General features: G+C 39.2%; 1 long non-coding RNA gene and 2 other non-coding genes across 3 annotated transcripts; 1 reads left to right on the forward strand and 2 right to left on the reverse strand.

Annotated features, from left to right (window-relative positions):
* Positions 1 to 14,993: 14,993 nt before the first annotated feature.
* Positions 14,994 to 15,078, reverse strand: TRNAW-CCA (transfer RNA tryptophan (anticodon CCA)). Its single transcript has one exon. It is a non-coding gene; the product is annotated as a tRNA-Trp (tRNA).
* Positions 15,079 to 29,876: 14,798 nt separating this feature from the next.
* TRNAQ-UUG (transfer RNA glutamine (anticodon UUG)) lies at positions 29,877 to 29,961 on the reverse strand. The gene has a single exon. It is a non-coding gene; the product is annotated as a tRNA-Gln (tRNA).
* Positions 29,962 to 32,588: 2,627 nt separating this feature from the next.
* LOC147581316 (uncharacterized) lies at positions 32,589 to 53,377 on the forward strand. The gene is made up of 3 exons (XR_015251669.1): positions 32,589 to 32,722; positions 51,786 to 51,989; positions 52,502 to 53,377. It is a non-coding gene; the product is annotated as an uncharacterized LOC147581316 (long non-coding RNA).
* Positions 53,378 to 72,089: the final 18,712 nt, after the last annotated feature.

A 72,089-nucleotide genomic window follows, 5' to 3' on the forward strand; every position in this document is an offset into this window, starting at 1 on the left:
CTACTTCAGCTCAGGTCATGATCTCACGGTTTGTGGGTTCGAGGAACCGCGTCGGGCTGTGTGCTGACAGCTTGGAGCCTGGAGCCTGCTTCGGATTCTGTGTCTCCCTCTCTCGGCCCCTGCTGTGCTCATGCTTTGTCTCTCTCTGTCTCTCAAAAATAAACAAATGTTAAAAAAAAGTTAGAATATTCTGAAATGCAGCATTAACAAAACATACAGAAACACGAGCTTTGGAGTCAGACTTAGATTTGAATCATAGCTGAGCATTTACTGTATGTGGGCAAACAATCTGACCTCTCAGACTCTGTTTTCTCATCTGTAAGATGGGAATAGCAGTAGCCCTTTCATTGTGGTGAGGACCAAATGAGATAGCTTCTGTGAGGTTCTTTGTCCAGTGTCAGTCCAACAGAAAGTGCTCAAGGTTAGTTAGCTGTTATGATGTTATTATGACTATGCTTCACATTTGATCCATGACATTATTTTAGTTGGGAGAGGACACGTCTATTTCCTTCATTGGATGGTTATGGTAAGCAAATGTCCTATGCTTCGTTGCTTTTATTCCATCACAATGTCTAATACAATGTCATGGCTTGTCATAGAAATTTCTCAATTGATAGTTTCTTCTGTGAGAACCTTAAATGGCTATTTAGAAAGGTAGAAGAAGAGAGAGAGTGAAGAGAAAAAGGAAAGGAAAGGAAAGGAAAGGAAAGGAAAGGAAAGGAAAGGAAAGGAAAGGAAAGGAAAGGAAAGGAAGGGAAGGGAAGGGAAGGAAAGCAAAGGGAAGGGAAGGGAATCCAACCATTCTCCTTTCTTACCCGTGTGTGTGTGTGTGTATGAACTTCTGGAATGAGAGTCAGCTAACTTTGTATTCCCACAGCAAAAAATACAAATGCTTCTAAATTTTGGCCATTCTCACTAATGAACAAGATGGTTTTGAGGGTGCCAGTATTTACAGAGTATTAACAGCTAGAAAAGAGCTCAAAACAAGTTTTCCTAATAATAAATTCTTAACAATTTCATCTAGTCTCGACGATATTTAGCTCAGCATCAAGTTTTCAAGCTTTTTTTAGCTTTAGAAAATTATAATTTCTGAGTAACTAAAACTTGAGAAATAAAAGACATCTTGCTAGCATAATTTGTAAAGCATTCTGTGGTTAAAATAAGAAAAAATTAGCCTTTGAGTGAAACTTAAAACACGTTTGTCAAAAGCTAGCAGCCAAAACACAGGAAAGCAATTTATCCAAAATTAGATTGCTTTGAAATCCTAAGGTTAATGGAATCACGGGAGGGAAAAGGTGGTGAGGTAATTTGGCATCGTTAAAACCTTCAACTGAGATGGGAGATAATGTAAGTTAACTATGTGAACATTAACTCATGTCTTAAAATGCTCCAAACAATTGGGAGCTGTTAGGAAAAATATTCCAAGCAAAATTCAAGAGCAGAAAGTGATTTTTGTATCTTTTAGACAGATAACGTGAAGCTCTTTGAAATCCCTTTCTGGTGAAGCTGCTTTTAACTTAAAAATAACGTGACCGAAAATCCAAGTCTACAAAGAAAACAAGAGTTAATTCTAATGTGAGTGCAAGTTCAATATGTGGGATAACTTGAGAAAGAGTGACCTTTTTTCTTTGAGTCACTAAAATTTAGCTCTGGTATTATTGGGGTGACACAGGTAAATGACACAGAAATAAAACTATAGAGTTTGCTGGTAAGACTGCCTCATAGGACCGGCATCATTGACTTGTGTTCATTTCATTCATCCTTGTGTTGATTGATTCATTCATCTATAGCATGTGTTTAAATGCGTCCTAAGAGGTATGCTCATTGAAAGACAATAGCAACAATAAGATGGAATCATGAGTTCTGCTTTCCCTAAATGGAAATGAGTAATAACCATGTTTATTTTAATAGGCATCCCTGGGTTATATTTAGCACTTAATATTTCTTAGGTCAAATAATTCTGTTACAGTGCTATTTCTTTTTTCTCTTTGGACCCCTACGAAACCAGAAAAGTGTCAATTAAACGGACCAGGATCCAGAGATATAGCATTTATATTTTTTGAAAAGAGTAATATTATTTGTTAGAGATCTTGTTCCGTCATTTATAAATAGTCACCTTTGTAAAGCAAGAAATAACCTTGTTTAAAAAACCACTGACATTGTTGTTCTATTGTCACCTGCTGGTAATTGAAAATGTGTTTCTGTCAGTTCTACCTAAGATGGAATGTAATTCCTTCTAAGATCTTGATCTTAAATTGGTAGCAAGAAAGCCAAAGAGGAAAAAGCAAGAAGTCTTTACTTGTTCTTTGCACGAGTAATTTTGTACTGCCCTTTCTGATAATGTGAGTTATTATTCTTACTGACTCTTGGAAGTCAGCGATAGGCTTCTATTTTTTTTTTTTTTTTTTTTTTTTTTACAGCTCTCAGCTCTGTTTTACTCAATTGATATGGAAGTGGGTCTCTGCCTGGCTTTGGAACACACATTTGTAATGTTTATTTGAAAATAAAATCCAGATTGCTTTGTTAGAACAAGCATCTACACAGAGTAAATAGCTAAATCCTTACCACGGTCTCCTCAGCTTGTTTTTTTTTTTTTTGTCTGCCAGCCCACAAACTTGTTCTAGAACATGCGTAACCTTATAGCCTAAAGTATAACAATGATTACGGGAATTAGTCTTAGTCTCAAAATCGAGGATCCAGAATAACTCAGATTGTTACCATCCTCGATTGGATAACTACCCGATTCTGATGTTTCAGAATGCTCACGCTCTGAGATGCTTATCTATATTTCAAGGAATGCAAACAGAATTTTAATTACACTTGTAACACTGCCTGAGGTAATCATATCACAGAAAATACTGAAGAGCTCTTCTGAAATTCTTTTTTTTTTTTTCCTATTTGAGGGAATACACAAGACAGCAGGAAAAAAGAATAAAATTCTTTTTTAACCATCAGAGAATTTGAAAAATAAACAAGCCGATTTGGAAGAGATTATACCTTCTCATCAAGCAAGTAAAGGAAATCACTTAATATTGATATCAGAATGAATTTAGGCGGCCACACAAAGCAAGTCTTTGCACTAGAACAAAGATTCCATCTATATTATTCTGGATAGAGGTCATCTTGACTCTGTTTTAATGCTTCTAGACACGGGGAGTTTCCTCCTTGGCAAAGTGGTCTGGCCCAACCGATTTATAGAGACTTCTAAATGTTCAAGGGTTCCCAGTATTGAGGCACAAAATTAGCCTCCCCTCGAACTTCTTTTTATTGTTCTTTGTGCTGTCCTGTGGAGTTAACAGAGTAAATCTAATTAACTCCTGTTTCACATGACAGTCTTTCAAATATCTGAAGATACCTACCCTGACGAGTGTTTGTGGAGCTGTGGTTCGATGGTGTTCATTTTATTTCTTTTGATTTCCTGCACACGGCAGGAATCTCAGGATGGGGTTAGCTCCCTCCTCCCTTTTCTTTTTAACCATAATAAAGATGTCTTCTAAAAAGGCTCCTCTTGCCTTGTCTTTGTATAAGCCCTTTGTTGAGTCCGGTATCATGCCCACATTAGCCCTTCATTATATGTGATATTTTATATCTAAGTGTATGTGCACCTCGATGTTTAAACTTTGTAATCCTTAAGCACGTAAGTATTTGGGCTTTTTTAACGAAAGGCCATCTTGATGATACCACGTACGAAATGAGTACACTTCCAGCGTAAGTTAAAAATTAGAATCTTACATGGCATGGTTCGTTGACATTAAAAATTGGTTCCTGTGTCATACAGGTGTTGGAAATATAATTCCGAAATGGAAGCATCACATGTTGAGCTTCCTTCAAGGTAATATAAGTAAGATGCAGTATTTTCCTCAAACTCATCTATCTAGCTGTTAGTATAAGGAGGTCAGGTAGATCTACATGGACGTGGGAGTCAGCCTGTGGGATGTGTATCACAAAAATGCAAATAAACTTATAGTGCATGGTTGGGAGGTTTTCTTGGTAAACAGACTCACTGCACCATTCTGACATCCATGTGTTGTTGCAGGGGGACATAGGAATGATCTCAGCCTCCAGAGATGCTTCTGAAAGTCACAACCCCCTTGTGCTTATGTACCTAGGAGGCACGCCGGTAGAGCGTCCAGTGGCGAAATGAACCGGGAAAAGTCAAAAGGAACTTTCCAAAAGGAAATTGTGACAGCTGGATGGGCGTTCACCAAAGTAATTGATCAACGTGTGCCACTATACAAACCAGACTTCAACTAGGAAGTAAAGAAAAGCGATCAAGTGAACTTTAAAGGAAGCTTTCTGAGACGCATTACAATACGCCGCCATGGCTTTGTCTCTTTGCAAGTGAATCATCACAGTGTGGTTTTCTAAATGTTATTCTGAAGACTGAAATCCTCAAGACTGTAGGAGCAGGGGAAGGAGGAAACTTTAATTTATTAGGGACCTTCCGCACATTCAGGGGATGAAACTTGATTTTGTGGCTGCACTGGTGCATAAATCCCATAAAGCTAGTCAGCCATTGGCTAATGTCCTGAAATCCCTAAAGCATCAGTGAGATCCCGAGAAAAGAGTCCCATTTAACTGGGCATCTAAGATGCTTTACTGATAATGCAGGACCAACAGTTCTGTCTGAGGCATAGAGTTCCCCCGAACCTAATGGGGTCACCATACTTTTATTAGCCTTTCTTACAAAGCATCCGTTTAATGAAGCTTTGGGTAGGAATTAACTTTTTTTTTTCCCTTTGGTGCCCAAAGAACTTCCATCTAGTTAAGGTCACTCTACTTAAAAGCATTTTCCTCATGACTCCTCAAATGCATCAACCAAATAGAGGTCTCGGTTTCTTGCCTCAATAGAATGGTGCAATCCCAAATGGGAGAGCCTGATAAACAAGGTACGAAGAGCACAGAAAATGTGTGGAAACTAAAGTTTTCTGGACCAAGTGTAAATATAGTCTTGTAAAGATTACTGATTATAGAAATGTGCAGTCAGATAAGGCAGAAAGGGCGAAGACAACAACTCTCTGCTATGTAAAATTGTCAAAAAAGTATCCTAAAAGGTACTATGATTTTTCTTTTTCTTAAGTGTCATTTAGAACACAGAGTCAAAAACATTCTAACATTTAATATTTTTCAAAAGGTTACCTTAATCAGAATTTTGGAGAGCAGCATGTTAATATTAATTTAGAATCATTACCAGAATATGGGTTTGCAGTTCAATGTTTTGCTCTTATATGGTATACACTTACAATTTGGAGCCAGAAGTTTAGGATATTAAGAAATACCAATTATCAGTCATCAAAGTATGTATTTAAATGTGCAAAAGAGAAATCTATGATAAGATCCTTACTGCAAAGGTATTATAATCTGGTTTGCAGAATAAAATGAACAGGCATAGCCAACATTTAAATGCTAAGGAAATAGATAGCAGTGCTCACTAGTCTGGCATAAAACATAAATGCTAAGGGAACACAAATTCTGAGAGGAGATGTCAGTCTGGCCCACAGTTGTCATGGACAGTATCGCAGAAGACTAAGGCTTGGAAAGGCCTGGAAGAATGGCAAGATGGGAATTGGGAAGCGTGAGGAACAAGAGCGCTTATCTAGGTAACGTTTGGGGGCAGTAGTGAAGGGGTGGGGCTTTCCAGTGCTGAAGCATGGTGGCAGATGTAAATGTTTTGAGAGGAAATATGATGAAGGCCTGTAATGCCAAGGATCTGATGTGACATGAGAACTCGTAGGCACCTTGGGAAGATATCTGAGTTGGGTCGAAATAGGATGGCAGCCGAGGAGAGATCAAAGCAGAGCAGTGGGACGGGTCCTAGGCTTAAATCCCCCAAATCCGGGTAGAACTCGGTGTTTGGTTCTCATGACCAGCGTTCCACAGGATGAGCCACCTTACGCCTCAGCATTGAGCCGTGTGAATAAGGGAGGTCGAACCCTGGTGAACTATCGATCATTGCAGACACACAACGTGGTGTTGCTTCAATACTACTCGGGGAGTAGTGTTGACGGGAATAAAGAAGGTCTGCAGGCGGTTGTGAAGACCATTCACGGGTGAGGGGACAAGGACCTGGCCACATGTATTAACAATTCAAGGTGGAACGGAAGACTTAAATGTAGGAACCGGAATTACTGAGTCCTGCACATTCTAACTACAGGCTTCCATTTACTGAGGTAAGTATCCTTCCTGCTTTGTGAGTCTCAAAATATACTTCAGGTCATAAACCTGTGACTCTGCGTTACTGGTATTTTATGAAAAAAAATGCCACTCGTCATAATTTGTTCAATTATTGCCTAGCAAAATACCACGCAACTAACACCCAATAAAATGGTAATTGACGATAGCTGTGATTATGTCTAGCAAAATACTCCACGAGGTTCTTGCGCGTAAAATGAGCGAAAATGCCCGCTGTAGCGATCACTTAATCATGCTGTAGCTTTGTTATTTTCATTTGAGGGAGGAAAGGGAGAGGATTTCCAAATCTAGGTTGTTCATCAGACGTGGCATGGGAAGAAATGAAGCACATTTTAAAGTTCTTCTACCTGACCAGCCAAGAGAATGGAGATGATTATGATAAGACCTTATAGAAAGAAAGGGACCATTTTATCTCTAAAGAAAATCTAGCAAAGACGACTTTTAAAAAATTCCATTAGGAAAAGGAGATAGACCAAGTCTTGTTTCAAATCCATGTAAAGAGCAGGGAAGCTGAGAGCCGGGAGTATAATTTGATGGTCTCTGTTATATTTGCACATGTACTGTTAGCAGCAACAACAAGAAAATCAGGTGTGTATATTTTCTCTTTATTTCAGAGAACCCTGTGAACTTAAGGCTGGCACAGTCTGTCACACAAGCTCGTGATAGCAATAAGAGATAAGAGCACAGTAAAGGAAGGCCATCTTGTAGAAAGTGACTTAGGAATTTCTCATCACACAAAACTGATAAAAACCCAACATGCGGAGCATACCAAGAATGCCAACGGCTGAAATGAGAATGATATCTGGGAGGGCCGGTTTGTAACGAAGGACGAGGCTGGGTGAGTGAGCAGGACAATGAAGGAAGGGCCTTAGTGAACGAAAGACACACAGAGCTGTCAGCAGTAGGGTGTGCCCTCCAGCTTCGCTGATGTGCAAACCAGTTGGACGGGCTCTCCACCAAGGCCTGGCCCCTCTCTTCTTTCCAGTTGTCTGTTCTATACTTTTTGGCACCTATTCTTTGGCAGCCATGTGGTTGAATTCTGTCTCTCAAAAAAAAAAAAAAAGATGTGTCGAAGTTCTCACCCCCAGCACCCATGAATGTGGCCTTATTTGGAGTAGAGTCTTTGTGGACATCATTATATATACATATATGTTAAGATGAGGTCACTCTGGAGTAGGGAGGACCCTTCGTCTTATGACCGGTGTCCTTATAACAAGAGGACAAGGGGCACAGAGATAGGCAGATGCACTCAGAGACACAGGGAAATCTCCACATGACCGTTGGAGGCAGAGATTGGAGTAATGAGGCCATACACCACAGAACAGCAAGGATTACTGGAGACACCAGAAGCTAAGGCATCGAATAGATTCTTCCCTAGAACGTTCAGAGAGAGCATGGCTCTATGGGCATCTTCATTTTGGACTTCTGGCCTCCAGAAAAGAGAGAGAATCCATTTCTATGGTTTTAAGTCACCCAGTCCGTGGTGCTGTGCTATAGCAGCCCTCAGAAATTAACATACCAACCATGATTCCTTCTTCATTGTTATGCGTTGACGTCCTATTTTCCTCAATGAGAGGACAACCTCCATGAAGGCAGGGTCCTCACACTCTACTCTTCTCATCTGCCCCCCATTCCCAAGCACCCAGCTCACTGTTATAACAGAAACCAAGCCCTTCGTTGCAACACTAATGCCACGCAGTGTTCCAGAGTACAAAGTTAAGACTATTGAACAGGTGGCAAATGGGTGCTAAAACCTGCTGGATGCTAATTGCCAAATGGATGAAGCCTCTGGAGTGTATTTGTCCTAAAGCAAATTGCTGTATATTTTACTCCATAATTGTTTTCTAATGATTTCTATGTTGCCTGTTTCATAAAATATTTTACTTGAGTGACACAACTAACAAGCATAGCACAGGACAATTAAAATAAAACGGAAAATGTTGGAGAAAAAAGAAGGAGAAGGAAAGATCTAGTTTCGGCAATGAGTTAATTATTACAATCTTGTGCTAAATATACCTCTGAGCTTACTGGCAGCCAAGGAAAAAAAGATTTTGCGATTGGCGTTGGAGAAAAGGGAAAGCATTGAACGTCACCTGAAGAGGAGAATTTTGTTTCTGCAAGTCAAACCTATGAGAATTTTTATGTGACTTCTTCACATGACCTTCTGTGTGAACTTAATATATATTCAAGAAACAAAATTGTTAGTTTCTTTGATGACTGTTCCGCGGAAGGGGTTGACGTGTTTTGCAAAGGGACGTTTCTCAAGTAGTTCCTGAAAGGACACCACGGGCGTTTATGGATTTAATCAATCATTCATTCTGCAAGAATTTTTTAAGTGCCTAACGTGTCAAGCCCCACACGAGGTGTTGAGATTTAGATGCAGTCCTCGCCTTTAAAGAAGTCTCTGATTAGTGGAAGACAACTCATAAGATAGACACTATAATACAATGTGGGAGGTACAATAATTTAAAAAATGACTAGAACACTGAGAAACATGGAGCCCAGCCCAGCACATAACATTAAGATGTGATAAGATGTGATAGGAATTAAAATTACACAACTCGGTTGCAATTATTCCTGGTAAGCAGGTGGTGTTGGGGTAAATCTAGGGAGCAAAGCAGAGGTTGAAAACTAATGGTCTATGCGCCTAAACTGACCAGTAGAAGTTTCATTTGGTTTATATAACTATTTAACTCTGAAAAACTATTTAAAAATTGGATTTCTGGCTTCTTAGGTAATGACAAGACCCGGACCACACAGGAGCAGTTGACTCTACACGTTGGTTGTCTAGGTTTGGAAAACCACTGCCTTGGATGGTGTCTCACAACCATCAAGAACTTCCAGCTACCTGGTGACGTTTGTTGAACAGGTCCATATAATGAGCAAATGTTCTAACGAGGTCCAAGCATTGGCACTCTTGTTTTCCAAAAGTAACCTGTTTGTAGATCAGAGACATGCATAGTGCAAGTTATCACTCTGTTGTAAGAAGGTAGGACTATGCTGGGACACCTGGGGGGCTCAGTTCCTTAAGCCTCTGATTCTTGATTTCGGCTCAGGTCATGATCTCAGGGTTCCTGAGACTGAGACCTGCACCCAGCTCAGTGCTGACAGCAAGGAGCCTGCTTGGAATTCTCTCCTCCCCCCTTCTCTCCCTGCCCCTCCCCTGCTCGCACTCTCTCTCTTTCTCTCTCCCTCTCAAAATAAATAAACATTAAAAAAAAAAGAATGCGAGACTCTGCTTTTATTGTTACTTGAATGGAATGTCAAGCTGTCAGCCAAAATGAGTTGCAGACATACCTGCAAAATATGCGTACCTTAATTTTCACTCAAAAGGAGAGGTTCAAGCTGTTCCAACAACTGAAGGAACAATACTCCAAGCTCCAGAGTCATGCAACGCTTAACGTGGCAAGTGGGTGCGACATCACAAAGAATAGCAATGACAAAACCCATCACCTTTGCGGAGCGTCGGTAATGTGTCCGGGGCTGTGTTTCCAGATTTAGCTCCCTTTTCTTATTCACTCCTCACAACAAGTGTATGTGGTCAAAGTGTCTTCATACTACCAGCAAGGGGCCGAGGTTCAGACAGAGATGGAGCCACTTGCCCAAGGTCATGGAATAGGTAAATGCAAAGCCAGAGTTCAAATTCAGGTCCGTCTGGCATCAAAACCTGACCTCTCAAATATTGGACTCTACCATTTCTAAAATCAAAGGTCTACCATAATGCTACAATGTCCACCAGAAAACTATGTGTGTGTGTGTGTGTGTGTGTGTGTATGTGTGTGTATACACAATATATGCACAAAAAGTAGATGCTATGTGTGCTCAATATTTTAACAATTATGACAGACACAACTGGTCTAATTTTTTTTTTTTTTAATTATGTGTTCAGTTGTGAAGTAAATGGATTTTACTAGATTCCAGTGTCAAAGAACTTGGTAATCTATAGGACCATAAGTCAATGGAGAAAGGTCAAATTGTTTAGAAGATAATTCTTATTGGGAAAACTGGTCGATTATGTAGAAAATAACAACAGTACCTACAAATTACATTCAGATTAAAATTACAGGGACGCCGCGCTTAATACCTCTTATATTGGCAAAATTAGCTGGGAGGAGCTGAGTGTTGGGGAGGGTGTATCACTAGAGCAATGGTTCTCAAACTTATATGCGTGTTGGAACCCCATAGAGAGCTTTAAATACTACCCGCACCTCGGTTCCACCTCCAGAAATTCTGACTTGATTAAGTTGAGGTATGGCCTAGGTGGCTAGGCACCACTGGGATGAAAAACAAAACACTGTCATGGGGTGCTGGTGCCCACGTAGGCGTTCAGGAGAACGAGGGGCGCTACTTAAATGATATTTACCCAAAATGCATGACCCAGCCATCGGGCTGTTGAACTGACATCCCAGAGAAGCTCTCACAAGGGCCCGGAGGACACACGTACAATGATGTTCATCCCAGTGCGGCAGTAATAACAGTGGAGGCATCTGCTCACAAGTTGCAAGGGTCAGCGACTACCCAAGTGGACACATGAAACGGGAGGTTGGGGCACCCGGGTGGCTCAGTCGGTTAAGCACCTGACTCTTGATTTTGGCTCTGGTAATGATCTCAGGCTTTGTGAGTTGGAGCCCCACATCGGGCTCTGCGCTGAGCGTGTGGATCCCTCTTGGATTCCCCTCTCTGTTTCTCTCTCTCTCTCTCCCTCTCTTTCACTCAAAATAAATAAATAAATAAAATGTGTTTAAAAGAAACGGGAGATTGGATACACGTGTCTAGCACGCAGTGGGGCTGTCTGGATATGACACAGTCGTCACTATCATATAGATGGCATTTAAAGGCACAGGACTTAATGAGATCACTCAAAGCCAGAACGCAGATTTGTAGATAAAAGAGGCAAAAGATGCACCAAAGATACTCCTACATTTAGGGAGATGGTACAGGAAAAGGAGCCAACAAAGGAGAATTAAATGGAGTGTCTGGGGAGGAGGAGGAAAGTGGAGGAATGGAGTGCCAGGAAAGCCTAGAGAAGCGGTAAGTGGTCAGAATTCCAAGAATTCCGGCAGGTGTGATTCTGGGGAGATGCCAGTTACCTGTGATGTTGGTAAGAGCTGTTCCCTTTCTGTGGTGGAGACAAAGGGCCAATTAAAATGGATGGAGAGCAGAATGGGAGGTAAGGAAGATAAGGCCGTGAGACAGTTAATCCTTTGGGGGAACTTTGCTAGGAAAGGAAAAGAAAAACAGGGTGATGATACCTCACGGTCTAAAGGGAGATGTGGTACAAGGTGGATAGTGTGTTAAAAGATGGTTATTATTAAGACACGATTGATGGTTCTGGAGAACGACCTGACCTGCTATAGGTGATTTGGTTGATGTCACAGGAGAGGAAGGGAGGAAGGTCCTCGAGAAGGTGTGAGGGATTAGATTCCAGCACACATGTTTAGGGGGGCTCTGTGGCTGCTGATGCAGGTCGATTGATGGAATTGGGGATGAGAGGTGATAGCTATTTATTTTTCTTTTCTCTGTGACTATGAAATACAGTCATTGGCCAAAAGTCAGAGGTGCAGGGGATGTTGGAGGTTGGATAAGAGAGAATTTACAAGAGAATTATTGCTGTTGGATGGATTATTCCTGCTGTATAGAGGTTGCAATTTAGATGATATTTTCCTCAGAAACCTTTTCTTCGCTGTGTTAATACTCGGAAGTTCCTGTATCATAGCCCTTAGCACATTATGTTGTCATTATGTTTATTTACCCCTGTTCCCTTTTACCACTTCCTAAGTTAGGGTCTGAGTTCAGAGTTAGAACACCTGTGCCTGGCTCAGTATTCTCCACAAACATTTGTTGAAAGAAATGGTGTGTGTGTGTGTGTGTGTGTGCGCGCGCGCGCGCACATGGGTAAAGGTTTTCTGTCAACAGAACTGATAACCAAGTTTCAGTAGATTTTAAGGCACAAACGACTGTTTTCAACCAAGTCTACAAGTGCCCTCTCAAGGATGGAAATAAATAAAATCTAATTATTAAATAATCAATAACACTGTCACCTTGATTAGAGATTTAAGTGTAATTCCTCCTAGACGAAGCCCACAAAGTTGTTTTCAAAGAATTGTGGCAATAACTGCATATACACAGAGACTGGCCTTTAGAACTCAGAGAATTAGTAATGGACAAATGTCTCAGAAGAACGTAGCCCTCCCAGTTCAGACTTTGTAAGGATCAAATCTCAGCAAAACCAGCTCCTCTCAACATTTAAGTCAATGAGATTATATTTAACGTGAAGTCAGTTCTCTTGTTCTAGGTTTCCCTGGGCTCCACCAGACTCTTGATAGACTGCAATCGTTTTGTTTTGTTTTGCGTTCCAAGAAGTTATATCCAGATTTGGAGAAATAAATTGTTATATGCTCCGGCTAATCCTCTAATAATGGAAATCTGTATGGGTAGCCGATACTCAGATGCCCTGAAAATTACTTTGTTGCAGTGTTGGCTGTGAAACCATGTAGGTGCTATATGCATAAGGTACGTGTGCAAAAACGTATTTTAAAAAGCTGGTTCTGTTATATTTTCTTTAGGTCCTACCCTTTTCATATCAAGGAGAATGTTTTTCACTATTAAAAAATATATCCCAGGGGCGCCTGGGTGGCTCAGTCAGTTGGGTGTCCAACCTCCGCCCAGGTTATGATCTCACAGCTCCTGAGTTCGATCCTCGCGTCGGGCTCTGTGCTGACAGCTCGGAGCCTGGGGCCTGCTTCGGATTCTGTGTCTCCCTCTCCCTCTGCTCATAACCCATTATCATTCTGTCTCTGTTTCTCTCAAAAATAAATAAACATTAAATTTTTTAAAAAATATATCTCAAATCACTTTCTAAATTAGGAAGGAAAAATATAAAAAAAACATTTGTTTCTGGGGCTTAGAATTATATGATTATAGTTAAAAAGCCCTGAATTATTTGAAGTAAAACATGTTTCTTTCTTTCTTCTTTCCTCCCTCCCTCCCTTTTTTCCCATCTTCCCTACTTCCTTCCTTCTTTGTTCCTTCTTACCTTTCTTTTAAACAAACATTTATCAAGGGCCTACTATGCACTGAAACGTGAAAAAAAAAATACAGAAATGCACCCTCCACTGGGATGGAAAAATACATAAGTAAATAAGACACAGAGTGATATGTACCATAAAGGAGATAAAGTTATCTAAGAGAATACCAGATGAAGGAATTCACATTTTTTTTTTTTTTAGAATAAGGCCCAAAAGCTGGAGGTATGTCAGACAAATCTTCAGCAGAGGGTGACATTTGAGTTGAACTAGTTGGCAGGTAAGTAGAAGACGAGATTAAGATCATTGGTAAGCCGGTTTAAAGACTCTCAAGGCAAGTTTTGATGGGTACAGTTGGTTATTTCAAATGTGTTAGTTTCCAAATATGTGATCTCTTTGAAGATGTTTCATTGTTATTGATTTCTGACACAATTCCCTTATGGTTAGAGATTTTAAAATGTAACAGAGCTTCATAGCCTAGCATGGGGTCTGTCTTGGTGAAAGTGCATACTCATTTATAAAGTTTAGTATGAAGTGGTTGGATGTATTGTTCTTTGTGGAATTTTACAATGTTGAATACGTAGAAGCAGCGAATATAGTGGTGGTTGTCAGACGGAAGTGAGGGGAGATGTTAGCCAAAGGGCACAAAGTTGCAATTATACAGGTCTAGAGGACCAACGCATAGCATGATGGCTACAGTTAATATATTACTGCATCAAATACTGGAAGTTTGCTAAGTCGATTTCCGGTGCCCTCATCACATGTACACACAAAAATAATAATGATATGTGAGGAGATATGTTAATGAGTTTGAATGTAGTAATCATTTCACTATGTATATGTACATGAAATCATGCTGTATACCTTAAATATATAAATTTTTTATTTCAAAATAAAATTAAAAGTTTCGGGAAAAAAGTCAATTAAGTCATCATGACTGACAGTGACTTTCAGATCATCTATGTCTTTCCTGATATTTTTTGCTCAGTTGTCAATTGCTTAAGAAGATGGGTCTTCATCCATGATTGTTGATGCATCTATTTCTCCCTTAAATTCTGTCATTTTAATTCACTTTCATTTTATTTTTGTTATTAGACACATACACTTACAATTGTTACATCTTCCTGACAAATTGGCCCTTTTATCACTTTAAAATATCTCCTTTACTTTCCACAATACTCTTTGTTTTAAAGTCTGATTTATTTTATTTTAATATGCTCCTCCCACTTTGTTTACAGAGTGTATGTTTCTGCCCTTTTACTAAGCCTATCTGTGTCTTTACATTTAGTATATCTGTTCTAGACCGCAGATAGTGGAGGACTGCTTTTCCATTCTGTCAACCTTTGGATTGCTTAAATGGATTGCTTAGTCAATTAGCATTAAAAAATGTTTACTTGTTTATTTGTTTTGAGAGAGCACATGCAGGGGCCGGGAAGGGGCCGAGGGAGAGAAGGAGAGAGAGAGAATCTCAAGCAGGTTCCATGCTCAGCACCAAGACTGCAAGATCAGGACCTGAGCCGATATCGAGAGTCAGAGGCTTAACCAACTGAGCCACCCAGGAGCCCCTCAATTAACATTTAATATAATGGCTGATACATTTGGATTTATAGCTACCATTTTACTATTTTTAAAAATCTTTTATTTAAAAAAATTTTTTTTAATGTTTATTTATTTTTGAGAGAGAGACAGAGAGACAGAGCAGGAGCAGGGGAGGGACAGAGAGAGAGGGAGACACAGGATCGGAAGCAGGCTCCAGGCTCTGAGCTGTCAGCACAGAGCCTGAAATGGGGCTCGAACCCACCCACTGAGAGATCGTGACCTGAGCTGGAGTCAGATGCTCAACCGACTGAGCCACCCAGGCACCCCTATTTTTAATTTTCTTTTAAAATGTTCATTCTTTTTTGAGAGACACAGAGAGACAGAGCATGAGTGAGGGATGGGGAGAAAGAGAGAGAGAGAGAGAGAGAGAGAGAGAGAGAGACATGGAATCCAATGCAGACTTCGGGCTCCGAGCTGTCAACACAGAGCCTGACATGGGGCTCAAACCCATGAACTGTGAGATCATGACTTGAGCTGAAGTTGGACGCTTAACCAACTGAGCCACTCAGGCACCCCATTTTACTATGTTTTTGATTTCCCATGTACTTTTTGTTTTTGCTTTTTTCCTGTCTTGCTATCTTTGGGGTTAAATGATCTTTGTTTTTTTATAACTTTAAAGTTTCTATTAGCTTTTTAAACAGCTATACATCCTTGCATTATTTTTAGTGATTACAGTAGAGATTACAATAACTATTTCTAACTTTTCACAGTTTTATAGAGTCAATATTGCACTATTTTATGCCAAATGTGAGAGCCTTGGAACTGTATAGCTCACTTATCCCCATCACCATCCTTTTTGCTGTTTATCAAATTCATTATGTAAATGTATATTATAAATGCCACAGTTAAACTTAATGGTTTTTAAACTAACTCATGTGTTTTCACGGTATTTAGAGGACAAATAGTCTTTAATATTTATTCAAATGTTTATCACTTGTATTGCTTTTTATTTTTCCTGAAAATGCATCTTTCCTGCATTTCACTTTACCCTGAACAACCACCTTTTACAATTATTTTTAGTGCAGGTCTCCTGGTGATGAATTCTCTTAGGCCTATTTACACACAAATATCCTTATCATTGCTTTATTAATGAAGGACGTTTTTGCCGTGCGTAGAATTTTAGGATTTGTGGTTTCTCTTCCACTCTCTCAGCACCTTGAAGAAATCATTTCACTGTGTCTGGTCTTTGTTCTAATGAGAAGACTGGCCATTCCTAGTGTTTACCGACATATAAAATATCTTTCATGTCTGGTTGTTTTCGAGGTTTTCTGTTTATATTTGGTTTTCAGCACTTTGACCAGGATGTATGTAGGGTGTGATACGGCTTTGTTGGTATTTACGCGTCTTATCTGCTTGGGATTCGTTCAGCTTCTCGAATCTAAATTTGTGTCTCTTGTCATACTTAGAAAATTATGTCTTTTTTTTCCCCAAATATTTACCCCCATTTTTCTCTCTTCCAGTTCTGGAACTGCAAGTATACTTGTTGATATTATTGCACAGGCTACGGAGGCTCTTTTTTCTTTTTCTTTTCTTATTGTTCAGGTCTATTGTCTGGCTCCTATTGGTCTGCCTCCAAGCTCACTGCTTCTTTGTCATACCATTAATCACTTTTTTATTGTATTTTCAGTTCTAGAGCTTACATTTAGTCCTTTTTCAAATAACTTTACTGAGGCGCAGTTTATATACAATAACATTCATTCATTTTAACTATACAAGGTAACGATTTTTAGTAGGTTGTGAAATTGTGCATGTCACCATAAACTAATTTTATTTTTTAATATTCTAAATCTTTTATTTTTTTTTTTGAGAGAAGAGAGAGAGACAGAGAGAGACAGAGGGCAAGCGGGGGAAGAACAGAGAGAGAGGGAGACAAAGAATCCGAAGGAGGCTCCAGGCTCTGAGCTGTCAGTGCAGAGCCTGACGCGGGGCTTGAACCCATGAACTGTGAGTTCATGACCTGAGCCGAAGTCAGATGCTTAACTGACTGAGCCACCCAGAAGCCACACCATAAGCTACTTTTAGAATATTTTCATCATCTCAAAAAGAAACCTGGTGCTCATTGGCAGTCACTCCCTGTTCCCACTGCCATTCCCAGGTAACACTAACTGTCTTTATTTATTTTCATATTCTGGACATTTCTTTTAAATGGAATCATAGACTCTGTGGTCCTTTGTGTCTGGATTCTTTGGCTTAGTATAATGTTTTTGAGACTCATTCATGTGTGTGTGTATCAATACTTCATTTCCTTTGATTACTAAATAAAATCGAATCCTATGAATATACCACCTCTTACTTACCCATTGTCAAGTTGATGGACATTTGGGTTGTTTTCACTTTGGGGCTAGTATGAATAATGATGCTATGGTCATTCATGAGCACCGCTTTTTGAGCGCATGTGTCTTTATTTCTCTTGAGTGGATACTGAGGAGCAGAGTTGCTGAACCCTATGGTAGATTTATCTTTAACATTTTAAGACTGTTGAATGATTTTCCAAAGCGATTATACCATTTTATGTTCCCATTCACAATATTTGAAGGTTACAGTTACTCAATATCCTCCCAAACACTTGTTAGCATTTTAAAAGTATTAGCGTTATAACCATTCTTGTGGATGTAGAATGGTGGTTCACTGTGGTTTCAATTCACATTTCCCTAATAACCAGCGATACTGAGCATCTTTTCATGTGCTTACGGGCCATTCATGTGTCTTTTTTTGGGTAAAATACCTATTCAATCTTTTGCACATTTTTAAAATTGGTTTATTTATCGTTTTATCACTGAGGTGCAAAAGTTCTTAATATCATCTGGAGACAAGTCTGTTATCAGATATATAATTTGCAAATATTCTCCCTTCTCCAACAGCAGCTTATCTTTTCTTTCTTAGTAGTACCTTTTAAAGTGCAAAAGTTTCCATTTTGATTATGACTAACTTAATTTTTTTTTCTCTTAGAGCTTGACATTTTGGTGTCATAGCTAAGAAATTTTGCCTAACTCTAGGTCGTGAATATTTACTCTTATTTTTCTTCTAAGAGTTTGAGCTCTTATATTTAGGTCTATTATACATATTGAATTAACTTGTGGGTATTCTTTGAGGTAGGGTTTTTTTTGTTTTGTTTTGTTTTTTTGTTTTTTGTTTTTTGTTTTGCATATAGATATCCAGTTGTCTCAGCAGGATTTGTTGAAAAGACTGTTTTTAACTCATTCAATTGCCTTGGCTTGTTTGTTGAAAATCAATTGACCATAAAAATAGGGATTTAATTCTGGACTCGCAATTTTGTTCCATTTATCTAGATGTCTATTCATATGATTGTAGCGAGTTCTGAAATTGGGAATTGTTATTCCTCCAAATTTGTTCTCTCTCTCTCTCTTTTTTTTTTGGTTCTCTTTCATAGGTTTTAAAAATAGTTTCTATTTCTCTGCTGATATTTTCTGTCTATCATGAGTATATTTTTCTATATGTTCTTGAGCATAATTGTATTAACTGCTTTACAGCGCTTATCTGTTAATTCCAGGGTCTCAGGGTTGACCTCTGTGACTTCCTTTTCTCCTAAGCATGGGTTACATGTTCTGTTTCTTTCTATATCAATGAATTTGGAACCCTGGTTTGGACACTGTTCATGCTACACTGTAGAGATCCTGGATTTTATTACATTCTTTGATTTCATGATCCAATAAATGTAGAAATAACCATACAATTAGGAAATCATCCTTTGCAACTCCTAATAAATAATTGATTCAGGCACCAGTCATCAATGGATAATATTCCATTGGAGTATAATAGATGCATAGGCTCTATCTACAGGCCCACAGATAACTTGCTATTTATGAAGTGAAAAATATACTTTAAATGAAATGATCTTAACGCCTCACTGCAGTGATCAAACTAGTGTCACCAACAGTAAGGTTCGGTTTATATGTTTTCTGATATGATATGAAGTATACATAGCTTCATGTCTGAAGTATTCTGTACAACATATTTAATCTGAATCTAATCAAACCTTTGGCCAGCTAATAGGAAACACAATGGAGAGAAACAAGTTAAAACATTAGGGAGAAACAATAAGACAATTGGTCCGGATGCATAAGAAAGTTAATTTCATCAAGTTAAAAAAATGCAGAGGCTTTTTTTTTTAGAGTCAAAATAGACTAAAGAGATATCACTAAATGTAGTGTGAGAACTTTGATTGGATGTTGATTCCAAAGGCCAGCTTGTAAAAGATATTTTTAAAATAACACAAGCGATGAAATTTGTATAGGGAAGATGATCTGATGTTAATGTTCTTTTGTTTGTTAATTTCATCAAGTATGATAATGGCCATTGTTTAGATAAGAAGGTGCTTTTGTTTTCCCCTTGAGATGCATACTGAAGAATTTAGAGGTGGGATATCATGATGCCTGTAACCCATTTTCAAGTGGTTCAGAAAAACATAAAGACACTGGATACCTATCTAAATAAATCACATGTGATAACATTAAACAATTAAACAATTGCTGATTCTAAGTGATGGGTATGTGAACTCTCATTGTATTATTCTCTCAACTTGACCATAGGTTTGAAAATTTCCGTAATAAAATATCAAAGAAAAAGCATGTTTTCATCACTTGCCCACCCAACAACTCTCAGACTTCTGGGTGAGAACTGATCCCAATACACTTTTGTTGATCTACCCCGTACCAAGTCTTTCTCATTATTTTTTTTTTCTCCTTTGGAAAGAATGCAAGACAATTTCCATGCCAGTATCTGCCTTTATCTTTCAACCTGGGAATTCTGTCTTTATCCAGACAGAACATCAGGAACAGAGAAAAAAGAATTTGAGACTAGGGGAGAGACATTTCTATTGTCTCTGGGGCCTTCCACTGTGATAGATAATGAAGAACTATTATCTCCCAGATCTGGATGTAAACATCCAACCTTCCGGCCTGCCCCCCCCCCCCCCCGCCCCCCATGCTTGGCCTGGAGGTGCACAGCACAAGCCCTGGCTGACAGCAGAATGCATTGGTATTGTTCCACTCAGCAGTTTGAAGAGAACTCCTTTGAGGGCATTCTATCTTTCCACTGCCCAAGAAGGTCCATCCCCCCACCCCCACCCCTTCATTCCCGAAATAAAAGCATTGAATAGTTCAATCAGCTTCATTAGGTGGCTGGCGTCAAGCCCTATTACACTCTCTGCTGTGATTTGATGATATTCCATCACTTTGTTATTTTTCTGCTCCTAATTGCACCCTATCCTTTTGACATCTCTATTGGACTGATGTTAATGTCAAGTTGTCCTGATTCATGTGTTCTATTGAAATCTGGTACTGAGGCAGCTGAAATAGGAATCGGCTGAGGATTTTTTGAAGTTCTCTGCCTATCAGCCTTTCTTTTTGACTTCTGTAGCACCTAGAAGTAGTTTTATTTTTTGACAGAAGAATAAAGGCTTATGAGTTTGAGATTTTACATGATGTTAAAAGTGCATCAGCTAATGTTCACATTAGAAAGGGGAAAGGATTGAAAAGTAGTATAATAATACTTAATAGTGTGTGGTGTAAGTTTCTGGACAAATGAAAATAACTTAAAATATTAAAAAAAAAAAGCAATACATGCTCATGACCAGAACATAGAAATACACACAAACACACACACACACACACACACAAATACACACACACATTCTGAGAATGCAGAGGCTCAAAGAAAAAAAAATTAAGTCAACCATAAACAAACCCCCCATTTGTTATCTTTCAGTGGTACAACTTTAGAGATTTTTTTTGCATACAAGTATCTACTTCCCCATTTTTTATGAAGAAAATGCAATGAGACAATACGCATTTATTTTACAGCCTCTTTTAAATATATCATATGCCACTGATTTCATGCCAGCAAATATAGATGTTTATAATTTTTATGGTTTTAGTATGTTCTATACTTTAACAATTAATTTAAATAATTTTCTACTTCTGAGCATTTATAGTGTTTGAAAATTTTTCTTAATGGCAGCCTGTGTTGCACCTAAACCAACCGTCCAACAGTCCTATCTCTGGTTCTACTTTGTTTTATTGTTGTTGTTATTGTTGTTTTAATTTTTTAATGTTTATTTTTATTTTTGAGAGTGAGAGAGAGGAGAGAGAGACAGAGCATGAGTGGGGGAGGGGAGAGAGAGGAGTCGACAGAATCCTAAACAGGCTCCAGGCTCCGAGCTGTCAGCACAGAGCCTGATGCGGGGCTGGAGCCATGACCCGTGAGATCATGACCTTGAGATCATGACCTGAGTTGAAGTCAGCTGCTTAACTGACTGAGCCATCCAGGTGTCCCTCGGGTTCTACTTTGTAAAAATCCAGCCCGCTTCCTCCCAAGATGAATTCTAAGACAGACAAATCCTTTGACATGTAAATCTGAGAAACATGAATGCCAAGGAAAGCAGTCTTCATTACTGCAGGATTCTTGAGGTTCTTAATATGGCAATAATTCTTGGGAATCTACATAAGAAGGATGTGGAATCATCCTTTCCCAACCTCATTTCCTCACGGAGCATTTCAAGGACCTAGTGTTCCAGGTAAAACACTTTAAGAGACAGTGTTCTGATTCCATGAAATCACCATCTTTCATTCATTTCTGTTTGGGTATTCTGGTACCAATTGAAGATCAAACACTTTTTTCCTAATAGAATTATCATTTTTGTAATTATTAACTTATGAACAAATTAAATTCTCAACAGTTAAGGAGACATTTATCTACTACGTGTGGGATATTATATGAAGTCATAGGGATAAACATACCCCTAGGAACCAAGCCCATGAGCTCTTTTATCATCAGGCCCAGTGAATACTTAACAATTTTAGTGGACATTTCATGTTTTGCTGCCCAAGATCTGGCCAATCAGAAGGTCATAATCTCCTAGACACAGAGATTCAATACCAATCAGATGTAATCTGGGGCTCTTGTGACTGCTGAAAAAGAAGTACCAACTCCTTCCTCTGGATTTGGGCCTGGGTGGAGTTGGTCATGGGTCCGCTGGCAGCCATTCATGTCCCAACCCAAAGTCTGAGGATGAAGCCATATGGCTAAGAACTGAGCCAAAGACAGAGGGTAGGTCCTGATGGGCTGAATCCAACCGTTCTTGATCCGTGCAGAATTTAATTACACTGAGCCAATCTGGGTTGGGTTTTCTGCGACTTACATCCAAAAGGGTCCTCACTATTATAACATTGTATTTCTTTTCTTGTGGGAAATGTTTTAAAATATGTTAAGATACTCTGTTGACTGAGAGTGCATATAATTTGGTATAAAATGAAATCCTTTTTGATGATTTAGAAAAATGTAATGTGAAATCTGAACATTGTTTTTAACTACAACTTTGATCTCAGCTTGTTTTCTTATGATTGACCTATTTTTTCCCCCTAAAAGTAGAAGCACAAAAAATTGTGATTAGTTGGAAGTTTCGTTTAGGTTTGATTTTAGATGATAAAGTCCTCACAGTATATAACCATCCCAGCAAGTGATCAAATAATCCAGATAAGTTTAAACAATACTTACATATTTGTCTAAAATTGAGGGATTTATTGTTACATGATCCTCCATGAGCTGTGTTTCACTGAAGCCTCAAAGAGTCCATTCGAAAATGGGTTATACAAGAGAAGTTTCTGATTCTGAGGTTCCTCCATATTTTAGATTAAACTAGATTAAACCCTATTTTAACAGTATTTTTATTAGTTACTTATTCTACTCAGTCCAGCCTGATGATCTTTCTGAGAACTCTCTTTTGGTAGAAGCTACCAAGTTTCCATCTCAATAAGTGATCTTATTTTTTTAATTTTTTATTATTTATTTTTGAGAGAAAGGGGCAGAGTATGAACAGGGAGGGGCAGAGACACACACACACACACACACACACACACACACAGAATCTAAAGCAGCTCCAGGCTCTGAGCTGTCAGCACAGAGCCCGACGCGGGACGCGAACTCATGAACTGCGAGATCATGACCTGAGCTGAAGTCAGACGCTTAACCGACTGAGCCACCCAGGTGCCCCAATAATTGATCTTATTTTTAGAGTGAGTTTTTAGTCTCATGTTTAGAGTGAGTTGTTCTAAATCTCTCTGCATAAAGCTTAGATTTCTGGGCTGTTTCTTTCCAAAGTTCAAAGCCAGTATCTCCAGCAACAGTGTGCCATTTGTCCATTGAATCTTAGACTGGTCTTTTGCAGACCGATTGGTCTAGAAAATTTATAAAAGTTCACAATAATAAAAAAAACATCAGCTCAGATGAAACAGGCCTGCAAGTTTTAATGGTATTATTCAAACAGATGTTATACATATATAATTATACTATATAAATCTATAATACTAGCTGGATAGGTCAAATTATGGCATCTTTTTTTGAATATGACAGACAACAGCTGGAATATGCCTCCTTATGATGAAGAGATCTCTTCTGGAATGTGCCAGGAGAAGGCTCAGAAGGCAAAGCATCTTTGCCATTAATTTCACTGAAGCTATAAGATTTGCCTTCAAGAGACAGAGATTCAAACTAAATTCCCACTCCATGCCCTTTTTATCCTTTCCTTTTCCTAATTCATGAGGGAAACCTGCTGAATTTCCATAGAAGGACAACGAACTTCTACGTTCATGAGCCACCTCGATTTCGATTCCCCAGAGTGGAAAAATCATGCTTTAATCTTTGCTTCCCGTTCACCAGGTCGCAAAGAATAATGTGTAGGTTTCTGATCTGAATTTGACTGTTTTCACAGGTCTATGTACTTCATGTGCTCAGTGGCTCTGTGAAATCCGCATGCCAGAATTGGCAATGAGGTGGCCAATGGCCTCTCTGGACCAATAAGAAAAGAAGAAGTGGGGTCTTGATGGGCTATTCCTCTAAGACAAGGTTTCCCAAAGTATACTCTATGCAATGTGAGCTTTCGGTTTGATCAAGAGTCAAAGAGAGCAACAATACCTTTAAGATAGAGGATAGCATGGAACTTTCACTAAAAGCATCACAGCATAGCCAATGGAATACAAGAGTATGAAAGGAGAGGCTCAGGGACCACTTAGGAAATTTTAACAGTGGCTTTTTTTCTTCCGTTAGAAGTTTGACGGCATACTAATCGAGCTCGGTGAGATGTCGGGGCCTTATGGTTCCATTAGGGTTATATTTGGGGAAAGGGCTGGCCATGGTACGATTTCATAAGGTTGTAGAAACAGTCCTCATTCACATTGGGAGGCTGATTTTTCCAACGGTGTTTTCCCTATTTCCATTTATTAACACAAAATGTTGTACCTTGTATAAGCAGGCTGAAGTTCTTAGAAAAAAAAAAGGAGTATAAATATGTTTGTAAATGTGATATTCTTTGTTCAGAGCAGATATTGAAGTAACCTGACACATTAATGTCATCGCCAATTCACACATTAATTTGCTCATTTGCAATGTCTGAGGCACTGTTCACTGAAATTAGCAGGCTGACAAAGAGCAGAACTAATCCACAAAAGGTCCAGCCACTGACAATTCTGAATTAATACTGATCAATTCGATCAATACCCAAGACCCCGAAATTAAATTAAATTGAATTAGTAACTGCCTCCTTGGATTGGTTTATGTAAGTAGGTAGGTTTACTTGGAATTCATCAATGTCCTGTTTTTTCATGCAAATCATCAGCTTATCTCCGGTGACCGTCCTTAGACCACTTAAGAGATGAGGTGGCCCAATGCGTCATGAAGCACCCGTGGACCCTACGCATCGGTAAGCAATTAGAAGAAACTGCGCCCTCATTTCAGAAGGGAAACACTTCAAGTGCTCGTCATGTTTCATGAGCCATTGCACCTAGAATGGTGGAGGATGTTGGCTTTGGAGCTCTCCTGGAATAATGTCAGGCACATGTTTGATTGGCTCTAATTCAGTGAGACTGCTCAGCCATTCAGTTTGCTTGACCGTAGACAGATGATTTACAGTGTTTGGGGAAGGCAGGGACAGGACAGTGCCTACAAAAGTAAATAATGCTGCACTGAAGCTTTTCTTGAAGTTTGATTTCATACCACATCCCTCGAAACATGAACCAGATCTCTTTCACCTTTGTGTTTAAAACCTCCTTCTTCTGGGTATGGATGAGATGTATTTCCATTAGGAAGGCAGCCAACTTCTGGTTAGTTACTGAGAAAATTAGTGGTTCAGTAAAAAAAAAAAAAAAAAAAAAAAAAAAAAAGCAGAGGGTTTATGATTATAAAAAGTGAACATACAAACTTTTCAACTGGGGCGGGTCACATGAGCATCAGGTTTCTCGTGGCTAATTGTAGGCCAATGACAACATTCTTCCAGGTTCTGTACAGATCAAACGAAGTCATGCACTCGAAATGCCTCTGCAGACTGGGCAACGTTATGAATTTTTGTTATTCACATGCGTTTACAGATTGCGTATTTCAAGGTAAAACAAGTTGCTGGAAATCAACTAAAGCAATACTAAGATTATATTCAAATTTAACCCCTGATACCTAAAATGCATGATTGAATTATTTGCTACGGAAGCAAGAGAATGAAGGAACCCCCTGGTGAAGTGTGAAATGGCTAGAATTCCTTCCTGTTCTTAGTAACAAACTAGTTGCAAAATCAAGTAAGGGCACAGAAGAGTTTTCTGACCATGAACACGTGTTTGGAAAAGGCACAGAGTGCTCAGTATTTATAGTTGTATAAAATTATAATTATTTAAAACTTTGCCATAGATGAAAAACTGCCATATTTATAGGCTGCTTCTGGGGGCATTACACCTGTTTCTTTTTTCCTCCCCCTGCAAAAGAAGATATTTAGTGGTTTTTAAGAGGTTCCCCTGGTTGAAGCCTTCTGTACAATACTTGCTTAATGAGCTGATTAACAACTGTGACTGAGAATTAATGAATCAAATCACAGTGGTAATCACCGTATTGCAAATCACTGTGTTGTATTAGGTTATGATGGAGCCATACATTTTACAGCGACGACGCTTTCGTATAATGAAGGTATCTGAACAGATTGTATCCCAGGTCTCATTGAAGGAGCTTCAATAGCGTTTTGGATATAGGAAAGTCTTTTGGAATTCCCTAAACAGTAAGCAACAAAAGACTCTATTAGTAGAATATTATTCCATGAAGCACAAAAGCATTTTGATTTTAAATCATTATTCAGAGTGCTTTTGAAACCTGTTTTAGTCTTTACGTACTTGAAATCCAAACGCATAGAAATCTTGCCATCAGATAAGGCATCTGCTTTAACACGATTTGCAGCGAAAGAGTAAATAAAACATAAATGCAAGGGGATTTTAGTTTTCCTAATTTGCTGCATCGCCAGAGAGTTGTCACTCCAGAGTATTTAATAAAATCATGGTTTTGCCTTTAAGATAGTTTTCGAAATCAGTCTTGAGCTTTGAATTCCATTAGAGAACGCTTTGATAATGAAGAGTTACCTCGATATAGATGTGGTAAAAATAAAGAATAGATAACTGTTATCGAAGCAGCAAGCAGTGTGCTGCCATGGACCAATACTGAAATTAGAGGTATAGCTAATTGGGTTTGTGTAGTTGGCTTTCTAAGCATTTAGCTAGCAACTAGAATTATGCATTAGCCTTATGTAAGTTACATTTCCCCTTTGCAGCATAGCCTCATGGGTCAAGCATTTAAAAAAGTCATTAAAAATGACTTATTGCTACCATATCGGGGAAAACGGCTGATTGAATTAAAATGTCTCTCCTTAATGAATGTACTCAAACTATGCATACAGGTCAAATAGGTAGAGTTATATGAAAGAAGTTTATCAAATTCAGAATATTTTAAACAAATTCAGTATTTATAATTTATTCTAACAAACACATAAGATTGTATAACAAGAGTTTCATAGAAGGCTGAATCCCAAGTTGGCCTTACTAGAGAAGACCCACGTATAAAATAAGCTTTTCAGTTGAAGGTCGCTTTGTTGCAGCAGGCGAAAAGTCCCATATACACAGATTTTTAAACAGCTGGATTTTAAAAAATTTTATACGGACATTATTTCTAAAAAGATCCCTATCCTGTATTCTTCTTGAATTTAATCTAATGTGAATATATGCTAGCTCTTCTTTAACTTCACCCCAATACAGACCACTTGTCAACCTAATTAACCCCCTCACTGTGTTTTAATGGAACCCCCTTTCAGAATGTAGATGTGTGTAGGTTCTAGGGCCACCTTTCCCAGATTCAACCACCAATGCCACCATTTACCAGCTCTGTGACCTGAGGCAGGTTACCTAATTTCTCTATGCCTCAGTTTCTTCATTTATAAAGAATTCTCATGTGTCTCCACAGGCTTTCTGTAGATGAAATGAACCAATACAGATTTACTGCTTGAACACTCCCGATGCTGAGTAAGCACCGGCTGTAAGGGAACGAACAAGAATCCAGTCTATGACTTACTCCATTATTTCTAATTCTCATAAGAATCCTGTAACCTAGGAAATGCCCTATTTCGTAGATGCAGAAACAACTTCACTAACGAAAATGTTTAAAAGTACAATGGATAAGTTTAGGAGGACGTAAAAATGGAATCGTGTAAAATGCTCATTGAAAACTAGAGAAGGCAGAAGAGAGGGAAAAAAGAAAGAACAAACGAGTGAAAAGTTACAAGCATGATAGATATGTTTTGAAATGTTTTATTTATTTTTGAGAGAAAGAGTGTGTGAGCAGGGGAGGGGCAGAGAGAGGGAGACAGAGGATCCAAAGCAGGGTCTGCACTAACAGCAGCGAGCCTGACGCGGGGCTCAAACTCACGAACTGTGAGATCGTGACCTGAGCTGAAGTTGGACGCTCAACCGACTGAGCCGCCCAGACACCCCACAAGTATGATAAATATTAATCCAACTGTATCAGTAGTCCCTTTGTTTATTTTCAATTTTTTTTAATGGCTTAAATACGATAACTAAAAGAGATTGTTAGAGTGGATTACAAAGACAAGATCCAACAGTGCGTTCTCAACAGGAAACCAATTTCTCAGACTCTCCTCCCTTTGGGGTGATCTGGAGAGTTTTGAGAAGTCCTGGGCAGGTGTTTTGTACAATGTCTCTGAATTTGGATTCGTCTGATTTTTTTTTTTTCTCATGATTAGACTGGGATTTTGGGTTTCGGGGAGGACGATCAAAGAAGTAAAGTGGAATTGCCATCACAGCTGGTCAAGAGTACGTACAGTCTATCAACACGACTCATCACGGCTGAGGCCAGCCTTGTTCACGGGGCTGACGGTCCTGATTCCAGTGGACAGCCAGGGCCTATGCTGTGCTGTCCCTCCAGTTTCCCAAGCAGTACTGCCCAAGCCTTTTCCTCTCACTCTCTCTGTTAGTCCAATCCTTCTTTCAAAAGCCAGTTCAAAGTCTTCGAATTCTCCGAGATTTTTGTCACCTGCAGCCAGCTCCATGGGTGTGTGACCCATGCAGACACACAGAGCTCCTCTCTTAGAAGGGCCCTGTCCTTGATTAAGTGTGCCACTGTCACTGTCTTGGAACAAGGGGCCAGAAGATTATATAGGTGGCTCTGACTGCCACAGCCCAGCAGTGTTTCCCATCTTTGAACTCCTAGGCCATTCATTTGCTCTTATCACATGTTTCTCTGTACCTTCCTTCTTAACTCCAGAGGTCTCTACTGTCTCTTCTAAATGAATCACAAAATCTTTAATACCTGTATTCTTATTCACTGTTGCATCCTACCTGTATTCAGTCCAGAGCTCCGGTATAGTAGGTGCTCAACAAACGTTTGCTGACTGTGGTCAGGTTGTGCTAATAATTAATTTAGTGGAAACACTGCCATGATGCCATTCAGAGTAAAAGGCCCTGTAAATGACGAAGTAAAAAAAGAAATAGACAATCCTCATAAAACATTAAAAAACTGGGAATTCCTTACGAGATGATTAACACAGAGAGATGATCACTGCCCCCACCTAACGAGGGGACACACAGAAAAGTGAATTGCCATGTAACTTGCATTGAATTTTAAACCTACTAATTGTGTAAGGAACTGGATAAGTGGTCCCTTCTCTCTGACACTTTCCACCTGTCCCTGGGGAGGAGGAATAGAGTTTGTCCCAGCCCCATCTCTGCTCGCCTCCCCACCTCCTTGCTAGGGTCTGCTGTGCTGCTGTGTGGTTTTCCCAAAGCAGAGGCGGGAAGCAGGTAGGAGACAAATCTTCACCTTATGTGTCAGCATTTTAGCAACACCTGTACCCTGATTGGTAGTTCTCATAAATAGGAGATTACCATTCAGTCAATCTCAGAGGAAGACGGGCTTCACTAACTCCCATAACCCAGGAAAGTTGGAAAAACATCATGCTAACGATAGGCTTTAGGGAGTGAACAACCTTGCTAGAACAAAATACACCTGCCTGCTTTCTGACCGGTCACCAGGTAGGGGGTGGGCTTCTCAGACCTCCAATTCTTTCTATACTTTGCTGCCACAGTTACCGATACAGTGAAATAGTGAATTCTCTCAATATTACTGGACTTTCTTCTGGAGGTATCACGGGGCCGTGGGCCTTGGTTTGAAGGTTTTGCCCAGGCTCTCCTACCTCTCATCTGACTGCCATTCGTGGGGTTAGAGAGTGTAGACCGCAAAATTTACCACATGTAGCTGGCAATACAATGTTTTCATCAAGGTCAGTATGTTTTTTTTCATTACAGATGTTTTATTTTGTTTCTACCACCTGGCCTATAGGCTGACCAGAGGACTTAACCAACATTTTTCACTTTCTAAAAAAAAATTATACATATACATATGTATATACATATGTGTGTATATATATATACATATATGTGTGTATATATATATATACACATATAATACACATATGTATATATATACACATATACACACATGTGTGTATGTATAAAACTCATATAAGTTCTAGTGGATTTGCTAATTAGTTTGGAAATAGGTTCTTTTCATTTTTTATTATTTTAAAATCTATTATATTTTATTATTTTTAAAACTTTTTTAATGTTTATTTTTGAGAGAGAAAGTGAGAGAGTGTGTGAGCAGGGGAGGGGCAGAGAGAGAGAGAGACACGGAATCTGAAGAAGGCTCCAGGCTCTGAGCTCAGCACAGAGCCCGACGTGGGGCTCGAACTCCACGACCGGGAGATCGCGACCTGAGCCAAAGTCAGATGCTCAACTGACTGAGCCACCCAGGCGCCCCCGAAACAGCTTCTTTCGAAACTAGGACCTCCCTGTACTTGCCAGTCCAAAACTGTGCGGAGAAGAAAGAACACAATGTGCATACAGGGCCCAACAATCAGCAAATGAGAAAGCATGCATCTGGCTAACCCAGGTCTCTTCTGGGAGTCCACCCACAGGAGCACTGGGGCTGGGCTCGGAGCAGAGAACAGAGTCCCTCAAGGTCACATGGAGGCAATCTGGGGAAGTATGACACAGCTGCCATTAACTGGGAGGCGACAGAACTGATAGGAGGTGCTGGCGCCCAGCAATCAGCCAGAGGGTGGCTTGGTTTCCACACAAAACTCACGCTGGTCACGCGGCAGGAACGGTGAATATGACCAGCCAGACAGGCCAAAAGCCCTTAACCAAAGAGCTTGTAACGCGCAAATCAGTGTGAGGGGCACCGGGTCACCAAGCAATCATTTCAGAAACCATTCCTTTCGTAGGAACAAATAACATCAGCCACTCACTGGCTTCTGAGTGTAGGAGATGACTTTATGCACTGTGATTTAAAAAAAAAAAAATATATATATATATATATATATATATATAATTTAGGATCCATTGCTCCTTTTGTAGCTATGCAAGTTACAGATTACAGTGTTAGAAAACGTAGCCGTTTTAGTTTCCCGGTGGGACTGGTTCTTTGTGTGTATATTTATCCAATTGTCTGGTTCACTTAAGTTTGTAACTACAGGGTCTTGCTCTGGGTGTTAGAAATGAATAGCTCTAAAAAGTCAAAGCAACAATCATTTCTTTAAAACCCAGATTTGCCCTGCTTGGAGTCATATAAGGATAGCTATGTGATTATCCAAAACAGCACTGACCTAGAGACAAAAGATCTTGGTAACTCCCCATGGCAACGGGAGTTTTGACTTTTCTCATTGCTTTGTGCGGGGCTCTGTCAGCGGACACCCTCTCCAGGTGACATTGATCTCCTCGGCCTTGCTCTGAAGGGAGATGGCCGGGGTCTATTTTGGGTGATAGGTAGATAAGGACTATGAAATCACCTTGAGAATAAATAAAAATAACTCATCTGACTTTTTATTTAGTTCTCTCTTACAGCAAGAGGAAGTTAACCTACTTAAAGCAATGGAATCATCTTTCCTTCTCAGGCATTATGACGGCTTACAAACCTCAAAACCTGCTTTTTATCGGATTTTAATCATTTTTAAGCGACTCGAAGAATCACAGCTCTTATTTTTCTCTTTCTTTAGTATCTGCCTCAGCCTGAGCTAAGAATCATTACTGCAAACTGGTGAAAGAAGACAGGGCAAGCTTTGTGACTGGGACCCAACGGGTGCCTGCAAATCTGGGCTGCAATAAAACAAGAATATTAAAAAAAGCGGGGCAATTTTGATCATCCCCTGGCCACTCAGAGTAGCCAGCTAGCTGAGTCACTTGCCTCCTTCCGGCTGCATATGTTGATTGAGCATCTGATAGGCCACCGGCACTTGCCAGGGTCTCGAATCGTCTGAGAACAGACACAGGCCCTCTCATCACACAGGTAATCGATCTACCGGATTGATTGAGGCAAGTTGCCGTTGTAGGGCCATCTATCATAGGCTTCAAAAACCTGAGTTCAGGATGTTCAAGAAGCACAGAGAAAGGGCACCATTATGTGCTGGACAGGGAAGGCCTCCCAAGCCTTATGTGCTGTGGGAACTAGGATCAGTGACCAATGCACAACCACTCCCATCGCTACTGACTTAAAAGATCTTATTAAAAAACGCATAAGGTGAAGATTACAGGGAGGCAATCTAGCTAGGTACCTAGCTCACCCTTCACTGAACTCTTTCTTCAGCGAAGGGTGAGCTAGGTACCTAATGGCACACAGTTATTTCTGCCAACTTCAGATGTGTCTAGGGGGTGAATGGGGGAAAGGGGCAAATAGAAAGAGAGAGAGAGACAGAGAAAGAGAGAGAGAGAGAGAGAGAGAGAGAGAGAGAGACAGACAGAGAGAATCCCAAGAATCCCATGCTCAGCATGGAGCCCAACACAGGACTCGATCCTATGACCCTGAGATCATGACCTGAGCTGTAATCAAGAGTCGGAGTCTCAACCAACTGAGCCACCCAGGTGTTTCTCCACACAGAGATATTTTTAAGAGAGGCCAGGAAAAAAACATAGGTGATTTCTGAGGATCCTATGGCTTGTTTTAGAATACGTATTTCAGTGTTATAAGTGCACTTATATGAAAGTATTATATGAAGACGTATTTCAGTGTTATAAGTGCACTTAAATGAAATGTTGTATGATAATCGGATTGTTGATTAGCCTAGTAACCATATTCCAATGTCCTGGTCAAGCTACATACCCTTTTGAGTATTTTGTGTGTTATAAAGATCCCTCGAGATGAGAGGGATCTTGCATGAAGAAGGATGTGGGGTGGGAAAAGAAGAGGATGAATGGGAAAGAGACAGGGAGGGAGATGGGGTAGGAGATAAGGGGGGTAGAGACAGCTTCTCAGTGGAGGCGACATTTGAGCAGAGACCTGAATTTGGTGAGCCAGCAAGTTCCCAGCCCTGAGAATAGAACACAGAAGCCAGAGTGCCCAGATCACTGGCAGGAGGTTGGTGGATGAGGTCAGAGAGGTGTCACGAGGGACCTGGTAGGCTCCAGTTTTATTCTAATTTGAGTGTTAAGACATGGGGTTATAGACGCTTGCTTTTGAATTGTCAACCGTAGTAAGCAAAAAATGCCCCCAAAGATGGCAGGTGCTAATCTCTGGAACCAGTAAGTATTACCTCTTAAGAAAAAAGGGTCTCTGTTGATGTTCTTATGAATCTCGAGATGGGGGGGATTATCTTGGATTTTCTAGGTGGCCTCTAAAGGCCATCACACATTTTCTTGTAAGAGAGGCAGAGGGAGATTTCCCACACGCGGAAGAGGGAAGGCAGTGTCACCATATAGGCAGAGACTGGAGTGATGTACCCACAAGCTAAGGAATGTCACTGGTCCCCAGAGCTGGAAGAGACAAGGGTTGGGTTGTCCCCTATTGCCTCCGGAGGGAGCTGAGCTTGGCCACCTTCTTGATTTCAGCTCAGTGATACTGATGTTGAACTTCTGGCCTCAGGGACTGTGAGAGCATAAATGTCTATTGTTTTAAGCTACTTAGCTTGTGGTAATTTGTTAAGGCAGCCATAGCACACTAATACATCAGCATATGGATATTTAAGGGCATGTACTGGATGAGATCAGAAAACAAAACAGTGAGTGTAGCTGGAGAAGATGTCGAAAGGTGAGCCCCGAGGAGAGAACCAGGAGAGAGAGGACTGCAATGAATTGACAGATGACTTCCAAATGGGTGTGACACCGTATGTGTGGAGTGGAAAAGTGGTCACACGCAACTAAATCACCCAAACAGAGGTGATCGTTAAAATCCTAACTATTCTGGGAATTGTCAGAGTCCTTAGGAAATGCACAGACTTTCCCAAATTAGGTAAGAATGAATTTAATCAATCTCATATATATCCTACCAGCAGGTTATTGTAGCTAACATCTGAGCGTCACACGTCTGATGATTATTTGATTTCTTTTTGGGAACATACAGGGGTATGGCATGTGTAAAAGTATTTCACCCAAAATATGTATGTAAAGTTTGGAAAAAAAAGTGATTCATAATGCTTTGTTTGATCAGAGCCTATAGAAAATGTTGTAAAATGTTGGGATTAAGTCATCGTTTAAAATGGGAATTAGCATGCTGTTATTGATCTGACAACCTTGTGAGTGTCATCACCTGATTTATGATTGAACCGACGGTAATCTCTGACAAGTTTAATCTTCACTGCAAAACTGTGGCTCTTTTCGCCTAAGTCAGAGGAGACTTCCTTAAACTTGGATGATGCATCATGTTTCCAGTCATTTGGGTTGACATTTTCTTTCTGCAAAGTAAAATTAGATGATGAAATATGCAGTCCTTATATGAAAGAATGTGGTGAGGAACCAAATACCATGAATTAAAATTGGATGAGTGAAAATCTCCCAAATAAGAGTGAAATTCTTTCAGCTAGATAAGAGGGATGGAGCATCTGGGGCACTGGGCGCGTCCGCGTGAACAAAGCCGAATGTCCTGTTTAAGGTATTCCGCACCTTACAACGTAGGAGACCCATACAAATCCATGCTGCCTAAAAGTCTCATTGCAGCAGAGACAATGGGGAATTGCCAGCTGGATCTGGTAACAATTTTGAATGATTATCTTTCCCTTTTGCTTCCTTTCCTCCGTCTCACTCCTTCCCTCCGTTTCTTTCTCCAAAGAGATCCTGTTAGCACAGACAAATGAGGCAAGTCAATAGCATCCACCCAAACAGACAGGATATATTGAGCCAATTCAAACCTGGGTGAACAGCAGCTGTGGTCTTGCCTGTGAAATTAGTTTAGAGGTGGCTTCTGCACAGTGAGGCATCAGAACTCTTTCATTTACACTTTCCTATAAGCACTGAAAAATGTGCACTTAGGTAAAAACCTATTTGCTGAGATTTTAGCATCTAAGCCTGTGTGTATGTGCGTGCAAGAGAGAGGAGGAGGAGAAAGAAAGGGAGAGAGAAAACACTTTTCAGTCTATTCTAAAGATTTTGAAAGCAGGCAGCAATGAAACAGATTGACCTTTTATTACTTCTGAATTGAGGACAGCTTCCTCCCTTTAAAGCTTCAATTATATTGCAGGTTTTTATGATTTTTGGAAGATACCATGGTAACTTAGGCAATGAACCCAAACCAGGCTGTTTGATGTGTTGAACTGTGTGCCATAAACCTCTGCAGCTTTACCAATCTGGCATCAGAAATTACCCAATTACAATGCTTTTTAGCTTAATTTTCTAAAAGCAATTAGAATGTGTGGCTTATAGGATGATGAGAAGAGAAAATAAATAAAATGGGGTATGTGCAGATTATAGATTAATTCACTTGAAATGATGACTTGTAATTTTGAAAGGAAAACTTCAGTTTTATCAGATACTGAATCATTTATAATTCCGTTGGTGGTGTTTGCATCTCAGGAAGGACAGAGCAGTCTAAAATCATGTTATGCTGTTCGTTGTGAAAAAATATTTAATGACATGGAAAAGTGTTCATAATAAAGTTGCGGTGGAAAATAAGGTTGTAAAAAGAGTAGATATTATATGAATCCAATTTTATTTATACATACGTGTGAAGTGTATTGATATTAATTGCTTAGTATAATTAAAATATTAACAGATTAATATACTGCACAAGTATATGCAACATATATACATACACATACACTAAAGAGATCGTTGATTTTCTTTTTTATGCTTTTCTGTTTGTTTTCCCAAATTTTATAATGTGAAAATTTTATCTGACGGTATAAAATCTAAAACACACACACCAGCTCATTTTAAAAGAAAATAATTTCAAGTTCCAGCTATACTAGAAAAATGAGCATAGGACTTATTACCTACCATTAAAAAAATCTGTAAAACTGGTCAACATATCTAAAACAATTATTTTTAAGCAAAGCAACGTTGTGAGTTTCGAAAGAATGGAAACACTTAAGGTTGCTCAAGATTAACTTCAGCTTTCTGTCTAACAGCTCTTTGCAAATCTAGCACGGGGAATTGAGCCCAGATGGAGAGCAATAGTCTCTTTGGGTAGAACAGAGATTTGTATCAAGGCAGATGAGGTAGCTGTGGGGGGGGCAGGTTCTCACAGAGAAGGAAGTTGTATAGAGAAGAACTCCAGAAAACTGCATGGGACCTCTTGAATCGTCGTCCAAATACCAAGCTGACGATGTATGGAATGGTAAGATTTGGTAGAGAATAGCTACTTGGAGGCTATAAACTGAAAAGAAAAAAAAGATATAGCATTTGTCAGTAAGTGCTGGAAGGTACAAGCTTTCAAGTAGCCAGAGTGGAAGTTGAGATCTCAAAAAGGCTCTCCCTGATGAGTAGGCCAGTGATAGCCCTAGATATAATATATCAAAGGTTCAAAACAAATGTCAACAGAATAAAGCATGCCAGAAGAAAAGACAACATTCCTTAAAGAAAGACAATGGAATACAGAAATTTAAACATGTGGCACCAATAGTATTTAGCATATAAGTTAAAATTTTTACACACATATAAAGAAGCAAAAAAAAAAAGAGAGAGAGAGAGAGAGAGAGAGAGAACGAGTAGACAAATAAGGAATCCCAACCAAGAAATAAAGATGATAAAAATGGAAATTTTAGCATTGCGAAATACGATATATGGAATGAATATTGTGCTAGATGGGTTGAACAACAAACTGAACACCAGCAAACAAAGATCAATAAATCTGAAAACAGGAATATTGGTCCGAGTCTAGTAAAGAGACAGAAATCACACAGAGGAAGACAAATATAAAGAATTAAGCTATAGTAAAAGACCGTAGATGTAAAATTATACTAAAGGTAGAGCTAAGAAGCTCAAAGAGGAGATTACATGTAATAATAAAAATATAGGGATCATGCAAAGAAAGCGAGAAAAGAGAAACCAAAAAACCAAGAACAGATGGGAAAAGTGAAAAACAACAATATGGAATACTTCAACGCATCAATGATTATATTAAATGTAAATGTAGTAAACACCCCAATATAAAGGCACGAATAATAATACTGGATAAAAATAAGCAAAACCTAAACGCATATTGTTTAAAAGGGACATTTTAATATCAAAATGAGTGAAAGGAAATGGATTGAAAAATAACGCATATCATAAAAATATTGGACTCACTTTATTAGTATCAGACAAATTAAATGACAAAAATATAGAAATATTTCATACATAGCAGGGATAATAAAATAGAAAAATGTCCTATAAATGTCAGAAATAAGGAGGAATATTTTGTCATGATACAAGGGTCAATTCATCATGGAGACATAATAATCTTAAAATGTATATGCACTCAGGGGCGCCTGGGTGGCTCAGTCGGTTGAGCATCCAACTTCAGTTCAGGTCATGATCTTGCAGTTCATGAATTCACGCCCTGTGTTGGGCTCTGTGCTGACAGCTCAGAGCCTGGAGCCTGCTTGGGATTCTGTGTCTCCCTCTCTCTCTGCCCCTTCCCTGCTCATGCTCTGTTTCTCAAAAATGAATAAACGTTAGAAAAATTAAAAAAAATGTATGTGCACTCAACAACAGAGCTTCAAAACATATGAAGTAAAGAATGAGTTAAGAAAGTAGGAGTAGACAAATCTACAATCATAGCTACATAATTTAATATACCTCTCTCAGTTAATAATAGAAGACATGAACAAAATTTTGAAAGGATGTAAAAGACATGAATAGCATTATAACTAGTTAACATAGTTAACGTATTTAGAAAAAAACTATACCCAAAAAACTGCAGGATGCACATTCTTTCCAAACACAAAATCACCAAGCTATACCAAACCATAATCCATAAAATGTCTCAATCGATTTCACAGGATTGCAATGTTACTAAGTGTGTTATCTGATCAGACCACAATTAACTTAGAAATTAATAAAAAAAAAAAACCCAGGAAAATCACAAATAATTGGAAATTCAAAATCATATTAAAAAGAAACGCATGGGATTAAGAATAAATCACACAGAATTTGGAAAATATTTGGGACAGAAGTATGATTAAAACACAGCATGTTAGGGGCGCCTGGGTGGCGCAGTCGGTTAAGCGTCCGACTTCAGCCAGGTCACGATCTCGCGGTCCGTGAGTTCGAGCCCCGCATCGGGCTCTGGGCTGATGGCTCGGAGCCTGGAGCCTGTTTCCGATTCTGTGTCTCCCTCTCTCTCTGCCCCTCCCCCGTTCATGCTCTGTCTCTCTCTGTCCCAAAAATAAATAAACGTTGAAAAAAAAAAATTAAAAAAAAAAAAAAAACACAGCATGTTACAATTTGTGGGATACAGATAAAGGGATGATTAGGCAGACCTTGGTAGCTTTAAAGGTTTATGTTCCAAAAGAATAAAATGTTAAAGTCAGTGATCTAAGTGATCAACTCCATAAACTAGAAAAAGAACACATTAAAATCAAAGTAAGCACAGGAAGGATATGATTAAGATAAGAGCAAAAATTAGTGAAATAGGAAACAAACAATGGAGAACATCAACAGAAAAGTTGGTTCTTGGAAAAGACTTTTTAAAACGATAAGCCCATTGGGGATTCTGGGTGGCTCAGTCGGTTAAGAGTCTGACTTCAGCTCAGGTCATGATCTTGCGCTCTGTGCTGACGGCTCAGAGCCTGGAGCCTGCTTCAGATTCTGTGTCTCCTTCTCTCTTTGCACCTCCCACACTCGCGCTCTGTCTCTGTCTCTGAATAATAAATAGATATTTACAAAATTTATAAATAAATAAATAAATAAATAAATAAATAAATAAAATGATAAGCCCATAGCAGGACCGATCAGAAAGACAAAGGGAAAGAGCAGAAAGAAAATTTGAATAGAAATATATTTGCTAAAATGTTGAATTCATAATTAAAAACCTTTCCACATAGAAAATTCCAGGCCAGGTTTGCCTGGGTGGCTCAGCCGGTTAAGTGTTCGACTCTTGATTTCAGCTCAGGTCATGATCTTGTGGTTCTTGAGTTCAAGCCCCACATGGGGCTCTGCACTGACAGTGTGGAGCCTGCTTGAGATTCTAGTCAAGTTGTGTTGACAAAGAATAGGAAGGTCGTACACTTTAAACTACTTTATCTCAAGACTTGCTATAAATGTATAGTAATCTAGATAGTGTGACTGTAGTTTATGGATAGACAAATTGATTACTTGGCCAGACTAGGGTCCAAAAGTGGACAGAGAGGAATATTGACATTTTGCACATGAGGAACAATTAATTTTTGATCAAGGTGCAAAGATAATTTAACAGAGAAAAGATGGTCTTTTCAACAAATGGTGCTAGACAAACTAGATAACAATGTGCAAATAAATGAGCTTTGATTATTACCTAGGTGAAATTCAAGAATGTGAAAGCTTCTAGGGGCGCCTGGGTGCCTCATTCAGTTAAGCGTCTGACTTCACCTCAGGTCATGAACTTGCAGTTCATGGGTTCAAGTCCCGCATTGGGCTTCGTGCTGACAGCTCAGATCAGGGAACCTGCTTCCGATTATGTGTCTCTGTCTCTCTCTTCCACTCCCCCACTCATGCTCTGTCTCTCTCTCAAAGGATGAGTAAACTTTAAAAAAATTAAAAGAAAAGAATGTAGGAGTTTCTAAAGTAAAACATTACAGAATTTGTTTGCAAACCAGGAACAGACAATAAATTCATAGGAAGAACAGGAAAAAAAAATCCATAAAAGCAACAATGATAAATGAGGTTTCATCACAATGAAAAACTTTGCTCGTCATAAAACACTATAAGAAAAATGAAGACAAGACCACAGCTAAACATTTTATGGTAACTTCATTTGCAAAGCATATATCTTTTAAAAGCACCCATATACAGAAAATTAAAAAAAAAAAAAGCTTTAATATCTCAATATAAAAAAGACCAAAGCACTAAAGTTGGGCAAAAGACTTAAAGAAGCACTTCAAGGAGAAAGATACAAATCCTATTAAGACATGATCAGTAATTATATGAGATCATGATAAAAATTATTAGTTTTCAAGAGAAATGCTAATTAAAACCACAACCAGATATCTGACCACTAGAAACTCGTTAGAATGGCCAACATTAAAATACTACGTGTTGGCAAGGATGTCGAGTTGGAATTTTGCTACTCTGGCGATAGAAGAGTACAATGGTACAATTATTTTGGAAAATATTTTGATAGTTTCCTGAAAAGAGAGAAATACATGTCCACCATGACACAGCAATTCTACTCATAGACATTTTCTCAAAAGAAATAAAAAAAACCTGTCCATAAAAATTCTGGTACATGAATATTCTTAGATCTTTTCTTCATCATAGTGGAAACTCCAAAGCCTAGCAACAGAAGGACGGTTGAAGAATTTCTACTTTATTCATAGAAAGGGCTGGTAATTATTAACAAAAAGGAACAAACTATAGACATATACGGTAACATAGACGATTCTCGAAAATATCATGCTGAGCCAAAGAAGGCACACACAGAAGAAATACGGACTATGTGACGCCATTTATATGAATTCAAACCAGCAACACCAATGCATAGGAGAAAAAAGGCAAGTGGAAAGGTTGGTTGGGAACGGGCATGAGCTAGTTTTATAAGGATATGAATATTTTCTGTGTTCTTGACACAGGTACATGCATGTAGGGGATTTCACTGTGTCTCTGTCTTTATATTACCTTTTTAAGAACATTAAAAATGAATTATTATTATTAATAGGTTTCCTTTTTTGTATCACTTGTATTATGGGTTAGCAATTTCAACTGCTTTGTGTATTTTCTAGACTTGAACAAATGAGTGGATATATTTAAAAGAATGAGCTTGTCAGTGTTGAGGTACAGAGTTGTAAATATGAAAATATAGAGCATATCCATTGTGTTGATTTGGGGTTGGAGTTATCAGTGTGAACCCATGATCTTAAAGAGATAAATATAGGTAGGTGTGTGTGTGTGTGTGTGTGTGTGTGTGTGTGTGTGTGTAAATTTCCTAAATTTCACAAATTCCTAAATCTTTCTAATGAGAGAACCTGGAAACAATGGGTCACCCACGGCCATGAGCATACCTAATGCTGAGGTCTTGGTTCCAAATACCCTTTTCTTCTAAAAGGTACCAGGGCTCTTTGGATGAAAGGTTCCTTGCAGGGATGCAGCAGGTTTGAAAGCAAGTGAAGTTTCTGTAACTTTTTTTGTGTTACAATGTTAAGGAGAGTCTCAAGGAATGGACAGTCTATGACAAAATAAGAATATAAATTAAATAATGACAATAATGGATTATAATCTACTGAATAAAACAATTTACAAGTCCATTCTGATGCAAATAATAAACGCACAAACAAGAAAACAAATAGGGCAAAGGAAACGCCTGCCTTATGGTAGAATGCCAACTTATAAATAGCAAAGGAAGGATAGATTTAGAGAAACATTAATTCTTGCTAGAACGATTAAGTGACGGTTCTGTGAGGAAGAGGATATTTGCATAGTCTTGAGGTATTTCCCCACAAGTTATTTGTTATTTACCAAAGGAAACTGGGTAGAGATTTATCCGTTACCACTTTAACCAAATAAGCCAAATCACTGTCACCAATGGCAGGACCAACTGACGTTACATGTCTCCTGAAGTTACCCATTGAGAAGGGCACAACGCTTCAGAGGTATTCCCGACCAAAAAGAAAAAAAAAACAACCCCCCCCAAACAAAAATAACAAACAAACAAAAAAAGCCATATTCAAAATCTAATAATGAGGAAATATGAGACAATCCTGAACTCAGTTATTTTCTATACCATACCTGGATGGTAGTCTCCAAAATATTCACATCAGGACAGAGGCTGAAGAACCATTCATATTAAGGAAGCTTTAGACACATGGTAACTAAATACAATGCACCCTTCTCAGTTAGATCCTGGACTGGAAATTTGTTATATAACCTGTTACACACACACACACACACACACACACACACACACACACCTATGTGGATCCATAAAAGGCACTGCTGGGATGATTGATAAATTTAAATATTCATTTGCACTGTACGTTAGAAAATGTATCAGTATTGAATTAAATGTCTTGATTTTGACAATTACACATATGTTACATAAGAGAATCTCTTTTCTTTAAAAAGCCAAGGTTAAAGTACTGGGTGGGAGGGATCCTGATATTTCCAATCTCAAATGGAGAGGGAGTGAGAGCGAAAAGGGGAGGGAGAAAGGGCGAGGAAAATGGGGCAATGCGTACAGGATGGTTGAATCTGGGTAAAGGTTATATATGGGAGTTTCATGTACGATTCTTGTAACTTTTCCCATACATTTGAAATGATGGAAAAAATTGAAAGTTAAAAAAAGTTGGGGAAAACACTCGGAAAGACACTTCACAAAGGAAGACTATGCAGACATCTAGGTTGGTTTCTTGGGAGACTGGTGGGGGTGTCTTGGGGGGATTTGTGGCACAACAGTCAGGCGATGGTGTCCAAGGCAGCTCTGTGGTTGACTCTAGGGCCATGAAGGGCTGTGGCCTGTCCTGGTGTTGTGCTTGGCATCTCCTAGACAAACTACACAAGGTTGGGTGTCTGAAATCAAGAGTCCTAGTCCTCATATCTGTGCATTTTCTTGGGAAATGATAGGGTAAGTAGCAATTAACAGAAATTGCATTGATCTCTTTCTTTTTGGGAGCAGAAAGTTTTACTCTGTGAAAACCAATTATATAGAGAAAGCGGAAAAAAAAAAAGCTTGCTATACAACTTAGACTAATTGGAAGGAAATACATTGTTCCTTGAAAGCTTAACCATGTTAAAAGAGATATGATGTTCTAGAATCATCTTTAGAAAAGGCCACGTTTTGTAAAGAGTCAGCAAGAACATCAAGGCTGGAGACCACCAATGAAAACCTACACAGTATGGGGCGCCTGGGTGGCGCAGTCGGTTGAGCGTCCGACTTCAGCCAGGTCACGATCTCGTGGTCCGTGGGTTCGAGCCCCGCGTCAGGCTCTGGGCTGATGGCTCAGAGCCTGGAGCCTGTTTCCGATTCTGTGTCTCCCTCTCTCTCTGCCCCTCCCCCGTTCATGCTCTGTCTCTCTCTGTCCCAAAAATAAATAAACGTTGAAAAAAAAAATTAAAAAAAAAAAAAAGAAAACCTACACAGTTCAACTGTGTTATTCCCAAGAAATAGATTCTAGAGAAAAAAAAATTGAAAAAAAAAGGAGAAATCTAATCTATCAGAACTAGATGAAAACCTGAGCTCTCACATTTCAAGAAGGGTAAAGTCTCCAGAACGAAACTGAATATTCGTCAAATTACCAGTGGCTTTTCCAAATAGAGCATTAGAGCAGAGCAATAGCCATAAGAAGCTCCTCCTAAGGGCTGTCTTTTTTCCCAAAAGGAGAACCTGCACCCCAGTCTACTCAGATTCCTTCACTTCTTCCTCCAGCTCAAGGTCCATTGTTGCCAGCAGAATCGTGGGGACATGTCTTGAGGTGAAACTTCCCTTCCTTCCTACCCCTACAGAAAACAGGTATGGAAAATACCTTGAAAATACTTTGTGCCAAGTATAGTTCTGGTCTACCACAATATTCAGTAGTTAAACAAGATTCCTCTGTTCCAAGGAGTATTCCTGACTTTCCCCCTTTTGCCATATACTAGCCCTACGCCCAAACCTGACAAAATGTAAATAATGGTCGGTGGCCTACAGGGTTGATCCAGTTTCAAACAAACCTGTTAATTGATGCAAACACCTTGAGACTTTTGTCCCTCTTTGAAAGTAATTTTTGGACCCTCTCTCCTTTTCAGCTTAGGGAAAATCCATTTCATGAAAGATTAGACTTTTGCCTAAGGGAAGGTTTACAGAATTGTAACTCTTAGGATAGCATTTTGTAGATAAAACGTATACACATATTTTCAAAAGAAAATAATGGCACCGCGTGGGAGCGTTGGTAAGATCTGGTATCATTTTACTTGCATAGAAGTTTTATAGCAGTTTTTCAAGCCAACATACAGTGTTCTGGCCAAGCCTAGTGTTTTGATGTGAATGGGGAAAAGCTGACCATGGCTGTGTGGTACCTGTGAGTGTGCCGTATTTGGTTTAGGCAGGAAGAGTTCCTTTGTTGTCCATAATTGCCAGAGTAGAACCGGAGCTCCAGCCTGCTCAGCGTGCTGACTCCACATATATGCTGCATTTGTGATTCATTTACAAACACTTGTCCACAGAGATTTGAATCCTGTGGTGCTGGATCTGAGGAATAAAAAAGGACAAACTAGCAAAGCTGACTCACTCATGTGAAGAAGGAGTCTATTAACCTATTTATTTGTAAGGCAGAAGACACTTATATTTCAGATGATGTCACTACAGTAGGCATTTCTCTGTGTGGCCGCGGGGGGGAGAGAATAATATTATGATTTAGTTTTCCTTCGTACATTATCATACTTACCTGTGGTTTCCCCCAAAAGTTTATAATAAATTCAAATGGACGATCAAGCCATATGTAAAATTTGGGAGGAGGATTACATGAATTATATGAATTGCTTGCTTAGTTAATTTCATTTAAGTGAGTAAATGTATTTAAACTACAATAAGATCTAGCATTTAATAATACAAAGTCAATATAAATCACTCAGAGCCTCTCCAAGAAAAGGAAGTGCTCCATGAATACACCTGTCTTATTTCTTGTGGTGGTTAAAATTTCCCCAGGTTCCAAGCTGGGGGTGGGAAGGACCACAACTTCGACTAAGAAAAAGCTTAGAAAAAGTGCTAAAATATGTGCATAAAAAGAATCTTTGGAGGGGAAAAGAAGCAGAGGTTGAGAAGACAATGGTTAAGATAGTTTGGTGTGCCCGCCTTCAGGTGGCGCTACAACCCCTCCACAGCCAAGCTCCTGTCCAGCTGGTAGTAAGTGAGCAAGAGTGAGAGGAGGAAAGGAACAGGTGTGGGGAGAGGAGGGGATAGGTAGGAAGCATTCATCTGGGAAGAGGTATTAATAAATTGTATGCCTGCAACTTGGGGGAGTGTCTGTAAACAGAAAGAGGAAGCGTGTACATCCAAGGAGAGAGAAGGGTTCTATAAATTGTATTACTAAAATAGTCTCTTTCTGATTAAAGCAAAGTGGGTTGAGTTTTCGGAAAGAAAATTCTGGTGTTGTTTTTCTGATGTTTCACGTGTTTGATCTGGCAGAGAGAGCTCTGTGAGCACAATAACGTACGATGACTTTATATGCTGACACATTTAAGTAACGCCGGCTCGCACGTCTCTCTCTGGCCTTCCAAGCGAGCCAATATTACAGACAAATTAATGTATAACTGCATGAACAGCCTCTTATTTCTCTATTGTCTTGGTGCCCATTTGCCCGTCCTGAAAGGAGGGATGGATCAGCCATTTTTAAAATCCATTTCAAGAGAGATTATAACAATCACCTATCCCGTCGGTCTGTGTCATTAAGTATAAATGAGTCTGTGATGAGAAAAGTCAAAGCTCCGTTTTATTAGTCTGAATTTTAGTTTTGATTTTTGGATACCTGATTCGCTTTCACATTTGATACCTTAGACAAAGCAAAGTCAACGGCTGATCTCTTGGTTTTCCCTGCAGGGAGTGTAATTGGACACTTTACAGAAGTGGTGTAACTGTCCACAGAGATCCCACAAAACAGTGAAGACTGCTAGATTAAAAAGAAATCTTTTAATATATTTGTGATTAACTGGCAACTGTTCTACGAAATCGCAGGGAAGCAGAAATAAACAGAAAAGGTTAACAAGGTAGGACTCAGGGATGATTATTTGTACAGGAGGAAGAAAGGCCAACCAGCACCCAAGCTTTCTCTCGGACGTCAACCTGTTTGATAAATAAGTAATGGGGAAAAAGAATTTCCGCCCTCAGATTTACACATTTTGTACTCTTTAGCTCTGACCTTTGTGCATGGCCACAAATCTGATGCTAAAGAGCAAGTCTATGAATTATGGAAAACGAGAGATGAGTCCAGGGATTTGTGTTCGCATTATGTAGCTCCATTCTCTTTACCCCTGTTGAGGACACAGAGTTCTTCTTAGTGTCTTTTTTCCCCCCATAGAGTTCTGGGGATCTGTATTTACATTTTGTGACAAGTTCCTTTACTTGCTTATCATTTGGAAAATTGCCCAACTGATTGTGCAAAAGATAGTCATTCTGCCTGACAGATAGCAGAGCTCGTTGTTAGGATACAAAATTATTGTCATTGCCATCTGCCACAGTTAACATCATAAACTAACCTACGGGTTTGTATCTTTGAGGAAAAATGCTGGGTAAAGGGTGGTCTGAAAAAAACAACATGGTGGCTCATTTCCAAAGGTGACCGTCAGGAAAGTGGGTGGCTGGGAGATGCTATTCTTGCCCAGGTATGTAATTATCAGACCACCACTATATAATCTGGGTGATGACTACAGAATGATTTCTGGTAGTTGATTTCAAATACGTTAAGAAAAAAGATAGTGAGATGTAGCCAAACTTACTAAAGGGGGAATAACAGACATTGAAAGTAAGAAAATTAGTAAAGATTCACAACATAGATGTTAATCCTGTGACATTCAAGTCCTCAGAGCAACTGCACAACCTGCCTCAACGAAGTTAACTACTGGAGCCTCTGGGTGGCTCGATCGGTTAAGTATCCTACTTCTGCTCAGGTCATGGATCTCACGGTTCATGGGTTCGAGCCCCGCGTTGGGCTCTGTGCTGACAGCTCAGAGCCTGGTGCCTGCTTTGGATTCTGTGTCCCCCTCTCTGTCTGACCCTTCCCCACTCACACTCTGTCTCTCTCAAAAATAAATAAACATTAAAACATTTTTTAATAAAAATAAATAAATTAACAAACATTAAAAAAATTTTTTTAAAAAGAGGCTAACTACTACCATTGAGGATGGCAAGTATATCAAGAGAGTCTTCTTTTTTTTTTTTTTAATTTTTTTAATGTTTATTTATTTTTGAGAGGGAGAGAGACAAAGCGTGAGCAGGAGAGAGGCAGAGAGAGAAGGAGACACAGAATCCGAAGCAGGCTCCAGGCTCTGAGCTGTCAGCACAGAGCCCGACGTGGGGCTCAAACTCACAGAGGGCACGATCATGACCTGAGCCAAAGTTGGACGCTTCATGGACTGGGCCACCAGGTGCCCCAATCACGAGAGTCTTCTTAAGCTTAACCCTCTATGTCTTTAGTTACAATAAGATTTCTCCTCCCCCTTTTATGAGGATTTAACAGGCTAAATGCTAAATGTTATATACATGAGCTTTTCAACTATCAATTCATTTTTTAACTTTGTTGAGGTATAATTAACAAATAAAATTGTAAGCTATTTAAAGTATACATGATAATTTGATATAAGTATGCATTGCAAAAGGATTCCCCCACTGAGTTAATCAACATATTCATTACCTCATGTATTTTTTTTTTTTAATTTTTTTTTCAACGTTTTTTTATTTATTTTTTTTGGGACAGAGAGAGACAGAGCATGAACGGGGGAGGGGCAGAGAGAGAGGGAGACACAGAATCGGAAACAGGCTCCAGGCTCCGAGCCATCAGCCCAGAGCCCGACGTGGGGCTCGAACTCACGGACCGCAAGATCGTGACCTGGCTGAAGTCAGACGCTTAACCGACTGCGCCACCCAGGCGCCCCTCATGTATTTTTCACTGAGTCCAAATGCTTTTTTTTAGATTCTACATATGATTCCCACTCTTGTCTTTCTCTCTGGCCATTTCACTCAGCAACATGCCCTCCAGATCCATTCCATCCTGTTGCAAATATTCCTCCTTTTTAAAGGCTGAATAATATCCCATGGACATAGGTACTACATCTGCTTTGTCCATTCATCTATCAGTGAACACCCAGATTGTTTCCATACCTTGGTATCGTGAATAATACTGCTAAGAACATGGGAATACAGATATCTCTTCACAATAATGACTTCATTCCCTTTGGATATATACCTAGAAATGGGATCGCTATATCATATGGAGTTATATTTTTAATTTCTTGAGGACTCTCTGTACTGTTTTCCATAGCGGGTATACCAGTTTACATTCCCACACCAGTGTACAAAAAGTTCCCTTTTCTCCACGTTCTGGCTAGCAATTGTTACATCTTGTATTTTTACAGCAGACATTGTGACAGGTATGCGGTGATAGCTCATTGGGGCGCACATATGTTTTTATATAATCGGATGACCCTGGGCGATAATTACAGAAAAGGAAACTGAACCACAAGGAGGTGAAGCAAATTCCTCAAAGTCCTTTAGATAGAATTAGAATTCACACCCAGGCTGGAACCGAACTCGTAACCAACGTTCCCCCCATTGTCTTCATAAGTTGTGTGCCAGGATAGCTTAGCGTCACGGTACGGGCCCAAACATCTGCTTTTCAATCATACAGTCAGCCATGTTACACTTTAGGAAGAAAGGCTTTCTGGGGTCCCAGGACTGTTTTATTTATTCAGAATAATGCTAATAATTATTTTCTTCTGTCACTGCAAAGTAGTTACTGTGTCTTCTCTTTCTTTGGGTCGTTCACCTGAAACTTCTGTTATCAACATGTTTACACTAGACTAACGAGAATTCAAACCCTCTCTGCAACTGGTTTTTATTATGTGTGACACACTTCATTGCTCCAGACCCTCACCGGATAGAAAATACCTTCTTGCCTGCAAAGATACATGGATTTACGCTCATTAATTCCATGGCACTTTAAATGACCTGCCCATTTCTGTGGCCTTTGAAACATGGCTCCATTAGATCAGTGTAGGGGCCAACCTTTGATTAGTACCTTGAGAAAGTCAAAATCTATAATTAGACTGGCATAAAACCTGGGGTTTTCCAAGTCTCTATGGAGAAAACCACAAATCTATTCACTTGTTCCAGTTAGTTTTGACTCAGCAGTAATATTTATAGAGAGGTCATTTTACTCACAAAGCTGTCTGCCAGGAGTCTGAATCATGATTCCTAATAAAAATGGGTTTCAAACTCTCTAAGACCTGTGAGAACAATCAGGTGATTTCAAAACTTTAAGGATCGTTTATTAGAACAACCAAATGTTTGGGGGATATTGAGAATTTCTTTCCTATATATTAACATCAAGCTTTTATAGCGTAGCCCCCAAAAATCAATATGAGTTATATTATATTGAACTTTCTTTTTTGCTTGTATAATTATGAATTACCTGGCAAGACATAAATCATACATACTCCCCATTTGGACACTGGCTGCGAAACTGCAAAACTCGAAGACTCAACAAGTGTCCCCAGGCCTTGGTGTCACGTGGTCTTTTGGTCTAGCTGGGTTTCAGTGTTAGTACTTTAATCCTAAATGGAGTTCTGTGAATTTTTTTTTTAACGTTTATTTATTTTTGAGACAGAGAGAGAGAGACAGAACATGAACGGGGGAGGGGCAGAGAGAGAGGGAGACACAGAATCGGAAGCAGGCTCCAGGCTCTGAGCCATCAGCCCAGAGCCCGACGCGGGGCTCGAACTCACGGACCGCGAGATCGCGACCTGAGCTGAAGTCGGACGCCTGACCGACTGAGCCACCCAGGCGCCCCACAAATGGAGTTCTTTAAATTGGGGTCTTGTCAACAAAAGATTGGGAACTAAGATAGTACTAAAGGAAAAATATTTTGGAGTTTTCCACCTAGTAAATGAACTCTGTCTATCAATACATGATGTATATTCAGGTAGGATTCAATTTGGTCACTGGGACTACTCCACCAAAGGATTGGTAAATGATGCAATCACAATGTCCAGAAGCCAAGTCCTCAGTTCTGCTCTCATCCTTTTCATCGCCTTCTTGAATGACATGACCAAAATGGTCATCTTCTGTGTCCAAGGATTCCAGAATGAACAGCATAAATTATTTATGCATTAAACTACTTTAACTACTTATTTAACTAGTTTAGCTATTTATTTCTTCAACCATTCATAAGCTTTAACTACTAAATTGGGTTAATAACTATCATTAAAACTCTTGAGTTATGCTCTGTTAAGTTACGTTACGTTACGTTATGTTATGACAAATGATGCTCAAAAGAGTAAAAAGCCTTGCTGATGGAAACAAAGGTCCTACATATCTGTATTAGCTTAAAAAAATTTTTTTTTTAATTTTTTTTTCAACGTTTATTTATTTTTGGGACAGAGAGAGACAGAGCATGAATGGGGGAGGGGCAGAGAGAGAGGGAGACACAGAATCGGAAACAGGCTCCAGGCTCTGAGCCATCAGCCCAGAGCCTGACGCGGGGCTCGAACTCACGGACCACGAGATCGTGACCTGGCTGAAGTCGGACGCTTAACCGACTGCGCCACCCAGGCGCCCCAGCTTAAAATTTTTTTTAAGTTGATTTACTTATTTTTAAAGAGAGAGAAAGAGACAGAGAAAGCATGTGAGCAGGGGAAGAGAGAGAGGGAGAGAGAGAGAATCCCAAGCAGGCTCTGCACTAAGAGTGATCCCATCAGCCTTGAAATCATGACCTGAGCCGAAACCAAGAGTCGACTGAGCCACCCAGACGCCACTGTATTAGCTTTCAATCTATGTCTGTATCTCTCTGAAACCTACAGTGGTTCCTCCACTTTCTCAAAGGCTTCGGGCTGGTCTCATGCTTTTTTTTTTTTTTTTTTTCCATATTTTAGAACATATGTATCCGCTGCTGGGTTTTGAGCTTTCAAAAAATAGTACCACACAATAAAGATGCTTAAACAACTTGCTTTATTTCACTCAATATTATGTTTCCCAGATTCATGCAGGTTGCAGCATAGAGCTATCACTCACTGATTTTTCACTCCTGTTTATTATTCCGTTGATTGCATATTTCACAATTTTATATTCTCATTTTATTGCTGATGTTTTTGCCCCAAGTTTTGCTAGGAAGTCCAATATTTCTAGAACATTCTTAGAAATCTCTATTTGAGTCACTCGTGCAACTATTTTCCTAGGTTATATACCTAGGAATGATATTGCTGGTTCAAAGGGTATGCATCTATATAACTTTAAAAAGTTACTACCAGATTGCCTTCCAAATGGGTATGCCGTTTGGTATATACGATTTACAGTTATATCAGCTAAGCGTAAGCACTGTAACTGCTCTATACCCTTGCTGGTACTTGGTATTTTGAAAAAAAATTCTTAATTTTATTTTCTGTTGTAAAAGCTATTTTCTTTTTCTGTGAAATGCCTGTTCATATCATTTGCCTTTTTTTTCTACCGGGTTATCTTTTTATTGGTGTTCTCCAAAGGACTTCTTTATAAATTTGGGTCATAAATTCCTAAAAATTTGTGTTGGACAGTATCTTCTCCTAGTCTGTGGCTTGTCCCACATGCTTGTTGTTATGTGTGTGAAGTTTCCCTACTTTCATTGTTCATTGTTGCTTCTTGGCCTTGCCTCTGGTTTTCTTTGTTTTTGTGTCCCGAGGGCATATCTTTTATTAGTTACTTGGCCATCAGAGGATGAGTCTCAGCCTGCCTTCTCTTCTACGAGTCCTACCACTACCTTCATATATAGTCATTTGATGGACTTCTTGGTCACATCTTCCTTCTGGTCCCCTCCGCCATCTGACCTCAGACAGCACAGCCACATCCTTTGATCTGTCCCCACTATCAGGCACCCATAACAAGATTGTCTGGCACTTCAAGAGAAGGTGGACAGACACTTGTAATTCCTATGATAATCATCCCCTGGAACACTATCCTCCAAGAACAGACTACACTATATTTTTTTCTGGTCACTCAAAAAAACAAAAACAAAAGCAAAAACAAAACTGTCCTTCTTTTCTCAAGAAACAAGATGGTGGAACTCAATAGGCCAAAGCTGCCTATTGAACTGCTGCCTTTCTCGACAAAATGTGCTTTTTCAGCACTTTTACATCGTTTAGCTCCTTCTTGCCTCACTGCATGCCAGTTACATTTGTGCTTGAGATCATTTGCCCTTGCTTCTGTACATACTGACTCTGTGGCTCGAATGTCCTTTGAGTTGGTCTGTTTCAAAATGTTTGCTTTTGGAGTGCCCAGATTGTATCTGTTTGGCTCTCCTCACACGTAAGACCTGAGAAAGCACTACAGACAGCTAGGCACTTCATAAATACTTCTTCGTAATGATAAAAAGTCACTAAAATACTTATCAGCGTTAGGTTTTCATAGGTTCCAAAAGTCCTTTATGCACAGTGAATAAAATAACGTCAATGATCAGGGCTAAAGAAATACTAGCTTTTTATAAGGCTGTAGTAAAACTAACAGATCTTCATGCGCTCCACCAACCTATAATCTTCTGTTGCCCAACAGGTCTTCTGTCCCTTTGACTGCGAAGGACGTCGCTGTTAACTGCAGCTTCCATACGTCTGAGCTGAGACCTTTGGGCCTCTTCTGCTTTCCGGCAGAACATCCTGCCTGCAGACTTTGGCTGGCATTTGACCATAGAGACCGTGAGCCACTCTTCCTGTACATCACCGACGATCTTCCACCTGCTGTGGCTTCTCCCGCTTTGAGGTGGTACCTGCACAGGTGGACGGGCTGGGTGGCTAAGGGAGCAGAAAGAGCTCTTGGGTGAGGAGAGGCATGAGTGGGAAAGGCTGGTAGAGAGGCTCCTCCACATCATGAGAAGGGAATGGATGAGTCTCTAATGTCCACGCTCAGTCCCACTCCCCTGATCTTATCCTTGTCTTCATTTGGACATGTGCTTCGATGGAATGTCAAAATCCTGCCAAAAGGAATAGCCGTAAACGTAGGCCTGCTCAGGGGCTGGGATAACTGGATCTAACGACAAGCTCCACTTTAAAAAGCGTGGGAAGGAAAGAGCGAGGGTGGTGGGGGGAGGAGAGGGGAAGGAAGGGGGACAAAGAAACAAAGAAACTGCAAGTCTCTTATCAGGAAAGTAAGAGGATGCCTGGAATTGCAATTAGTGCTTAATCCCTTTAGTCTGAGATCCTGATTTGTCTGAGGATGCAAATGTCACATGCTGGTGGGGTGAATGACTCTTACTTTGTTGTCATATCCTTTAGACTTCAATACGACAGAGGAATCAGAAACGTTTGAGGAGAGAAGGGAAAACAACTGGAGGCACTGGCCAGCCCACAGACGGGCAGAGGAGGAAAAGAATGGAATGGGCAGGCTGAGTCGGCTCAAAGCTCACCCCAGTCTGTCGGTGCGGTGTGACCTCAGGGCTGGATCTCCACGGCTCTTTCACCGGGACTGCGCATGTGCAATGACAACAGTTGCTGTCTGCGGCAGTTCAGAACGTGACCACCTCGCTTGCTTTTCTTTGTTCTTAAATCTCTCTTTTCCCAGCACATTTCTCACACCGACAGATTCCTTAGGAACATACCGGAGATGGGCATAGCATGGTGGCAGCCTTTGGAGGCAGGAGATAGGATAGGGAGATAGGATAAAAAAAAAAAAAAAAAAAACGGACAGGGAAAGATTAGGACCTGAGGTCCCTGGGTGGGGAAAAACAAATTCTGGGAGCATTGAACTACAGCAAACCCCCTGGGGCTTAAGGTCCCTCTTAAGAAGGTAACAGACATCACCTGCTCCCCCTCAGGATCCCCTCAGGAATTTGACAAGCAAAATACCTAGCCAAACCATACAACTTAGGGACATACAACAAGGGACACGATGGCCGTCTGACTCCTCACGCAACGGAGTCGAACCACTCAGGAATGGACAACCCAGCGCCTAGCGTTATCCAGCCAATAAGGGTCGAACCCGAGAAGGAACCAGGGGAAAGGGAAGGGGGTGCTGGCAAGAACCTCATAAAAGAACCTCATTGGCTGTAGTCGTGGGCGTTCACTTTCGAATGTCCCCTCTCTGTAAAGAGAGCTTTCATACTAGTCTTCCTTTCTGCGCTTATACTCTAGTAAATGTTTGCCTGCCGCTCATTTGGCGTCCACCTCTTCTTCTTTGAAGCAGCGAGAGGACAAATCCCGGGTATCGTGGTGAAAAATCCTGCGTCACCTGGATTTGAGTCAGGGTTTGCCAAACACTAGTTATGAAGACCTTGGGTCACCTACGTGTTCCAAGCCTTGGTTCGCCCATCTGTTTAACAGATGATGCTTGGGCCTGTCTCCCAGGGGGAGTTCTAGGAATTTAGCACACACAGTGCTTAGTCTTTGCTTGGCATCCCCCCTCCCCCCGCCTCACCTCAGAAAAGTTAGCTGTTATTTATATAATGCAGAATCAACAAGTGAAATAAAGATAGTGAAGTAAAGAGAATTTTGTTTTCAGTGATCTGAACTAGATAACTGCCCTGGAATCTGGGATGGCTCTTGGTCTCTAGTCTATTGTGAACTTGGCCAAGTCTTTTTCCTTTTGTGGGGCTCCTCCAGTTCCTCATGTATGAAATGAATGGATTATATTGCAGAGTTCTGGTCCACCCCTGATATTCTATCCCTCTCTGCCCCCACTTACTCCTTTCTTCTAAATACACACATCTGCCTGCACATGACAGACGGAAGATGAAAACAGTTGCATGATACGATACAATGGTCAATATCCTTTCCACGTTAAGAATATAGACTGATGCTAGATTGTAAGCTCCAGGAGGGCAGGGATTTTTGTCTGTCTGTCTGTCTGTTAATATATCCCCAACATCTAGGTTCGTTTGTGGCACATGGGCAATGCTCAGAAAATATGTGCTGAGTGAAAAAAATTACTACCCTATATAAAAACAGGCATTTTACGAAGAAGGAAAGTGACTGCCAAATAACCATTTTTAAAGACCTTTTACATCTTAGTAATAAAAAACATCCAGTTAAAACAATGGCATTTGCTTTGTCACCTGTTAAATTGGCAGATGTTAAAAAACAACAATATTCACATCACTGGTGAAGGATAGAGAAATTATCACTATTTTCCTGTCACAATACAGTATTTCTGGAATTTGGGGGGCACTGTTTATAAGAAGCCTTGAAAAGGTGTATGTGCCTGGACCCAACAATTCCACATCCAGAAATGTATCTTAAGACAATAACGAGGATATGCAAAGATTTAGCCGCCAGAATGCTGTTTGCACAATCAAAATTTGGAAATAACCAGTGTTAATTAAAGGCAATCTGTTAAATAGAAGATGATACAGTCTTTTAATGAAATACTAATTAGCCACTCAACACATTGCAATTGAATATTTATTAACAAAAATACTCATAATAAATGTGATGACGAAAGTTTATGAGATAGCATATACAGTATAATTCCAAATAAAAAATTACATAGATCTTGGTTTCCTTCAACAAAATTAACCTTGGTTATGTATCTGGATAGTGGAGTTATAGGTTTCTGTAGTTTTCTCCTTTTTTTCCACAACGGCCACAAATTGTTTTGATAATGAAATAATAAATCATATTAATTTAAAATTTTACCTTTTAGCTTTAATAAATGGAGATTTTCAGGGATCTACATGTTTCTTTTCTTTCTTTTTCTTCTTCCTTTTCTTTTCTCCTCCCCCTTTACCTCTTCCTCTTCCTCCTCCTCCTTCTTCTTGGGCTTCCTCTTCTATCTGAACTATGCTTTTTGCTCATCCAGACTTTCGCATTGTTCGCATGGCTAAATTAATCAGATTTTAAGCTCCTTTAGGGCAGGGTTTCTACCTTTTCTTTATTCTTCAAGGTATCTTACACCCTTTCTGGCCACTTCATAAAAATTCCCTATTCTGAATTGAGTCAAGTGCAATTTCCTGCCTGCTCTCATTAAACGCTTCCTATAAATCTATTCCAAGAGTTCTGGTAATAAGAGCAGCCCCCCAGGTTTCCTTTTTTATTGTACGCCAGTTCTTCACGATCATTGACATTTGAGGACAGAGCCTTGTACACTTGGGCAGAGGCGGAGAAGCAGGAAAATATCTATTTTGCGTTGCTCCCGGGTGGCTGAACTAAGTAACGGGAAGGTGGATTCAGGACATCCAAAGAAGAACTTTCTAATCATTAAAGATGGACATCAATAGGAAATGACTGTGCAATAAGGATAGGAACCCCCTTTCAGCAGAGATGTTCGAGCAAAGGAGAGAAAACAGTGCCTGCATGTAGGCATGCATTGAATTCGAGAGTTTGACAGTTTTTCCAAAGATAAATGCACCTTACTTCTCTGAGGCCTCGCCTGCTGCTAAGAAATCAAGGGCCACGGTACTATAAATGTTTGCCTCAGTGCTCCACATGGCTTACCTTGGATCCCAGACCCAGAAACCTTCCCCAGAGCCCCATGCCGTCTCCCCATCTCTTTTATAGGTGCCTGTCCATCTCATGGTGCGCCTGTGAAGACCACCTTCACTTCCTTCCCCCGGGATCCGAGATGAACATGAGCTACCATTTATTGATTTTTTAAAAATTATTCCGTTTGGGCTGAGCATTACGGCAAGCAGGTAAGCGCTCGATGTGAATTACTTCCCTTCATACTTCCCAAACTACCATAGCAGGTAGGATGGTACCGATCGGGAAACTGGGGCTGATGAAGGTTAAGAAATGCATCTAACGTCACATCTTATTGAAAGCAAAGGCAGAACTGACTACCCAGTTTGGTCTGATTCAAATTCGTGTGCGTAACGATCTCCTGCTGTGGCCGATGGAGTGCTGTCCGGGTTTTCAGGAGCTGAAAAAGTTGCGTTTCTTCTCCAGCCAGAGCCCCTTCTGGGCCCACTGCCCACTCTCCTTCTCTCCGGTGCTGACACAGCTTGCGTCAGTCCCCAGGGGACTCCACGTGTGCCTGTCCTTTGTGTTTCTCTAACTCCCAGCCACCGGACGCAATCACACCGTCTCTGGGAGACTTCGGAGGCACCGGCTCGCGGGCTGTGAGCAGGCACTTGGCCTCGCTCTTTCTTCTCCCCGCTGGACAGTCGCTCAGATTTCTGCCACGTGGGTGCCGAGCTTTCATCTGGCCACATTTTCTTTAGTGGCACTGCCCAGCTATATTCTGCTGTGGCCTTCTGCCCTCTCTGACTCTGCAATGCAGTCCCGGAATCCTGGGCCACAGCACAGAAAGATACACCGGTTTATCTACCGCAGCCAGAAGAGCCTGGGGGATACTTATTTCATAGCTAATGGTTAGGTGGATAGACTTGTTTATAAATATTGATGGATACGATGTCTTGTTACTGGGTTTTCCAAAAGAGACTGCATAACTGCCCTCTAGGGTTTTTGTTTTTCCCCACAGGGATATCGTGAAATTAATGCAACAAATTTTCTTTAATACTATTTATGCGGTAAACTCTGAAGAAAAATGTCCAAAAGAACACCTTTAAGAAGCACGGAGCCAGAATGTAGCTCGAGGAATTCTAATTCAGTCCGGCTACCACTTAGCAGGATATGACGGGCAATGTTTCCTACTGCGATTTCCTCAGTGGCTGGACCACTGAAGTGTCGTTTCTCGACACTGTGTATGGTTGTCCACACTTGTAATGTGATCTGAGGTCAGGCATCTCATATGCAATGATTTCTGGCACAATTTTCACGTTCAAATACACGGGCAAGATTTCTTTGTTCTCGGTAATCTCAGCTGATTAGCTGATATCTTCAGGTTTTTGCAGCAGAGTGGTTAATGTGTATGTCTTTTTATGAAATATCAGTACCTAATACTGCATAATACACCTAGATATCCTTATTTATCATTTTCTCTTCCCGACTCACACTGGAGTGTAACTCTGTAAGAGCCAAGTTGCTTACTGCTTTATTCACTGCTATAAACCACCCAGGAAAGTAGATTATCACGAAACCCGTCATATTTATCACAATAGCATAGGGGTTGTGTCGCTCCTGAAGATCTTTTGATGTAATTTACCGCATTAATGAATATAAGAGAAAACTTATATAATTATCACTTTATTTTTCATTCATTTTTTTACTTGATTTATTTATTATTTTGAGAGAGAGAAGGCGCAACTGGGGATCGGTGAGAGGGAGAGGGAGAGAGAGAGAGAATCCCAAGCAGGCTGTCGGCGCAGAGTCTGACTCGGGGCTCGAACTCATGAACTGCTAGATCATGCCTGGAGCTGAAGTCGGACACTCAACCGACTAAACCACCCAGGGCGCCCCCGTAGTTATCTCTTTAAATACACAAAGAACATTAGGTAAAATTTAATACCTGATTCATCATGAAAGACTTCCAGAAAACCAAGATAGAAAAGAAACTTCTTAACTTGGCATAGATTATCTAAAAGGAAAAAAAAAAAAAAAAACCACAGCAAACATTGTAAAATTTTATTTAAAGACAATCAATAAGACATAAAGAAATGGAGAGATAATCTCTGTCCAAACACTGAGGGACTCAGAATCATTGAGATGTCAATTGCCTTCAATTGATATTTAAATTCACTGTAATTGTAGTCAAAATCCCAATGAGAGTTTCATGCTTCAAAAGCAAATCTAAAGTTTACAGAGAGGAGGAAAAGAACCAATAAAAGCAAAAACATTCTTTAAGAAGAAAAAGGTAAGGGAATTTGGCTCAACAGATATCAAAATTATATACAGAGTTTTGGTAATTAAAACAATGAGATATTTAAGCAGGGAAAACAGAACCACATATATAAGGAAGTTCAGTATAAACTCTTTTTTTAAACGTTTATTTACTTATTTCTGAGAGAGAAAAAGAGAGAGAGAGAGAGAGGCAGACAGAGAATCCCAAGCAGGCTCTGCACTCTCAGTGCAGAGCCCGACAGGGGGCTTGAACTCACAAACTGTGAGATCATGACCTGAGCCAAAATCAAGAGTCAGATGCTTAACCGACTGAGCCACTCAGGTACCTCACAGAAGTTCAGTATAGCACAGAAATGGTATTACAGGTAAGCGAGAAAGGATAGATTTTTCCATAAACGGTGCTGGGGAAAGTGATTATTCATATGAAGACAAACGCAGTTTGATCATTTGTACAACATGCATAGAGTTAAATTCCAGGAGGATTAAATATGTATATACACAAAATAAAAAACTATGAAAGTTTAAAATATAATATAGGAACATATATTTGTATTCTTGAAGAAAGAGATTTCTTTAACAAAATGTAGAAAGCAGTACCCATAAAAGATTCATAAATTCAATTTTGTTAGTTAAGAACTCCTATACATCTCTATAACTGTCAAGCTTAGTATCCAAAATAAGAATTTCTAAAAGTTGATAGATAGATAGATAGATAGATAGGTGGATGATAGGTAGATATGTATACGACCATGCTTAAAATGGATCAAGACCGTACAAAGCATTTTGGGGAAAGAAAACACAAATATTTAATTAGTTTCTATAAGGATACTCTATCTCATTAGCAATCAAAAGAACATCATCTTTTAAAAAAGTACCATGGAACACCCACCAGATTGGCAAAAGTTTCAAACTCTGACAACGCAATGGAATGTTGGCCAAGGGAAACCCCCTCATTCCTCTGTTGATAGGATTTATACGGGTACAACTGTTTAGAAGGCATTTATCATTGTCTCACGCAGTAGTTAAACTTGAACGTACATCATGTAGTCCAGATTGTCAGGGCCTCCGGTTACCCAGGTAGCCCACCCTGGAGGTGAGCTGCAGCTCAGATAAACAGGCTCCTTTCATGCTGATGGCTTTGAAAGCATCTGACAGGTGCTCGCTCAGCCTATGGGTGGAACAAGCTGGAAGCAGCAAGGTGCTCATCCCCACCTCCCGCCCCTGAGCAACCCCGAGCCATGAGGGACAAGAAGGGAATAAACAGCCCAGCTTTCTCACCCTTGAAAGGACAATTTTGAGGTAAGTTGGACAGCGTGTTCAAAGTGCTCAGTGGAATCGTGTTCCCGTCGCCCACAGCAGTGAGCCCTCTTTAAGACACCATTTATAGACACTCCCTTCTTTCCCTGCCTCATTTCCCTACTCCCTTCCTGTGCTCCCTGGAATAACACCTCAAACAAACTCATGCATCCAAAGCCTCATCTCAAGATCTGGCTTTGGCGGAATTCCAACTAAAGCAGCAGATCCACTCCTAGAAATGTATCCTAAAATAATACCTGCAGGCCTGCACCAATGAATAATTATAATACTCTTATAGCAGCATGGTTTGTGATAAAAAGAAATGCAGTAGCCAAATGTTCATTAATGGAAGAGTAGACAAGCAAATTGTGATGTAACCATTTCATGAAATGCCACACAGGGGTACAAATCAGTGAATTACAGCCATATTAATTGACCTCAATCAACGATTTGGGAACACGACGCCGAGTGGAAAAAGATGCTGAAAATACATGCCGTGTTTTCGTGAAGTTCAAAACCAAACGGAGGCGTCTACCAGCAAGGATTTGTCAATATACATAGGGAAATTGTAACGCAAAGGAGAAAAATGACAATGAACCAAAATCTAGTTCAGTAGTTTACCGGCGAGAGGGAGGCCAGGGAGCGGGTGGAGGAAGAAGACGTGAGAGCCACCAAACGTTGGGAGGTCGTATTCATGGCTCCTATGTTGATTAATAATTAAAAAAAAACCTGACACATATATCAGATACAATTAAAACCCTTCTTAAATCTCATGTTTTACTTTGTGGAAAGCATGTGATTTGATATGCTAAAATACATCAATTAGTTGAGAGAGAGAATTATTATACACAAAGGCTTTATATATTTTAATGGGTTCTCCAGTTCATGTTTTACATTTCGCAAAATCTGGAAGGTTTATGAAGACTCCTTAAGAGGGAAAACTCTCCTTTAAATGTTTCCGCTGTTTCCCTAGGTTTCCTTGAGTAGAATTTTAACGTGACAACTTAGATTCCTCGAATCCACAGCTGGCATACCCCATAGATGCTCCAATAAGCAATAACATGTCACAGTTAGTGACAATGCATTTTGATTTCTTATATTTTTTAGTTCTATATGATACTAACTTACTTTTGCTATGCCTAAAATTTATGTGACATTACAGGCTGTGGTACTAAAATCACATAGAGCAAAATAACTTAGACCTTACATGAAGGGTGCACCTTGGCAGTGAATTTTCTTTTCTTTTTTTGACTTGAAAGCGTATGGTGTTAGAATAATTATTTGTGTGCTTCATATTGATAAAAGTTTCCAACTGTTTATTATGGCTATGCATTAGTGAGCCATAATTAATGAAAAAAAAATATCTGATCTAACTTTCTAAATTTAAATCAGTTTTAAAAATCTGTGATTTTTACATGGCGAGAATGAAGCCTAATCCTGCATCCAAAAGCAAGTGGCTGAAGTTACATAGGCCTTGTGTGGAAAGGGCAGGTACGATTTAAAAAAAACACACCACCTGGGGCGTCTGGGTGGCTCAGTAGGTTAAGTGTCCGACTTCCACTCAGGTCATGATCTCACGGCTAGTGAGTTCGAGCCCTGTGTCAGGCTCTGTGCTGACTGCTCAGAGCCTGGATCCTGCTTCGAGTTCTGTGTCTCCCATTTTCTCTGCCCCTCCCTGGCTCATGCTCTGTCTCTCTCTCTCTCTCTTTCAAAAATGAATAAATATTAAAAAAAAATTCTGTTTAAATTAAAAAATAAAAAAACACTACCTGTGTGATCTTCTTCCAAAATACTGTTAACCATTGATAAAAGACCATTCAGTAAGCCATTGAAATAAAATGTTTTGAAAGTCTGTATCTTAAAATGATAAGATAAAAATGCATAAAATAAAAAAGAGATGCACTTACCTGGAAAATAGACCTAGATACATCCTTGTTTCTGTAATTAGATCTATGAATAATTAATTCAAAATGATTCGGCAAAGGATTAATATAGGTGGTGAATCCTGGATTTGAGATTTTAATTGTGATTATAGAGCCAAGAAAATTACCTAGAAAGCACAAATACTCTGCATTGACTTAGCACAAGCTAATCACAGCAAACTTGTCCTGATTCCTGTAAGGATGGAAAATGCAAACATGACCAGTATTTGCAAACAGAGAAGTGCCTGTCCATTTTGAGAAGTGTACAAATGGGGCTAAAGATACCACTGCATGGATTACAGCACCTTTTCATTTTTTTCTTTGTACTTCAGATGCATACGTCTTGATTTCTGTCTAAGCAAAGAGGGGAGATTTAGATTCGGTATTTCTTTTCTACCATATTTATGACCCTTCAAAAGGGTATTTTTGATGTTAGAAAAGACAGACAAAACAAAGAAATAAAAATTGCTTTGATGTAGGAAAATCCTTTGTTTGACATTCCGTATCCTTGTTAATAAGTGCCAAAAACTTAGGATAATGGCGAGAAAGATGATTTTTATTGTGTACTTATATTATGCCAAGAATTGTAAGACAATAAGTAAATTTCTTTTCTCTTTCTAAAACATTTTTTTTCGTAAAAATCTGGGTCCTGAAGCAACCCCATATTAATAAAAATGTCTTGTATTCACATAAACCTTTCATAACTTATTAAACAGTTCTTACCTAGAGAGAAGGAAACCACCATTTATTGTGTGCTGACTATGTGCAGTTCAAGAGCACGGAGGTATTTATACGTAAAAAATTTACCCCTTATGATATATTTAAGACACAGGTATTATTTGTCCCATATTTCAGATAAGAAAACAGATATTAGAAACTATGAATGGATTGTCTAAAGTCACAGTCAGAAAGTGTAGAAGCTTCGATTCCAACTCAGAGCTCATTCTGCTGGATAGCCTCTATTCTACATGGGCTATGTCATGTAGTAGCTATTAAGACACCCAACATCCGCAACCTATAAAAAGGCAACACGGCAGGGTTTTGTTGTCCGAGTCTCTGTTTTTGGCATCAGAAACACCCAACAACCTTGATCCACTCCATTCTACATGGGCCTACAGCAAAAGAGTTCATAAAAATTACAACTGTGAATTTAAAGAAGGAGATACCTCTTATTTTCAATTGTTTTGCAGATGAGACTCCTGTCTCTTGGAGTAATGGCACTGACTCATAATAAAGTTATTCCCATCAGTTAGAAGCCTACACTAGTGGAGACGATCAGAGACTAGACCTGAAAGAGAAAAACCTATAAAAGGGAGAAATAAACATCCAGGGTCTATCACTGAAAATACTGGAGAATCTGAGACAAGGGAAACTTGCAGAGTTCCTATTAAATAACAACTGAAAATGAATAAGTCTAGAAAAACAAAGGACAAGGCTTTGGTATTTCAGGAATTGTGCTCCCGTCTCTAGGGTGAATTCTTTTACAAACTCACAGTGCAACTCATAGATCCCCAAATGTTCATTAGAATGGCTTTGAGAAGACTCTATCCACTTCTCCAACCAGTATCCATACTTAATTTGGCACAGTTCAAAGACTATTTCCTGTACAAAAAAACAGGAAAAAAAATCTCTTTTCATAAGACTCTACCTCGGAAATGACATTGAGACATCCTGCCCCAGACAATGTCCACTTGTTCCTGGAATGCAGTGAGTTCTCCCAGTTAGCGAGATTGATTCCTTTCTCTTTATCCATTTGGTTTTTCCTAATGTGGAGGTTTCTAGGAAGTAAACCGACTGTGATTCTAAAAATATTTCCTTTCATATTTCCCTGAATTTAACCTTGGGGTACACAGGATTGCACCATAAAACTCAAGTTCACGGACGTACTTGAATGATGTCTGCTCTGCCAAGTATGTACGACATTTTGAAAGAAGCAACTGGTACTTTTTTTTTTCATTGCTTATATGTTTGATGAACCATACTTCTGGAGAAGATGGAGTGGGAAGAAATGATGAAAGACAGGAACCACAGAGGCTGAAAAGTGACCTAGAAATCTTAATTTTAGCAATCATAGCTGTGGCCGAATTCAAGTTTATAGCAGCAGGGGTGAAATTATAGTACAAATTACCATGCTAGGCTAGAGAAATTATTCTCCACTGCATGGTTATTAAGTGATAGATAAATAAATAACACTGTGGGACTGATTGACAAAATATGAGTGACCTAAAAGCTGAAAGGGGCACCATGCAAATAGTACTGTGCAATCACTAGGCATTTTAAAACTGCAATGAAATTTGTCACAGTACAGAAATCTTGAAATGGTATCTCAAGCCATTGCTAAAGTCATTCACAGGAGTCATTCTAAGGAATTTGCCACTAAAGAAACCAACATGTGTTGGTGTTTATTTTTATTTTTGAAGAAGGCCACTAACGACCCATGGTGAGTAGAGCCACGGGGCAGAATTGTTTTTCAGATACTGGATTTCAGCAATTTTAAGAGGCTTTGCCTTCCACATTTAAACATCTCTGATGTCTGCAATATATCAGTGTATCCAATCGACACGTCGTTCGCTTTAAACTTACACCGTGATTTCTTAGATTTGATGAAATATGGTAGTAATGACAATGGGCACATGCTCTTCTTTTTCGCTGTTAAAAGTATAGGCAATCGCATTAGCATCAAAGGTAAAAAATTTACTGCCACTGAAGACAGTGTGTCCACGTGTTGCACGTGGCATTCAGCCTCCACAGGCTTTGCCAGCTGACAGAGCTCCCTGGCCCCAGACGACCTTGGAATACAGTGACGTGACAAACGGCAGTAGGAAATGGAACTGCTGTTCACTTTTCAAAGTGCCATTACACTGGGTTATAAGGATAACCACTTGATAAAGCACCCAATTGATGCTGTTAAGCAATTTACGTCTCCTTTCCAAATTTGCTGACTTCTCAATACTGTCTAATGATATCAAATCTTCTTTGTAGATGATACAGCATCTGAACTTAACCAATGTATCTTTGACTTAGTTTATTGCTAAACCAGTGTTTGGGTACTCCAGAGATATAATGTCTCCTATTATCTCTGTTCTCCCAAAGCTAAAGCCTTATATGTATTCAAAATCGTAAACGTTTGCAAAATTATGATTAAGAAACAGTGGATCAACCATAACCCAGCAATTGCACTAGTAGGTATTTATCCAAAGGATATAAAAATGCTGATTTGAAGGGGCACATGCAACGCAATGTTTATAGCAGCACTATCAACAATAGCCAAATTATAAAAGAGCCCCAATGTCCATCGACTGACAAATGGATAAAGATGATGTGGTATATGCACACAATGGAATATTACTCAGCCATCAAAAAGAATGAAATCTTGCCATTTGCAACAACATGGAAAGAACTGGACTGTATTATGCTAAGCGAAATAAGCCAGGCAGAGCAAGACAGGTATCATATGATTTCACTCAGATTTGGAATTTAAGAAAAAAAACCATATGAACATTGGAGAAGGGAAGCAAAAATAAGATAAAAACAGAGAGGGAGGCAACCCATAAGAGACTTAAATACGAAGAAGAAAATGAGGGTTTCTGGAGGGGTGTTGGGTGGGAGGATGGGCTAAATGGGTGATGGGAGTTAAGGAGGGTACTTGCTGGGATGAGCCCTGGGTGTTGTATGTAAGTGATGAATCACTAAATTCTACTCCTGAAATCATTATTACACTATATGTTAACTAAATTTGATTAAAAAAAAGATGCAATGGATCAAAGATTAGTCCTCTGGGCTGTAGAATAAGTACACTTAATAAAACCAACCTTCAGTAATGGCTTTCTTTGTGAGCTAAAACCTTCACTTCTGATGGAAGTATTCGTATGGTTTTGCCCACTCCAGAATCAGGAGCAGTGGAAATATTTCATTAATTTGTCAAAATGTGGAGGTTCCAAAAGGCAAAATGACCAATTGTATCCACCATAATAAAATACTAATTTTGGATTAAAAAACCACAAATGTCTGAAGGACAAGGCATAGGATGAAATCATACTTGTTGAATCATTTTCATTAAGTAGAGAATACAGATTATTTTCTTCAGTCCAGCCATTTTCCTTTCTCTGCTGCTGGAAGACAAGCACATCTTCTAGCTCAGGGTGTATATGTCTGAACCAAGGGACGGGTCTACACTACAGAGAGGTGGCTCCCTGGAGGACAGGGCAAAGATGATGGCAGGGCTACTGATCCCAGGTCCAGGACTTTTGATTATGACCTCAAACTTTGGGATCTGGAAATACATATCAGTTTTGTCCGCATGCAAAGATGTAGAATATTCAAGCAAGTTGCACATGAGCTGGTTTTGTTCTCCTTCTTGTAGAACCAGGAATAGATTTTTAATAATTGATAACGTTCAGCCTCACTTCATATCCCTTGTATTCTTTTCTACTATTTACCCGCAAATTGTTTCCTCAACAAAATGTTTAAATGCATTTTCTTGAGACATCATAGCTCATTATTAGCATCAATTCTCCCACCTCTCAAGGAAAGTGTTCAATTTGCTACTGGGAATGACACAATTTACTGCAATTCAGGAAGCGCAAAATGATGGATGATGTTTCAGAGGACATCCCTGGAGAAGCCTCTTGCCCCTCCTGGTGTGTATATCTATATTTTACACACATGTTGGGCTGGGCACATTTTTTGGGTTTGCAACATTATGCTTAACTTCCTTATTTAATATGAAAATAAGACTTATAAAAATTAGTCCTGAATCACCTACTAAGAGCAAATCTTAGTAGAAATCAGAAACTCCTTGAAGATTGTCTTCAATTCTACCTACTTCTACTTCATGTTCTGCCTTCCTTTCTTTCTTGCTTTGTAGTAACTCCAGTCCTCTCAAATGCCCAATGCCTTCATTCTTGCAGTGATTAATCCAGTCTCCTACTTAACTTACCAGGGCTTCCCCCATCCCCCGTATCAATGTTTGGAAATCCTTTGCCTTGTCCTCTCAGAGTTCTGATTTCCCACTAGCTAATTGGAGAAGTTCATCAGTTATAGTGGTATAATGTCTATTAACACACACTCTTTTATAACGTAGTTAATCAGAGTCTATAGTCATATTTTATGTTTGAATCCACAGAGCTGATACTCAGAGGACTCTTGGTTCATATCAAGTGCAAACTGCTTCTCTGCAGACGACACACTAGAACCAGGGCATTTGCTTAAGATGTGGCTTTAACATAGAATCATCATGATATTTATAAGTCTGTAAGCATGACAGTGGGCCATGGAACATTCTGGAATCTCCCATCTAGCATGCAAGCAGCTGAATAACCACCAGACTGGCAAATAAGACAAAAAAAGGATGTTGTTACAGAAAAACCACAAAGATTCCAATTGTACAGACGCTGTTCATAGGTTTCAGTAACTATTTTCTACACTTCCCATATATTTTCTTTTCAAATATTTTGTGTCATAATTTCTACAAGCACATAAATGTCCCAGAAAATAGAACACTTTTTCACATTCATTTACCAGTCCCAGATTGGACCTTACATCTGGAAGTTTGTTTATTTACTTGTTTGTGTGTGTATCAAAACAACACATGCTTATAGTTTAGAAAGGAAGGCAGAAAGAATACAAATAGCACTAAAATCTTACAATCAAATGTTGAGTAAGCTCTGCCATCTCCTTCCTGATCTTAAATTCCACTCACCAAAAGCACGTGTCTATGTAATAACTATTTCTTTTAATATTATTGCTGACTTCTTGTTTTTAAAAAAAAAATGAGAAAAAATCCTGACTCCAATTACCTACATTCTTCTTCTGAAAACCTACGTCACCATTTTTTTTTTGTTGTCGAAACATTATTAAAGGTTTAGTTCATTTTGACCTTGAAACATTGTTTCCTGTTGAGCCAAGAAGCATACTGCTTTCTGTTCTTCTGTAACTACTACTACTTTTTCTCTTTTTCCTGATTCTTTTGGTTTTCTATCTTGGCACACTTTCTTCTCACCTTCCTCTTCCTCTTCTTTCTTTTTATTCTTCTGGAGTTAGCAATTACTTTTTAATAATTATGCTATTTTTCTATATACATATAAGAAGTGTTTCCCAATAAATTATAAGATAACTATTCATTTTTCTTTGAATATACCTTTTATTGGCTTGTTTTCTCAGTTAATATTCTCTTCATTCTATTCCAAAATCAGTGACTGTATTTGCAATTTTCTTCTACTGCCTGGATTGTCTCTGTTTCTTGAGTCCCTTTTTACAGTGTTTACCTGTTTGGATTTCTGTCTTTCAGGTTACAGCCTTTTCTATAATCTATGATGATCTTGGCTGCCATTTATTTTAAAGAACAGGCTGTAAGAAGATGACTGGAACTCATACTAACATCATACTCAGTGGTGAAAAAACTGAGAGACTTTCCCCTAAGATCAAGAACAAGAAGACAAGGAGATTCACTGTCACCACTTGTATTCAATATGGTACTTGAAGTACTAGCCATAACAATTAAGCAAGAAAAAGAAATAAAACGCATCCAGATTGGTAGGAAAGAAGTGAAACTTTCACTATTTGCAGAAGACATGATTCTAAATATAGAAAACTCTAAAGACTTCACCAAAAAAAACAACAAGAACTGATAAATGAAATCAGTAAAGTCCCAGATTACAAAATGAATATACAGAAACCCATTGCATTTCTGTACATTGATAATGAAGTTGCAGAAATAGAAATTAGGAAATCAATTCCATTTACAATTATATCAAAGAGAACAAAATGGCTAGGGGAGGGGAAGACAATAACTGGAAAAGTCTACTTACATGCACAGAATTTGTTATTGGTGAGCTGTGCTCTAGACTTGTAAAAACATAAGCTAGCATTTTTGTGGAGGCATGTAAATGTCAACTTTTATGGGTCTACTCAAGGGCAACTCAGTTTTGCCAAAGCAGAATCCCTGCTACCATTATGAAAACCCCAACCACCACTGGACTGGATGTCCTTAAATCCAGGATTTCACTAGATCAATTTTTCCAAAACATAGTTATAGTCTGCTGCAGTGTTTAGGACATGTTTGTAACTGCTTGTGTGGAGAGGGAGAGGTATCTGTGTATCTAACCATTCCTTACATAGATGTCTAGTCAATCCCTCTAGATTCAAGCTTGAGGTTCCTGCCCCTTTCTAGTTCACCCAGTTTTTCCTACACCAGAGCCTTTCTGTGACTCTGTGGGGTGGATTGCCCTGGTTTGTTCTGTGCAGAAATGTTGAGTTTCCTGTTTTTTTGTTTTTTGGGTTTTTTTCTTTGTTTGTTTTCATTTTTGTTTTTGTTTTTAGTTTACTTATTTTGAGAGAGAAAGATAAAGAGAATGGTAGAGGGGCAGAGAGAGAAAATCCCCAGCAGCCTCTGCAATACCAGCACAGAGTCCCATGCAGGGCTCTATCTCACAAACCACAGATCATGACCTGAACTGAATTCGAGAGTCAGGTGCTTTATCAACCGAGCCATCCAGGCACTGTGAGTTTCATGTGTTTTTTTCTGCTATGTCAGTTATTAATCTTCAGTCTCTTCTCAAAATTAGGTGTTTTCTCTTATAACTTTTGTCTCTTCACCCATGCTTTTTGTCCTGGAGAATTTATTCTTTTTAAAAAAGTTCTCTACTGATTACTTTAGTGAAATTCCATGAAGGAGTAATATGAAGACATGTGCTCAACTAACCACTTTTTATAGCAGTTCCAGCACATATTTTTAATTGTCAAGAGAGACCTGAGTGGTATCTATTTATTGCATGATCTTACAGTAACTTGATCACGATAGTAACTTGTGTGATAGTAAGCAACTGATAACTTACTGTTTCATGATAATATCAAGGTTATCATGATTATAAACTCTACCGTAAGTTTGGGATATTTTCTATCTGATTTTTATATTTATAATAAAGACTAAAGTAGCAGAAATTTTTACTGATTCAACTTTGAAGTGAAGTTTTAAAATTGCTCATATTTTAGATTTTAGAATCATTTTAATTTAAGGAAACTCTGAAATCACAAGCCAGTCTCTTTCAAAGAAAAAACAAGTTAACCAGTTAACAGGCACTAATTGATATGAATGACAATTATTTCTAGTACAGTGCAACAACAAAAAAACAATACAGAAATAAACAGGAAATAGGATATAAGTAAAGGAAATAAAAGGATTTTATGAAAAATGGAATATGGCTAAAGACTTTAATAACCAATTTCAAAGTTTGGATTTATCAGTTTCATTGTTCTCACATTGATTTTACAAATAGAAAATGGTATAAATTTGAACTTAAAAATACATAAAATAGCATTTTAATCTTTTTTTATACGATGAGTGTCTACATGAACAGCATGATTAGACAAAGAAAATCTTTCTTGACCAATTAAAAAAAGGAGAACCGGGGGAAAATGGAGAACTACACAATGATCTGTAATTCCATTCTAACCTTACCATCCTCTTCAATTACTCTGTTTCACCTCATCCATAAAATTATAATAATAATACCTGCCCTTATAGAATTATGAGTATCAAATTAGGTACTGTATGAGGAACTATAAATTCCTTTAGATTAGTAATTTATTATCACTAATCAAATCTGCGGAAATGATAAGAAAAGTCAAAAGTCCATGACGTTATCACACACCTTGCAATTCTCTCCTTCCACTACCAGCATTTCTATACAGAGCCATCCCTGTGTGTCTTCTTACAGTTTTTAATTCCGGCCCAACTAGTAGTGTAGCTCTAGTCATGTGGTCAAATCACATTTGCTGCCAAAAGCTGCCTCCCATAGAAGAAGTTCATGAGATAAAATCATGCAGTTGTTAAATCTCTCATAATGGCACAATTCCTTTGCCAGAAGACTTCAGAGAAAACTGAATCCAGAAGCTGGAAGTCTTCTGTTGTTTCAACTCAGCTCCTTAATATCATGTATGCGGGGACATGCTAAGAACACAGTTATTCAATTCTGTTCAAAACATTTGTGAAGCACAACTTTCAATTTCACACCAATCTAGTTTTTCAGCTAACATTGGTAACCTCAAAGCTCCCCTTATAGAGAGTATGGAGATCAGAAGTATTCATTCAGTGAGGGGTGTGTGTGTGTGTGTGTGTGTGTGTGTGTGTGTGTGTTTCTATTTTCTTAATGGTCTTTAATAAATCTGACAGAATTTCCGAACATACATAAACTCATTTCATATTTTCATTGTTAGTTTCTTATGTGAAGATGAAGAACTCCTTTTGGTCCATTTAAGTCTAAAGATGATTTGCTTGAGGAAGAAAAATCAGTAGAGATAATCTTACCTACACTTCTTGAAGTCTATTAAAATCTCATATACATCTATGTGAGTTATTATTTTTCCACTATAAATACATGCATATATAATAACAACAAAAATAACCATGCCGAGTGTCGAAAGAGTCCAAAATCTGCTATCTGATTTTGAGAATGTGTCCCATATGGTGTCTGTATTATTGGTAGTGGATGCTCAAACTAAGGGGCAGCTCTGTCATGGTGAGATATCACCTGATTCTAGCCAAGCATTATTTTGCTCTTGCTTCCTGTCTAGGGGCTTGAGGTACATTGGTTTTGTGATGGTTTTATTAGAAATATATAAAATGAACACAGTAACTGTAGTTGGCATTTTTAAAAAGACAATGAAATATCTGACTACAGTGATGTACCTTCTTTTCAGAAAATTAGGTAGGAGAAATCCCAGCACAAGTGACATGTATCACTGGAAAGAATACTATACTCCATGAATGCGTTCTTACTGTCTCTTTTACATGACAGTATTCATTGACTTCAGAAGCCCAGTAGTAAAATTTAAAGACATGACTGAAAAGGCTTTCACTGTTGAGCCCATAACAGAAAAGAGAAGATTCTGATAAGCAGTTTGCTATTTAGGAAAAAAAAAAATGTATGCTTTTCATACACAAAACGAAATCACCAACAATCATGGAGAGGTCTCAACTCTGGCAAGTAATTCTATAAACCCTATTTTATTTAACACAGCAGTTGAAGAAGGACACAGGTTAATATCAATTTACTGTATCAACAATTTTAACAAAATAGATTATTCAAAGGGACTTGGAAGCACACTAGATATTTTAATTTTATTTTTGGATATGTTTTTTGGTTCTGTGATTCAAAAAGTATATTGGATTCTCTCCATGCTTACTGTAGGTATCATTATCATATACAAAAGTGTATTAAGGTACCCATCGCAAGGACCAGACAAACTTAATTCAGAAAATTAAATAACATTTATGCATATGATCTCCCTTTATAGCATATCATTAGAAAAAAAGAATAGAGTTAATTTAATATACTTTTAAGCTCCTTGAGAGTGAGTCTCAGCCTTAATTGATGGATAAGTGGACACATATTCTCTATTCGAAGATTGAACCTCATTTTATTTTATTTATTTACTTTTAGAAATTTATTTTAGAGAGAGAAAGAGAAAAAGCACATGAGTTGGGGAGAAGGGCAGGAGGAGACAGAGAGAGAGGAGAGAGAATCTTAAGTGGGGCGTGATTCCATGACCCTGGGGTAATGACCTAAGCCGAAATCAAGAGTTGGACACTCAACTGACTGAGCTGCCCAGGTTCCCCTTGGACTTCATTTTATTTTTTATTTTTTTTGAGTTTATTTAAATTTTAGTTAATATACAGTGCAATATTGATTTTAGGAGTAGAATTTGATGATTCACCACTTACATACAATACCCAGTGCTCATCACAAGTTCCCTCCCTAACACCCATCTAGCCCATCTCCCACCCAACTGCACCCCTCAGTTTGTTCCCCAGGTTAAGAATCTCTTGTGGTTTGTTTCTCTCTCTTCTCTTCCCCTCTTCCCATATGTTCATCTTTTTTTTTCTTAAATTCCACATATGAGTGAAATCATATGGCATTTATCTTTCTCTGATTGACTTATTTAAGAGCATAATGCATTCTAGCTTCATCCAC

This window comes from Puma concolor, chromosome B2, assembly GCF_028749965.1.
Source record: "Puma concolor isolate L17-30 chromosome B2, mPumCon1.1.hap2, whole genome shotgun sequence".
Taxonomy (NCBI): Eukaryota; Metazoa; Chordata; class Mammalia; order Carnivora; family Felidae; genus Puma; species Puma concolor.